The sequence below is a fragment of the Lepidochelys kempii genome, chromosome 3 (genome assembly GCF_965140285.1).
Source record: "Lepidochelys kempii isolate rLepKem1 chromosome 3, rLepKem1.hap1, whole genome shotgun sequence".
NCBI lineage: Eukaryota > Metazoa > Chordata > Testudines > Cheloniidae > Lepidochelys > Lepidochelys kempii.
Genome location: NC_136382.1, coordinates 64,031,354 through 64,103,442, shown reverse-complemented (window position 1 = coordinate 64,103,442; position 72,089 = coordinate 64,031,354). Strand labels below are relative to the sequence as shown.

Below are 72,089 nucleotides of genomic sequence, written 5' to 3'. Positions count from 1 at the left end.
ACAGGGCTCCCCATGCTGCTGGAACCAGCTCATGTAAGTGTAGATTTTTCCCCAGTAGAGAGCAGCTGTAGCAAAATGTTGTTGAGCCAGAGATGCTCCATTCTCCCTCCCAGCTCCAAGAAGTGACAACTTCACCCCCGCTCAGCCACAGGGGGCAGTGATACCCTCCTGAGCATGCAGCATGTAAGGCCTGAAGTCAAGGGAAGCCTTTCCAACATCTCCAGACCCTTAACACCAGCTGGTCCCTCCTCCCACTCCCGGCTCGCCCCCCCCCCGACTCTCCCCATGTCCCTCCACTGGTGGGAGGAAGGATAAGGTGAGGGGCGGCGGGTTGGTCAAGCAGGGGGGGAGGGGGGGAGGGACCAGTGAGCGTTGGTGGGCAAGCAGGGAGGAGAGCAGAAGGAAAGGAGGATCACACGCAGCAAGCAGCCATGTGAGGGTCACGCAGGGGAGGAGGGACCGGTGAGTAGTGGGGGTGTGTGAAAGGAGGGACACCTGCAGTGAGCAAGGAGGGAGCTGAACAGGGGAGGGGGCTGGGGCAGAGTGGGGGTGGGGTGTGGGTGGGGCCATGGGCAGAAGAGGCGGGAGGGGGAGCTGGCCTCCCCAGAGGAAAGCTGGCCTCCCCAAAGGGAAGCTTCACCTGATGACCGTGGTTGGAGGATACATAGTTCTTCTTTTATAGAAAGAAAAGGAGTACTTGTGGCACCTTAGAGACTAACCAATTTATTAGAGCATAAGCACTTTTTGTGCACCTGCAGACTTGCCAGAGCTGGGTGGGCTGACTGCTGTATGGGACAGAAGCATAAAAAAATGCTCAGTACCTATTTGAAGCTGTTTGGCTGCTTTCCATTATGGGCAAGTTGCAGCTCTGAGAATGGAACCAATGGGAACTCAAAAGGAGGGAGAAGAGCCTGTAAATAAAAGGCATGAGAACCAGACTGAAGAACTCTGTGGTTCTCATATAAGGACCATAAGGGTCTACTGTAAAAATTGTGTTCCAGGGACATTTCCAGTTTGCTGGATTTAGACTTCAAACTCATTCACACTAGAGAAGAGGACTAGAATTTCCTGCAAGCTGTGCAATTTGCAGACTGTCCTTGCAGAGCCTCAAGGGGAGTTTGAAGGAGATTGTGAGGCTATTTTTCTCAGACTTTAAGGAGCTTGCATGCCCTACAGAGAATTTGGACGACATTCAACAGAGAGAAAAGGGTAAAGCCTCCCAGAGAAGAGCCCTAGGGAAGTATATGGATATGTGCATACATAATTATATTTTGCATTTGAATGTGTCGCAGTAACAGGTACAATAACTTGGGTGGGGGGGCCCCTGAATGTGTGGTCTTTAAAAAGTTGTTACTCCCAATCTTCACAGTTGTTTCATGAGTTGTAGATAAACTGTTATGCATACACATGCACATACATAGATTCAGTTAATGGTTTTCCTTTACAGATTTTGTGCTACTTTTGTTCTCTTGGAGATTTAGCTCTGTATAAAGATATAAATAAAACTATTTCCCCCAAAAATTAAACTCTGGTCTATAACCCAGCAGAGAAGTAAGCTGAGGTACAGGAAAGGGGAAAGAAATATCGTACCTAACACTGGCACAGTGCTTTCCCCAAGCCTATTACAATTGTACATGTTTGTGCAATAGTCCTAATGGAGCACTCTGTAACCACCTCTGTTCAAGATTTAGTGTTTATAGTGTAAATAAACAAGTCACAGAAATCAGTTAGAAAAATCCCCTGACTCCACACCACTGATTTCTTCTTTAATGAAAAACTGACCAGTTATGCCCCAAAATCTGCTACTGCTCAAAACAGGGTCAAACACAAGATATTTAGATATTTTGAGGAACCTGTTTCTTCAGTTCTCTTTGCCTCCTGCCCACTTCAGGAAGCTCATGCCCCCTCTTCCCTCTCAATGGTCTCCCACTGCTGTTATTCCTTCCATTTTGTTTCTATTTTTAAAAGAAAAACTTACTTTATTGCCACTTCTCCTAAGTACAGCCAAGAAGCACTATGGGCAAGGAAACATCATGTGCAGTCACACCGTTTACACATTGCTGGAACTGCCTTCTGGGGACACTTCTGAAGTTGTGTATGGCAATTTCCCCTTAAGGCAGTGGTTCCCAAACAGGCCAATGGGAGCTGCTGGAAGCGGTGCAGGCAGAGGGACGTACTGGCCACCGCTTCCAGCAGCTCCCATTTGCCTGAAGCAGTGAACTGCGGCCACTGGGAGCCACGATCGGCCGAACCTGCGGATGCAGCAGGTAAACAAACCAGCCCGGCCCGCCAGGGACTTTCCCTGCACAAGTAGCAGAACAAGTTTGGGAACTACTGCCTTAAGGAAAGTCTCATTTTTGAACAGTTTCCCTAACTTCCTCCAAAAGAAACCAGTTCTCCTAAAATTACACATGCCACATCTCATACTTGGGTAAAATTTCTTCTGGAAAGATTATGGAAAGAAAATTAGAAAAGAATTTTAAAGTTTCTGGGCAAGATTATCAGCTGGTATAAATCAGCTAGCTCCATCAATGTCAGCGGGGCTAGGCCAGTTCACACCAGCTGAAGATCTGACCGATTTTATTTAAAATTTTATTTTGTTACTGATTTTTTGAAAATGGTCCTACTCTTTTATGGCTCATCGTATCTCCAAAATGGCCTGGCCTACACACCTTTTGGGAGTGTTGGACTGTGTCTACACTAGAAGCCAGGGGTGTGATTCCCTTGCTTCTGTACACATTCATGTTAGCTCCTATTGAGCTAGTGTGAGCATTTGCACACAATTAGGGGATGACTCCCCAGCTCAGAGTGTAGTCATAGCCTTAACTTGGGAACTACAGTGACGTAGAGCAGGTACGAGACTGCTTCCTTAGGGCATGTCTACACTAGAGCCGCTACAGCACTGTAGATGTGGAGCTGTAGTGTCATTATGCAGATACTTCCTATATTGACGAAAAGGGGGTTTTCCATTGATGTAGGCAATCAATCTCTCTGAAAGTCAACGGAAGAATCCTCCCGTTTTCACCTTGCTGCATCCACATGGGCATTAGGTCAACCTAACCATGGTGATCAGGGTGCAAAACTTTTCATGGCCCTGGGTGACATAGTTAGATTGATCAGATTTTCAAGTGTAGATCAGACCTTAGTGAAAGCTTCCCAGGGCATTGCAGTATGGGGTAAAATTAGTATTAGGGCAGTCAAGCAATTAAAAAATTAATTGTGATTAATCGCACTGTTACACAATAATAGAATACCATTTATTTAAATATTTTTGTAATTGATTTCAGTTACAACACAGAATACAAAGTGTACAGTGCTCACTTTATATTTATTTTTATTACAAGTATTTGCACAGTAAAAAAACAAAAGAAATAGTAGTTTTCAATTCACCTAATACAATTACTGTAGTGTACTCTCTTTATCATGAAAGTTGAACTTACAAATGTAGAATTATGTAAAAAAAAAACTGCATTCAAAAACAAAAATAATGTAAAATTTTAGAGCCTGCAAGTCCACTCAGTCCTACTTCTTGTTTAGCCAATTGCTCAGACAAACAAGTTTGTTTACATTTGCAGAAGATAATGCTGCCCACTTCTTGTTTATAAAGTCACCTGAAAGTGAGAACAGGTGTTCACATGGCACTGTTGTAGCCGGTGTCGCAAGATATTTACATACCAGATGCGCTAAAGATTCATATGTCCCTTCATGCTTCAACCACCATTCCAGGGGACATGCATCCATGCTGATGACGGGTTCTGCTCGATAACAATCCAAAGCAGTGCGGAGCGACGCATGTTCATTTTCATTATCTGAGTCAGATGCCACCAGCAGAAGGTTGATATTCTTTTCTGGTTGTTTGGGTTCTTTAGTTTTTACATTGGAGTGTTGCTCTTTTAAGACTTCTGAAAGCAAGCTCCACACCTTGTCCTTCCGGCACTTCAGATTCTTAAACCTTGGGTCGAGTATTGTAGCTATCTTTAGAAATCTGACATTGGTACCTTCTTTGCATTTTGTCAAATCTGCTGTGAAAGTGTTCTTAAATGAACAACATGTGCTGGGTCATCATCCGAGACTGCTATAACATGAAATATATGGCAGAATGTGGGTAAAATAGAGCAGGGGACATACAATTCTCCCCTGTCACAAATTTAATTAATGCATTATTTTTTTAACAAGAATCATCAGCATGTAAGCATGTCCTCTGGAATGGTGGCTGAAGCATGAAGGGACATATGAATGTTTAGCAAATCTGGCACATAAATATCCTGCAATGCCAGCTACAAAAGTGCCATGCAGATGCCTGTTCTCACTCTCTGGTGACATTGCAGATAAGAAGAGGGCAGCATTAGCTCCTGTAAATGTAAACAAACTTGTTTGTCTTAGCAATTGGCTAAACAAGAAGTAGGACTGAGTGGATTTGTAGGCTCCGCAGTGTTACATTATTTTGTTTGAGTGCAGTTATGTACCAAAAAAAAAACAACTATATTTGTAAGTTGCACTTTCACAACAAAGAGATTGCACTACAGTACTTGTATGAGGTGAATTGAAAAATACTATTTCTTTTGTTTATCATTTTGCACTGCAATTATTTGTAATCAAACTTTGGTTTCAATTACAACATGTAATACTATATATATATGAAAATGTAGAAAAACATCCAAAATATTTAATAAATTTCAACTAGTATTCTATTGTGATTAAAACTGCGCTTAATCACGATTAATTTTTTTGAGTTAATCGCGTGAGTTAACTGCAATTAATCAACAGTCCTAATTAGTATATTACAGATGACATGAAACCAATTCTATATAATACACACGTACAATCTTGTTGCATCCTCCACAACATGAGTTAAGAGATGAGTTAGCATCTAAGCCCCTGGTCTGAATGAGGCACAAATTAGTAGCAAATAAGGTGGTTACCATCTGGCTGCTATTCAGTGGCCCGTACTAAATGAATTGAACGTTGTTGTGAATGTTAAGGATGTAGAGTGACTGCAGTATTTCCAACTGGCCTTTATTCCAGGCTAATTGGAGATAGGTAATCTGAAATAGTTAGTGACTTCACTTTAAGTTTTAGGAAAAAAAACCTCCGGGCCAAAATATACATCTTATATTTGTATCTAATGACTACGCAGGCTCTGAAAACAAGCCTCCCAGCTCAGGTCACAGGCTTGGGCTAGTAGGGCTCGTGTCAATGCTTTAAAAATCGTTGTATAGACAGTGCATGGCTTCCATGAACAAGACCCATTCACCCACAGCGCCGCTGTTTTTGATTTTCAGAATGTTATTTACAACTATACTGACATGAACACTTTTGCCGAATATGTGGTATATAGATATCTTGGTCTTACTGAGCTGGCAAACCCAATGGGTTTTTTTTTTTTATTGCTTTGAGCAGGGGGTTGGACTAGAAGACCTCATGAGGTCTCTTCCAACCCTGATCTTCTATGATTCTATGGCATTGGTTTGTTAAGACAATAAGAGAAATGTTGATTTATTTTTGTATTCATGTAATTTGAATTTTAGCTAAACCATTTTGTAAAGCTCTGGCAAGCTGAGCCAACACACAGATTTTTACTTCAAGTCTCCTTCTCTCTGGACACTACTTTAATGCAAATCTGGAATAGGTGCCATTTAGTCAGTTGCTTTTAAAACATCCTAATTTTATAAGCAGATCATAATATACTCCAGGGAATAAATACTGAGGACTCTGACCCAATTTGTGGATCATCCTGTATTTCCAAATAAACTCCCCAAGTATCAAAACCTAGTTTCAGGTGCAATTTATTCCTTTACAGTGACCATCGGGGTTCTGGAACAATTTGTGTAGTGGAGGTGCTGAGAGCCATTGAACCAGACTACAAAGCCTGTATATGATGGGAACAACTTCAGCACTCCTAGTTCCAGCACCTATGGTGACCATTGGACTGGACAGCTCATCCAGATAATGTACTCTTTATTAAAATAATAAAGTACTCTATAGGAATTAGTCAAAATCCTGCCACATTGCTATGGGCACTTGTACTGTTTTGATCCATTACTGCAGAATAGCAAGTGTGGTGGGTTTGGTTTTTTGCTTTTAAAGGGATAACCTTGGACCAAGAACAAATATGATTTTAAAGAAACGCAGAAAGTTACTTTGATTTAAGCTCTTTTTAGGATTCCCAATCTGGAAAGTTTGTGGAACATATAGAACCTGATTAATAACTGTGGCTTAGATAAAATCTATCAGCAGTTCACAGCACATGATTTTTCCCTGTTGCATTCTGAGAAATCCTGAGCCAGTAATGTCATCATTAACTTCTTGCCATAGATAATAACAAGAAAGAAACCTTGATCATCATTTCCTACTAAAATCAAGCTTTTGATATCCAGCCCTTGACTGGATTACAGGGGTTTAATTAATTATGTGTTTGGATTGGAACAATCTTGTCCAAAATGTCAACTTTTTCCTTTTCCATTTGCAGATTTTTAATGCACTGGTGATACTGCCAAGAAAATTTGACAAAAGTAATTATAAGGTAACTTGAAATGTCCCAGTTCATTAGCCTTTCCCAATGTGAAGTATTCTTTTCCACATGCAAACTTTCATAGACTCAGCATATGGAAATATCTGGAAAGATCAATTAGAAATACACTAAACAGATCTCAACATTTCTAATAAAATACCATATTTGTTCTATTGGCAATGATGATTGCCTCTGTTCCAAATGACTTTAACGGTATTCAATCAACACAGTGTCCCAGAATCTGCTATTAGTCGGAGTGACTTAGTGTTACGTAGATATATGGCTAGTCCCTTTCCTTAAATTCTTTGCAGATACGTGGAGATCAATAGGAAAGAGCAAGAAGTTTGCCAGCACTTGAGAGTCTTTCTGGATGCCTTAGTAAAATGGTCATCTCCTGTTCTGTAGATTAAAAGTCAACGATACAGTAATTCTCGCTTTGGCTTCTTTATGTCTTATAATATCTAGCATTTACTGATGCTGCTGCAGCAAATTAATGTTATTTTTATGAAGCTCTACATTCCAGCAACAGTCAGATTATTCATCGTCAGGGAACATAAGCAAAAACTGTATTTACTGGGGCAGTTCTCTAGGATATCCATGTAAGAAAGCCAAAGGTGATGAAAAATAAGCCCAAGCCTTTTAAAAAAGTAATCAAAGGGGGTTTTGCTAGAAACGTTTTCCTTATGTATTCAAAATTTTCCCCTTCTAATGCAGAAAAAATTGGGAAAACCTTTCAAAGTAAAATCTTCACATGGAGTGTATTTGTCCACAATTGAAGCCTGGCACTGGGAAAGAATTTGGGGGCCAGACGATCAGCTGTTGTAAATCAGTACAGTTGCTTTGATAGAGCGGAACTACACTGCTACACATCAGCTGAAGATTTGGCTCATTGGCTCGTGTAACATATTTAAAGATTAGCGAGTAGGTCAACCTAACACTGCGAGCTATACTATGAGGTAGAAGGTGTGACTGCCCTGTTCACGCACACACGCTCGTGCTAGCTGTCCTTGAGCTAGTGCGCATATAAATAGTAGTGTCGCCACTGTAGCCCTGGTAGTGATACCGAGACACAGCTGAGCCATATGGTTGAGGCACAGCTGAGCTGAGCTGAACCGGTGGATATGTACTCAGCCTGGCTCAGCTGTACCTAGCTCAATGAGAGCTAGTTCAAGTATGTGTATATGAGCAAGGGAATCAAACTCCTATCTCGTAGCATAAACTTAATCTCATAGACACAGTTCCTTATACTGCTGATTGCTTTCCAGGTGGAGTTTAAAGTGCTGGTCATGATCTTTAAAAATGGCCAGAATCAACCTATCTGAGGGATTGTCTCTTCTTCTCGTGCCATACTTCCACAGAGTGTGAGCACGTGAGCTGGATCCCTGTCATCATAAAAGCGAAGGGGCAGCTAGGAGGGCATTCTCCGTGAGTGCTCTAGGCCGCTAGAACTTGTTCTCTCACTTGGTCCAAAAGAACCTGAATTTGGTGACCTTCCAGGCACACTGCAAAAGACATCAGTTTCATCAAGGTTTTGGAGAAGGCTGAAATATGCATCCTATAATAATGAACATCTGAAAGGAATTTTGTAGGTGGCTGAGTTCCTGCTGAATGGATCATTTTAATGTTGCTGAGGTTTAATTGTATTGCTAATGTTGTGTTGGGGCAGCTAGGGCCATAGATAGGGGTCTTTTTAGTAATTATTTCAATTAAAATGCATAAATTTTAAATATGCTGGGTATACAAAGTGAATAATATTTTTATGAGAAAAGTAGCAAAAGTGTAACTTGTGATTTCAGCACATTCTATTGTATAAACAAATATTAACTTTGAGTTGTTTTATTATTAATTAATAATTATTTTACTTTTCTATTATATGATTATTATTATTATTTATGGAAAATCTATTAGATCAACTAGAACCAAACATTTCCTGGAAACTGCCTTCCCTCATTTAGGAATTATATCAATTCATTCTCCTGTTTGACTTTATTGTCATTGGATCCATCTAAAACGAAAGGCCAATTATTCCATCATGCTGTTACATCAAGGAAGTATAAAGGCCAATTTCCATTTCGTTACTTCTTGCTATAATAAGAACAGAAGCCTGGTTTTCGATAGAGCTCTTCTAAAGTTAATAAGTATGGAAGACATGTTAACTGCATTCCTGCCAAGTGGGGTGGAAAGTAATGAAAGAACAAATGACCCAAATTCCTCATTATGTAACCAGATTCTTCAGATTATCATCAAAATAACTGCGTTATAAAGAATACCTATTTAGAATGTTGTTATTTTGATTTTTGTAGAACTGATTTATTATAGGCTCACCAATGATCTGACCAGAAGATACTTAGGTTCTTGTCCCAAAATCAGGCTACAGAACTACAGAATGTAGAGAGTTCATACTTTGTACTTACCCTCAGAGTGTGTGGCAAGGACATTCACACTGAGGACAAAGCCAGGTGTTTGATATTTTCTTAAATAAAGGAAAGAGTTATCACAACTCCAAACCACAGTGCCAAAAATAAGTAGTACAGTTCTATAGGCACTTGTGGTACCATCCCTTTACCCAAAGCTCCTTAAACTAGCATACTCACACCCTTCCTTGGAGACCTGGTAGTGGGAGACAAACGACCAGCCGCACCTCTGGCATGTCCAATGAACTTGACGGTCCAGGTTCCTCAATCCTGAGATGATGGACATTAGGGTCGAGTGCTGAGTAACTAAGCTATATTGCAAAAGCTGGCCTGATCACTAAAGAAAGAGAACTTGAAACTAAAAGTCGCGTGCCTCCACATGGTGGTTTACCCTCTTATAAAGTCCTGCCATTATCCTGGATATGCATATCAGTGCCCAAACTTACATGCCCAAATCTTATTTGCTCACCCACATAAATCTTGAGGTACAGTGTATAGACTAACATATTCTTACATATTAATAACATATCCATATCTATTCGTGCCAATTATCTCATTCTTGAAACTGTTACCTTTGGCCTGAACTGTTACTTCCACATTCTTGCTATATACATTGTGGTTACCGGTATGTCCCAATATTTTGGTAAACACATTCAGTTCCCCCAAAATCAAAAAGGGTAACCAGTAGGCCATTTATCTATGCCAAATGTTACAAGTACTTATGCTAACCTGCTCTAGCTAATCATACAGGATACGGGCCTGTAGATTCTTGCATTATAGCCAAATATAATGAAGTAATGTCTACTGAAATTATTCAATACAAAAACATAAGCCAAAATAATATAATCAATCAAACCAATAAAGAAACACAAATTATATAATATAGAAAGCTAGCAGGCTAGCCCCATGGGTTACAAATGTCTTTGTGCATAGCTACATTATAAATAATAGTGTGTATATACATATGCACACACCTCAAGTGGTTTGGGTTTTCTGGTTTTGCAAAGTGAATTCAAAACCCTGATGGAAACAAGTTGTATTTTCTTTAAAACATCGACCAAAAATAATGAGGAATATTTAAAACTGATAACATATGACTGGACTGGCCATTCATTTTCAGGAATGCAAAGGAAACATTTCAACAGAGGCTATAGACATAGACCTCAAACATCACTGTGCTATACAGAGTATGACTATAGAGAGTTTACACTCATGTAATTCCCATTGACTCAATAATCTGATATCCAGTGGATTACAGAAGGGAAGAATCTGGCCAACAATACATAGTCTGACAGGTAGGAATGAGATTTGATATAAAGACAAAGTAGTTCATTTGGACTCACCCTGATTAAGTCATACTTTGCATCATATTAATTTGTTTTTAGACCTCCGTCCAGTACAATATAAATTTAACTTCTAACATAAACTGTAAGCTTCTTCCCTCCCACAAATGGTCATGTCTGTGTACTCATAACATTTCTAGTTGATCTTACAAAAAATAAGGGGATTGCCAAGGTGAACTAATGAGCCTTTACAATCTAACCTACCCTAGCTCCCAGTGGTCATAGGAAATCCACTCCTGCCTGAAGCCACCAGTTATAGCAAGCATTAAAGCAGAGTTTATCCCTCTAGCTCTGAGAGGTCAGCAACACAGGAGACAGCAATGGAGTGAGCACAGATAAATCCAAAGTTTGTTCCAAGAGGAAATTAGGTGCTGAGTATTAAACCAAGGTACAGTATTGACAAGCAGAGATAGGAATTTATAAGTTTAGCACATTCAGAAAGTTAGCAGTGAATAGGGGCTACAGAAGTGCTCTTGAGACAGCAGTGTCAGGTGACAGGGACAAGGGCAGCCTAGCCTAGCAGTCAGAGCAGGGATTAGCTCTAGTGATCAGAGCAGGGGTCAGGAATGAAAGAGGAGGGTCAGAGGTTGAATCAGTAGTTGAAAGCTTGAGCCATGGGCCAAGCTGGAGGTCAGGAGATAGATACCAGAGCAAGGGTCAAGCCAGTGTCAACAGTCAGAAGCCAGAGCCAAGGATCAAATCGAAGTCATAAGACGGAACTAAGGGCCAAACCAGAGGGCAGTAACTATTAACTAGAGCCAAGAGACAAACCAGAGTCAGAAGTCAGAGCCACAGGTCAAGCCAGAGGGCAGGAACTGGAGCAAGCAGTGTAGCAGGCTGGGGGAGCTTGAGAGGGACAAGACAGAGGCAAGGCTGAGTGCAAGACAGGAGCAGCAGTACCAAGGTAACGAAGGAGCCATCACAGTAGTGGGTATGAGCACTGAGCATCCAGAGAGCTGCTGCTCCCAAGGGCCTGGCTTGTTGGGTTAAGCATGATGAGCTGCATGCAGCAGATCCAGGGCCTGGACATGTTCTGGAGGTTCCCATGAACACTTGACTGGCCCGTACCCATCCAATCAATTAGCTATTGTAGTTTTCCTCATACTCAACAAGAGGCTAGATTCTGCTGAACCACATATTTTTCTTGTCCCTGAGCGGTTATATGTGGGGCGGAGGAGTAGTAAGCAGTGAGAAGAGATTCTTGGCTAACATTTTTAGAGGAGAGATTGAGGGAATCTGGTAACTTGACTGTAATCTGTTTTGTGATCTGGAAAGGTCCCAGGTACTTATGATCCAGCTTCATGGAGAGGCAAAGTTGATGACAGATTCCAGCCAAACAACCACACCTTATCCCCTACCCCAAAGCAGGGTATCAGCTGGTGGGACCCGTCAGCATATCATTTGTAAATTGCCTTGATGACTTGTAACTGGCCCTGGAGTTCTTGGTGTACCTGGTGTATGTGGGTTGTGAGTTTGGTAACAGTGGGCATTGACAATTCAGAGGGGATCTCTGGATGAGCGCAATGTTGGAAACCAGAGTTAGCAAAAAAAAAAGTGCATATTGGAGGCACTTGTGGCATTGTTGCAAGCAAATTCACTGTGAGGGATCAGAGACAGCGAATCATCTTGATGATAGTTTAGGAAGCAACATGTGTACTGTTCAAGGACCTGCTTGACTTGCTTCTCCTGCCCATTGGCGCTTGGTTGCTAGGCTGCATAGAGTATGTGTTACACTAATAAAAATGATACCAACAGGATCTTGTAAGAGGGACAAGGCAAATTGCCACGTTTATTGTAAATACAACAAAATATTCCTATATGCAATTTCTATATAGATCCATTCACACACAGATTCTACATAAAGGTTATTATAGTTACCAGCCTAGATGTTGCTCGTGCCAAGTCTCGTGCCAGGTGGCCTGGACACGAGAGTGGAGCTGAGTCGTTGTCTGATGCACATCTGATGTCCTGGAGTGTGGTTGTAGAACCAGACTCAAAGAACACAGTCCCTGGACCCAATTTTTATAGGTCTCTGATTCAATACAAGTCTATGGAAGTTGCTTCATCATGCTGAATTTACAATTGAGATGACCATCAATCAGCTCAATCAGCAGGTGGTACATCCATGACGGCTCCATAATGGCTAGGTGTTATGTTCTTGTTCTTCCTTGATGCGTTTTGGGTGGATTCCGGGTCGCCCTCCGAGGGTCATCCAGTTATCTCCACTTTGCCTATTCTTCAGCCCATCGATATCAAGGTTGAAATTCTTAGGATTAGGCTGGCACAATTTACTAACCAATTATTTCCCTGCTTCAGACTCTCAATTCCAGGCACTCATCATTCATTCTTTTACTTAACAACACAATCTATGACTCTTGATTCATTTAACAAGTTTTATCTCACTATCTATTTTTCCCTCCTCGGATACCAAGATTTACATAGGCATGACAAGGGGCCCCCGCAGGGGAAGAGCATCAGGGTGTTGTTTTAAAGAACAGCATTGTTTCCTCAAAGTTCTTATCACTTTCCAGCACAGACTCTTTGTCCTCTACCGGCCTGAAATAATTAGCACTTTGGCCTTGCATTTGTTACAAAGTGAAATTCAACAGCATGGAACTGATGTTCATACCTTTTACAATACCTATATACTCTTTTGTCTATCTTTATTTCTACTACTACATAATTATAATTCTATCATACTTATATAACTTTGAGGGCGACCCAACATATGAAAGCTGGTCTTCAACTTATGTCCCTCACTCATGCGCACCAAGTTATAGGCCCCATGCAGATCTAGTTTTGTGAAAATAGGGGCCACACATATCCATTCTAAGGGGATGGGGAATCAGGGAGCAGTTTCGTACAGTCACCTTGTTCAGGGCCTGATAGCCAATATGTGGTTGCAAAGAGCCATCCTCTTTCTTGACAAAAAAGATCCGAGTACCTGCCAGGAACATGGCCAGTTGGATGAAACTCTTCAGAGAACTTGAAGTTTGGGTTTGGAGAAGGCATATATCCAACCAAATGGAATCACGGCTTCAGGCTGCTGATCAATCGGGCAATCATAAGTCCAATGCAGGGGCAAGATGTCTGCCTTCCACTTGTCAAAAACATCAGGAAGTCAGGGAATTTGTGGGGGATCTCAGACACTGCAGGCATCAGGGTCTTCCAGTCTTCCTCTAATCATCAGGGTCTTCCAGTGGGTGACATGAAACCACAGAGTATACCAGTCTGGTTCTCAGATCCTGGGAGGCAAGATAGCTGACAGTGCCAGGAGCTAAAGTGGAGGATCCCCCTCTGCCAATGAATTTGGGGGTCATGAGTAGTAAGCCAGGGCATACCTAGAATGTTGGGATAATAGGGGGACTGGATTAATCCAGATTGCAGGGTTTCCTGATGCCCCAGAGAATGATAACCATTTCTAGCAAGGTATGGTAAGTTAACTATCTAAAGGTTTATTAACTAGGAAAAGGACATAAGGACGTTATTTACAAGGTTAAAGCAGATAAACACAAATGAGTTACAGCCTTAAGTTTCAAAAGACACTTCTATACTAAGAAAGCTCTATATGTCTCTTTTGGCTAACCCAGGCCAAACACTGCAGCTCTCTTGCTTATGCCTAGTAAACCTTTCCCCCAAGAGTCCAAGCACCATAAAGATACAGTTTCTTCTTCTTAGGGCTTTTTATACCATTCCCATTTTCTGAGCAGCCAGTTCATCTGATGGGAGCAATTAACTTGCATGTCTCTTCTTCATGTATGGGGGAGAGCAATCAACACAGTCTTTTGTCCTCTGATGTTCCACAATAGTTCATCTAGTATTGATGGGCCTTCTTTGTTGGATAGGAGATAACATTTGCTGTTGAAAACTAGTATTTCATACTCATTAATCCTTCTCTCCAGCCTGGTGATTTACAGTTAGAGATCAAACATTTAAATAATACCTTATAACATGGGAGACAGATTCTATAAGTGAGATTAATGCATGCAGCAACTTACAAGTATTCAATAAAGTCTAATCACTAAGCACGTTTTTGTAACTCTAATATCTATTTTAACAATACTAATACATAGCTGAGCCAGACTGTTTTGGTCAGTTAGCTATGTTTTGGTCAGTGTTCAGTTGATACCTAGGGGCCTTGGCTTGAACTGGCACCTGGTCTGCCAGCATCACCGGGTCATCAGAGATAATGGACATGACTTGAATGAATTCCTCTAATTGTTACAAAAGGGGGCTGAACTGCTCCACGGGGAGGGAAGCCCAGGCCAAGGCCTCCCCAGTCAACAACCTTATGATAAGCCCCACACCAGCATGGTCTGTGGGGAATGATGGAGGGCGTAGTAAGAACAGGAGCCCACACTGGTTCAGGTACCACTGAAACTTGTCCCAATCCATATCAAATTTGTCAGGCATGGTATCTTCAGATCTAGGGAGAGGCAGAGCCAGCAGAGCAACCTACACCTGCAGGGCCGCATTCTGTGATTGCAGGGTGGTTACTTGCACCTGCAGGTTCTAGGTGTTGTTCATGCTTGCACTGAGGACCCTTTGCCCTAATCTTCTGGCGCTGCTCAATCTGTTGGGTGACCAGGGCAAGGGTAGTCTAACCTAGTGATCAGAGCAGGCATCAGCCCACACAGTTAGCAAAGGCTTCAGGAACCAAGAACTAGGATCAGAGCCAGAGTCGGTAGTCAGAAGCCAAGCCAAGGGTCAAGCCACAGGGCAGGAACTGGATACCAGAGTTGAGGGTCTAGCGGCATTCAGTGGTCAGACACCAGAGCCATGGGTTAAGCTGGAGGTTGGGAACTGGCAAGGCGGGTTTTCAAGGCTGGAGCAGGACAGAGGCAAGGCTGGGTGCAAGACAGGAGTAGCAGGAACAAAGTAACACAGGAGCAGGCACAGTGGTGGGCATGAGCATTGAGCAGCCAGTAAGCTGCTGCTGCTGCTGTCTTAAGAGATAGCCTGCTGGCCCCCTCCAGCCAATCAGGTGGGGTGGCCAATCAGGCAGTCCACTGCAGGCCAGCTATACTGAGGCAACTACTTGGAGATTAGCTCTGCTGAATATCCTGCTTCCTGACAAATAATCTTTAACATGCTGTATTTACGACAACAGGCAGCAACAAGAGACGTCTTAGAATAAGAAGTAACTACCTCTAATGGCTCCCAGAAGGATCCAGGGCAGCCTGTTATGCAGTGTTCTGGTTTATAGATCAAGACAAAGTCAAAACTTCTTACTTTTTCTGGAGGAAAAGATGGAGAGCCTGGAAGGCATTAGAAATCACTGGGAGAGGTAATAGAAGCCAAACTGGACAGTGACATAGAGGAATAATTGTGATAAGAGAAACAGATTTTTAAGACTTAGACAGCTGGACAGTGAAAAAAGATAGAGGCTTAAGACTTAAGAAAATTAGAAGCAGTAAGGAGAGCAAAGGAAAACATGTATGCTTACCATTTAACACTGATATCTTCATTAGGTATCCTGCCCTTGACAAGGTGGGAAAATTAGACTGAGGGGAAATCAACGGAGAGCAGTAACCTAACTACAGTTAAACAGGCATGCACTGAAAAGAAGCAATTAGGAAAAAAAAGCCGGAAGAAATTGTAACTGATGAATCCATACCCATGAACATATCTGCAGAAATCTATGGGCCAAATATAGAAAACAAATGGCCAAATTTACAAAAGTAAATAAGCACTTTCTCACTGAGGCACCAATCTGGATCTTTAGGCCCCTTTACAAATCAGGCCCCAAATGCTATGCTGCTTTGCAGGTAGTTAACCAAAGGGTTGCTGGACATCTTGAGGAATTCCCAGTGAATATAAATCATACAGGATCACATGCCACCTTGGGAGGAAGCTCTGACAATCAAAAATAACTTCAGGGATCTGGAAGGGTCAATATAGATGGTCATAAAAATTTTTCCTCTGCCAAGTGTAAGTGAAGAAAAAAGGGCTGATGCTGAAAAACAAACACTGGATGCAGTCATATTATGAGGGGATTTGGGAATTAATATTCCTATTCCTTTTTTTTTCTGCTAAACTGATATCATTAAGAACAAAGTATTATGTTAATTAAATATTCTGTTTGAAATAGAAACCTACAAAAGTAAAGACATTCAGAGAATGTCACAGAGAAATTCATACACAGCAATTTTAATCTTTCCTTTTTAGATATATGAATTTTGCTAGAGTCTTTCATTACAAAAGTTAGTCAGTCTGAGCTACTGTTTGGCAAATATTTATTTTACAAATTTGGTTTAACTATGTGGAGGTATGGAAACATTCCATGGAGTAATTATATTAAAATTCTCACATTTACATATGAAAGAGAGTTTTCCAGAATTCTGTATATGAAGACATTCTTCTAGTAAATAATTTTTATACCAGGACATCTAACAAAGATTGAATATAATAGGCATTTGTCCCATAAAGAACAATAAACAAAATATGAAAAGCGTTGCTCAATAGTAAATACGTATCTATTATGGGTAAAATTCTACTTGTAGCTCTGTACATGAATTTAATGGGAGCTGTGTCTGGGTAGCAGAATTAATGTTGTCCTATATTTAACTGAGCATATTTATAGAAACACTGATGGTGTAACTACGAAAATTACATTCTTTAAAATGTGGCTCCATTCTGAAACCGGGTTACTAAAATAACAATACAGTTTGGCTTGATTACATCTCACCAATTTCTTCAATAAATTCAATCACTTTCCATGAAAAATTGTGTGTGTTTCTGCCCCGCCCCAAGTGCAAACTCACCCAGGGCTCTGAATGCCAAACAAGTGTCTTTCTTTTAAATGAATTTGAAGCCATCAAATGGCAGGAAGCCCAAGCCACCAAATTTCATGTGGTTTCAGGTTGAAATCATACAAAACTATTATGTTCCATGTAGCTTCCTTCACAAGACCCCTTCCCCTGCCTTCATCAGGGAGTGAGTGGGATATGCCGGTTTTGGGGAATCCCTATTACTGGAAAACACTGTAAAGCATGTCAGAGTCCAGAGTGAGGTAAAGCAGAAATCGGCCCTGGGCAGTTGAATCTGGTAGGTTCCTATGATGCAGCATTGAGAAGCATGCTGCCTTTAGCTCAGAAATTTTGTGAGGGTTTGAAGCTTGGGGAGCAGATCTGCCTTTCCAGCTAACCATCTCAGATACTGATGATGCAGAAAGGACAAGTCTTTACTCACTGAAGAACTCATGATGAGAGAGAGCCCATTTGCACATTCTCCAAAACCCTCAGAATGGGACGAAGTAAAAACTTCCAGCCTCCCAACATAAACTAGTGCAAAGGTAAGAGGAGCATTCCTGGGCCTTTGTGGGGAGAGGAGGCTTGTGGCGGGATCTTGCAGTATTATAGTTAATGGGAATTTTGCCATTAACTTCAAAGCAAGCAGGATCAGGGCCTAGATCAGGAGGTTCCAGATGGGACAATATTCCTCCCAAACTCTCTGAAAAATTCAAGAATCTCCAAGAGCCTGGACCAAGTTTCAATGTTCTCTGCTCATGTGGGTTTTGTTGTGAAAGTGTTGCACCATTCCGTTTACAGTATTACCTCCAGAGATGAGTACTCTACAGTTCAGGATGCCTAATTTGGTTTTCCACACACATAAGACAGGATGTATTTTCCCTTCAGAGTAGCAATTGTAACCTGAGTGGCTGCACACCCTGAGATCTGGATCAGGAGTCAGGAGACAACTCGCACTATGTCCACATGCAGAAAGACATGATCATGCTTTTCAATAGTATTTGCATAAAATCCCTTTTACTTCTTTGACTAGAGCTGGGCAAACAATACCAGATATTTTCTGCCAACATTTTTAAGGCTGTTTAATTAGCTTAGGCCATGTGCATGCTCCTTTTTGTATTTCCTTTCTAAGCACATTCAAATGACTGCATTTAATGTTCATGGGAAATGAATTTCAAAGTCAGATTCATGAGTATTTGTAGAAACCAATTTTTCATGTAATGTGCAGGAAGCATTCATGCTGTAAGTCTCTGTGCATTCATCTAATCAGGGGGCGAAAAATGTACCATGTGTCTTATCTGAACAGTTAAGAAACTAAGCAAAACTGACTACAAATTTCAAAATGAAGCAATATATACGGTAAAAAATTTCAGAGGTATTTGGATGACAAATAAATGAGAGAAAAACTGATCTGCTCACAGATGTTCCATGAGCAGAAAACAAAGCTAAATTCTTGGGTGGTGGTGCGGGAGAGGGAATAATTAATTAAGAGTTATTCATTCATTTCTATTTCTGAGCATGGAAAATGGTTATTAAAATCCAGTCAAACTGCCCTGTATAATATAAAGATCTGGTAACAGCAGGTAAATGTCAATTAAAATTATTCATTACTATGTTTAAGCTGAAACAAAAGCTGACTACAAATACATGTCCAAAAGAGTTTCTTTTTCATAATGAACCAGAATCCAGGATCCTGACAGACATCCTCAAACTTTGGTAGGGTATGTTTGAAATCCATGTGCTTTATGACATGTTATCAAACCAGATCTTGTTTCTACTATTTTTGAAGACACAGACACAACTGTAGCCAACTGGATGGCTCCTGAGGAAAAATTGAGCTAAGATGCAGCAAGATTCTAATACCTTTCCTTCTTCCTATCCCAAAAAGGCCACTAAAAGACATGATCTTGACTTCTGCTGTCTTCCTCTTCACAATGCCATGTTGATAGGTCTCAAAGACAAGAGGGAAGAAAGGAAAGAAAATCTCTAATTACTCAATACTATGCATACTCACCTTTATCTGGAACTATTAATGGGATAGGCAAGCACAACAGAGCATTCCCCTTTGCCATTATAAAGATAGGTAGATGAGGATTTTAGCAAAAACTCACAATACCACAGATGGAGCCAGAGAATGTGCCAAGTAATTTGTCAGAGACTCTCAGATATATGTAATATAAAGATGGCTAACATATCACAGAAATGTTTTTGTCTCCTCACTCTAAACGCTCTTCATTCCATTCTTCACATCGCATCAAAGAACTACCTTTGTTTTTTTAGGCTACATAGTTCTAATGAAAACTATTTACAACTAATCACAGCGTCTTCTAAGTGTCAGGATGCTGAATGTATCAGTGATCTTTGACATACTGTTGCTAGACTCGAAGGCAGTGTATATATGCTTTACTTATATTATTTTCTGATATGAAGAACCAGTTGTATCCATTCATAAATGAGACACCTGACCCTGCAAACACTTATTCAAACCCTGGACTTCAATATAACTATTTAGATGAGCAATGATTACTCACAGGAGTCAGGATTTACAGAATCAGGTTCCCAAAATGCCAGATTCCCTATTGTAACTTTTTTTCCCTATATCACTTAGTGGACACTAACTGCTCCTCCCACTCTTGAATTCTGAGCAAGCAAGCCCAGCAAAGCTTACAAGAATTAGCTCTTGTCATACACATGATCAATAAACTCTTCATGGGAAGTTTGAATTAAAGGTTTATAAAATGGTGGGCTCTTGGAGGTAGGTTCCACAAAACAGCTTACCCCTTCTTGCTTAGATGGGGGAATTTGCAAATAGGGGGTCCCCTTTTGTTCCTGAATATGGGATAAATAATTTTGACCAGAAATAATTGCTAATCTTACCTAGCACCTTAACTATTCACTTCAGTGAAGATTATCATAAAATGCAAAGACACACCAATAATTATATTTTAATATGTCTACAGTTCTAATATGGTAGGAATGTCACCTAAATAAATGTTAGTAACCGCCTATCCAATTCATTTTTAAATTGGAGCCCAAACAGTCCTGCCTGTCAGTTATGAAGCCATTCAGCATAGCTCTAGATAAAAACAGTTCCTCTTTACTTTTTCTGACACTTCAAACTGCTGCTTCCCACAGTATCTCATAAACCATAAAATCAGCTAATGGTACCCTGCCATTCTCTCCTCCACTACCACCTGCCAGATTTTGCTAAATGTTATTAGGACACCTGGATGAAGGTTCTTCATGAAAAAGTTAGCATCTGAATGATAAAGATACATTAATATAGGCTTTAAGGAATTAATATTAATATAAGTCTTGGGAAAAGCTTAGAATTGTTCTGCTATTCAGGTGTTTCTGGTATGTATGCTTTGATACACGCTTCCTGTGAAGTAAGCTTGAAACTGCTCCTGTCTTCCTAATTCTAATGATGTACTTATTACCAGATCTACACTTATTAGAAACTTTTTCTCTCTGCTATATTAATTCTGAGTTTTTATTCTTCCACAACCTATTCACAACTCCAATTAGAAAAGCACGCAATGAAATAGCCATTCGTTGATCTACTTTATCTATTCAATCTGACTGTTATGAAAAGGTGTGTAGAAGGAAAGCTGCAACTGGAGTCTGCACCCACTGCAGGAACTGTAAAGGATTCCAGCCAGGGTAATTTGAGAAGGACCAGCTGAAACTAATTAGGCTATTTGAATAGACTATGGGGAAGGAGCGCTTTGAGAGATTGATCAATAAAGGGCTGAAACCAGATTGATCCTCAGAGTAGAAAAAGAGGAAATTTCTTTTTCAAGTTTTGTTATAGGATCTTTGGAGCTGTGGTCTGACAGAAGAGACCCAAAATAGAGAGTTTTCCTCTTGTTTGGGATTTATGTTATATGAACATTATGTTTTGTGGTCTAGGGATAAAAAACTTGAAAGAGACTTAACCCACTTTAACTGACTGGTTGATTTACCTCTCTGTCCAGGGACATATAGCCAGCCAAATTGCAACATTGATACTAAAATTAAAAATATAACTTAAGTTTAGTGGTCTCAGTCTAGTCTCCAGTGAATGAGGATTCACATCAGAAAAACCACCATTACCACAGCTGAAACCTTTACTAAGATTCTCAGCAGAGAGGTCAAGCACAGTGCTACATTATTGAGAATAAACTCTCACCCCAAGAGATAGTCCCTCTTGGTCAGGGTTGAGGCATGTTGGCAGAGTAGGACAGGGAATCTTGCACTGGGTTGTATTTATTCTTGTCCTTTCTGAGGAAACATCTTTTTCCACCCTCCATGTGAGTGGGTTGGTGGGAGCATGAAGAAATGGGAGAGGACACCAAAACCTCTCTTTGCTCAAACCCCTACTGCACTTCAAGTTGGTCCTAAAAAGGATGCTACATAGTTGTATGTGTTAACATACATACATGGTAAGTGTTGCCAAAACTTAGTGAAACATGTTGTGGTTTGCTTTCAGTAAATCACTGTGAGACATAAAAGTAGAGATCCGCATTCCACTTCTGATCTCATCCAATCAAATTTAGCGAGGGTAGCATTTGGGAAGCACTGGAATCTTCTAGTGGCATGTCATTTGCTGTCATTCCTGTCCTCTTGGTCCTCTTTATAGATGATATTTCACCGTCTCCTGCAGACAACCAAAATACATTGGACCAGATCCTCAAACTGGTGTAAACTGGGTCAGTTGAAATGGAATTATGCAAATGTAGATCAGCATGAGGACCTGGCCCATTATTTGTGCACTGCAATGTGCAATATACTGATGACCTTTATGTTGATATTTCAGCACAAATAAATAGCTATTAAGTGCAGCATCACTAAAATATTTTATGAATACAAAACTAATCACTTCTGGAAAGGACTCAATGTAATATTTGCATTTGTCCTTTATTTTCAAGGATCTGCTTACAAGATTTACATTAAAGTGTCTTCAAGAAGCTATCATTGGAATGGCAATATATTACACCTCTTTTTGATCTATGGTCGTAAGCGATCATCACGCTGACCATTGCAACCATCCAAATGCCATTGTGAGTCAGTCCAATAAGAGGACATGTAAGGTGCCCTTGGACTCCTCTGCATCACAAGTAGCAATGCTGAGAGGCAGAGCAACTTCCCTGGGGCCACAACCTTCCTTTCTCCTGCACAGGTGGGGACCTGGGGTTCTATGCCCCTCAGAATGCCAGTCAGCACAGCTGAGCCTGCTGGGAGAGGGAAATTCGCAGAGTCAGGGATGGTGCTGGGGCTGCTTACTTCGCCTCAGGAGCAAAGTCAACATGTAGATACAAGGTGCTGATCAACACCTAAGAGAGTTTGTAATCAGAAGAGGGCCATTGTAGAATTTCTGTTTACTGTAACTGACAGACATTGCAGGCATACTGAGTCAGATCCTTAGACGGTGTACATCACAGGAAGTGACACTGATGTAAATGAAGCTATACTGATTTATGCCAGCTATTTGACCCAATTGTATTTCATACTGTATATATGTTTTGGGGTTTTTTTGTGATCCAAAGTAGAGTATAATCAGTGAAGGATTCTTAAAGGAAAGATGAAGTGAAGCAGTATTATGATCAAAGGAACTAAAATATTTATAATCACAGTCACCAAAATTAACACTTTATTACTGCAATTTTGGGGTTATTTTTTTTTCTTGGTCGTGTTTCTCTTACAATTTTGTGACAATACAATAGCAAGACTTGCTATGAGAGGGAGGCTGGAGAAACCACAGGCATTTTCCACATTTACTAGGTCAGCATACTATGAATTTTATGAGGGACTCCAGCTGCAAGATTTACTGTGTGAGTTTGCAATCAGTACTCTGAATTCTCTTCTTTCTCATCCTTTCCCCAATATCCAAAGCACAATAAATTAAATTCACAAACTCTTAAAGGGATTTAAAATACCTAACTTCCTTCTAAGTCTTTTGCTTAAAATCTAGATCTGTGTGCCATTAATCTATTTGGTTGGCTGAATATTTTCTTCAGCTTCACTTTCTCCGGGGCACTTACCACCTGATTTTCAGGTTGAAGCAACATTCAGTTGTAAAGGATGTTTCACAGGGTATGTCTACACTACAATTAAACACCCGTGGCTGGTCTGTGTCAGTTGACTTGGGCTCATGGGGCCTGAGCTATGGGGCTGTTTAACTGTGGTGTAAAGATTGAGTTGGACCCCAGACCCTGGTTCCCAGGATGGGGGAAGTGTTTAATTGCAGTGTCAACCTACCCACAGTGAAACTCTGCAAAATACAAATGCACAATTTCAATGCAAAACTATAAATTGACAGAGCTGATTGAATAATGAGAAAAATGATTTACCAACTGAGAGGCAAAAACTAAATAGTTTACCCAATTTGCATATAATACATTGTTTAGCTACTAACCCAAAAATGTATTCAATACACCATTCAGAATGTTTTGAATCTGACAGCCTGTAAGATCATCTTCCATTCTGATCTCACAGAGTTGTTCTCTTATCTTTTTTTGTTCTTCTAATAAAGTTCTGTTTTTTAAGAATCTGATTGGGTTTTTTGGGTCTTAAAAATCCAAGGCTGGTTTGTGCTCATCTTGTTTATTCTCAAGCCTCCCCAGGAAAGGGGGTGTAACAGCTTGGGGGAATAATTTTGGGGAAATAGGAACTCCAAGTGGTTCTTTCCCTGTTCTTTGTCTAGATCACTTGGTGGTGGCTAAATTCCATCTAACCTTATGCTCAAATAAATCGGTTAGTCTCTAAGATGCCACAAGTTCTCCTTTTCTTTTTACCATTCAGAATGTTGTTCAACTAGGAAACGGACCAGGTGCACAGGATAAGCCTGGGATTCTTTAGCAAACCCTTCAATAAACTTGGGGTAAAATACTGCTGCTGCACTGACAGGGGCACAAAACCTCACGTGCACAAGGCTTTGCAGAATTTAAAACTGAAGGCCTAGTTTCAATGGGGCTATTCATAGTAGTAAGCACTACGCCTGGAAGTTAGTGTTTGCAGAATCAGGCCAAGAGACTGCAAATAGCAATTTGGGAGGATGGCTTTCTTTGACAGGAAGGTGGAAAAGCAATAGTTTAATATGTCTGAATCAATCTGAAGAACGGTAATTGGTTGTGACAACACGGAGCAGCCTGCAAGCTTGCATTTAGGAAAAACTCAAAACAAAAAGCTTAATTCTGATTGCAACTTGAATTTTTTTAAAAGTCCTTTCTTCATCACGGAATCATTTATGCAACAGTACAGTTTGTTACAATGCTTTTCTGATACTGTGTCTGTGAATGTAATTTTCACCCTCAATGCATTTCTAATGTATTTTTTCTAATGAATATTATTGTGTATTGGATTAATCCCACTTTATCATCCATCATGAAAACCATGTCAGGATCGCTGCATCATTAAAATATTGAGATGGAAAATGCCCATTGTTCCTCCTCTGAAGAAAATTAAACATCCATTGCACCATATAATTATTTTGATCAAATAATTGTATTGTATTTTACATTATGTTATATTCCCACTGTATCACATATTCTTGCACTCTGTTAGTTCAGCTTTCTATATTTAATTTAATTTATTCCTTAACATGTAACTGTTAAACTTCAAAGCATTCGCAAACATTAGCTAAAATTACTCCTAGTATGTATTAAATATTTAGATTACTTATTGACATATATGTTTTAACAAAGAAATAAAATATCTGGGCAAAATTTTCAATGTAGTAGCTATAGTAAGGCATCTCAATAAACTATGGATTTAGACGTCTCGTTTCCAGCACCTGAAATAGAAAATACTGGTCTCAATCAATAAAAAAATCTGAATTAAATTTAGTTGAGTTATGATTATTGAAAAACAGAAAAAAAATAATCATTACCAATGAGAACAAAGTGTTTCAACTGAAGCAAACACAGATTTTATGCTGGCCTGCAACAGGACCATGCTCACTTATTTCATTTTTGGAAAACAGATAAATCACTTAGGTTGAGATTTTGTCTTGGGCACAATCCTGAGTAAGTGGTGACACACAAATTGTACAAACCCTAAAGTAGCTCTTGGAGTGGGAGATGTATCTCTGAGGCCCTGATTCAGCTAGTTACTAAAGGATATCCCAAACTTAAAGTATGTGAGTAATCACATTGACACAATGGCCCAGTTCATTGAAGGGACTTAGGCATTGTAACATGGAGCATCAGGGCATCTGACTTTTAGGTGCCTAGAAAATTAAAGGTACAACACTGCAAATCACAAAGCCTGAGTCCAACACCTTGGCTCCACATACAATGAATGGAGAAAGATAGGCACCTAAGGCTGAGAATCACAAAACCAGCACACTAGGCAGGGAGCCACCTAAGCTAGCCAATAGGAGACGCTGACCAGAGAGTCATATGCTAAGCCTACCCCTCTTGGGAGATAGTGATTCACAGACTGGGGGAAAGTAGCCATTCATCTGACTAAGCTGCGTACAGAGACAGAAACAAAATGGGAGCAAGATGGTGGAGGCGGCCCTCCTTTATTACATTTATCTTAATAGTTAGGGTATTTACCCAGGAGGGGGAGAAGAGATTTGACCATAGCTCACCCATCTCTCTTGCATGTGCCCTACCCACTAGGCTATAGAGTCACTCTAAAGCTTTCACTGGCCCAATTCATATTTAATTATTCAATTGTTTAATTAAGGTGGAACAACTTCAATAGGAGAAATTGAGAAAGACCTAGGTCAGAATAGCTTAATTCCATAGCACTCACCTGCAAAGGGGCAGCTCCCTGTTTAAATCACTTCTTCCCCTCAGGAGGAGTGGGGACTTGGACCAGTGGTGTCCCACTTCCTAGGTAAGTACCCTAACCACTGGTCTAAAGATAATAAGGGAGTTGTTTCCTCTTCCTCCTCCTTGCTGTTTTGTGTGAATTCACCTGCGGGGCCCAGTCTAGTAGGCATGCTCAGAGGCCCCCTACTGGATTGGGTCTTGCACGCGACTTAGGCAGCTGAGTGTCTATCTTTTACAGCTCATGGAGCACTTTGGGGTTTAGGCCGGAGATGGGCACCCACATGCCTATCCTGAGGCAGTAGCACATGGGCTCAGGCAGGAGAGAGGTGCCCAAGCACTGAGAGTGAGGCAGAAATACACATGCCCAGAGGAAAAAAATTGGTGCCATATGAGTTTAGGTGCCTACAGGTTTCAGTAGCAGCCAACCAAGAGTTCTCTGCACTGCAGTGGTGCCTAAAAACAGGACTTAGGCACCTAAAAATGGGAGTTAGGCACCTGAGTACCTTCATGGCTCTCACTCCATGAGACTACTCATGTGCTTCACTACTTTTCTGAATAGGAATGGATTTAAACGTGTTTAAGTGCTTTGCTGGGTCAAAGCCTAAATTGCTAAATGCCCCCATACTCCTTGCTGGCTCATCTAGTCTGGCCAGGCAGCAAAGGGAGGGAGTTAGCAGGTATCTGCCCAGACCTAAGGCCTAGGTAGCCTTTATAAAGATGTAAGGAAGATTTCTATTTCCTCATATATCTGTGTGCAGGCATATAATCTGAGCCTCAGTATAGTAGCAAAAACATTAATGGAACTGAATACTATGACTAGAAAAAAATGTCCTGCTTTCTAAACGAATTTATCTTCTATTAAAGCCTCAGCATTATTCTTACAGTAGAACACTATAATCCAGTTGCAAAGTTCATTTTCATTGACGTCTCTTAATTAAAATACTAATGATAGCAGTTCAAAGGCAAGCAGCAGGATGTATTCATTAGCACATAATGCATACATAGTGGTGTTGTGTTGGAGGACATCTTAAACGTTTACTGTACTTAGCCTATATTGGTTTTTCCCCTATAATTTTCAGTGTCAAAAACAAGGATATCCAATATGCTGTTCTTTTCTTAGTACTTTCACTCCAGGAAAATAACAGTTTTTAAATAACTTTTCCAAGTCAAGTAGACGAAGAAGAAGAAGAAATAAACAGGATCAATGAGGTTTTAAATCTAAATTTAATCCATTTTTAATGGCCTATGGATTTGGTTCACCAAAGTCTCCTGCCAGAAAATTCCGCTATTTCCTAGGAAAAAAGTAATTAACAAAACAAGTTGAAGCTTGTGCAGTCCTCTCCTAAAAGTGGTATTTGTACATTTTTCAATAAGGATCAGTAGCTGATTATAAAAGTACCTATCTAAGTGCTTAGAGCTGCTGGAACAGAACCTTCTGTTCTATGTGGGTTTATTAATGCTGTATTAGGGGTTTTTTCCATCTTTATAGTGAGAATGTTATCCCTCTGCTGCAAAGACATCACTGGATGTCGACTCATCACTGTCTCATCAGTGAGCTTTGACACATCTTGGTAGGAAATATAGACACAATCACTCAGCCAGATTTCATACCCTATTTGGATCCCTGTATTCAGAAAATAAAAATCTATGAAATATTTCAAATTTATGCAAACTCACCAACAATTTGCTTATAATGCCCAGCAGAGTGCCAGACTGTGAATCCTATGTTTGCACTGGTAAGCAGTTACTCACCCAAGTAGCTCCATTAAGCTTCACAGGTCCATAAGTACTTACCAGTGTCAGTAAAAAGTTCCCAATCTGGTCTAGAGAGAGAACAGAGGGCTATTTGTACGTGGGTTCTCCCCTTTATACTTTTATTTAAATAAAATTACAAGTATATGATTGTAATAAAGGAAAATGGATGCATTATGAGATTTTGATGATTACAAATAGCTCAGAATTAAAGGAAAAGGGCTTGATCCTGGAATGAGCTAAAGTGGCCACAATCCAGCAAAGCACTTAAGCACATGCTTTATTTTAACCAGCTGCATAGTCCCAGTGGCTTCAGTGGAATTAGTCCCACATTTAAAGGTTAAGCGCATGCTTAAAGTGCTTTGCTGAATCAGGGCCAGCGTACTCAGCTCGTTATTAAAGCCCATGTAGAGATTTAGTACCCTCATTTTCCCTCTGTGCTTCATTAATCATGTGTCCAAGATTGTCCATGTTTTTCCCTCAACAGTTAAATGTCTTTGCTCCAAATGAAACATTTTTTTGCTGAGACCAGATCCAACTTTGATTTGAATTAATCAAATTGAGATTGTGGCATTTGAACAGCAACTAGAATAGTTTAAAGTGAAACTTCTTAATTTGCTCCTGATGGAGTTTGTTGAGGGGAAGTCTCTCAGCAGCTAATTGGACTATTTCAAAATCTATAATGGCAAGAAGATACTGTGAAAGGGACTAGGAAGGAGGACATTATGTGTTGTTCCTTGCATCTCTATTCTCCTTGCGTGTTACACATTTTACTGTGGTGCTTCTCTCCTTGACCTCTGCCTTCTTTCCAGGGATATAATCAAGGAAGAGGAGAGAACAAGGTTCTTTAAAGCCCAAAATCATGAATGACAAATTAGAAATGTAAGTACTTACAGGAAAAACAAAAATGTCTTGGATAGGAAAACTCTGTCGTTGGCTGTGCTGGGAAATTCAGCCTGAAACAATATTGCTATTACGAATACATAATTGGGACTGATCCTTGAGTCATTAAGACTCTAGATCCAGAGATCCATGCTAGCAGGTCTCATGAAAGATAAGGGCCTGTGTGACTTAAAATTTAAAAAGAAAGAAACAAATGCAGAGACAGAAAACAATTTTGCTTTAATTAGCCCACCACTTCCTTGAAATCACTTAATTCTCAAAGGATGAATCCAGTGTTAACAGAGAAGTAACATCAATATATTAAAATACGAGAAGAGACAAACCAACTATAGCACGCAGACTCACACCTAAGAGTGGGCTTTCCTCCTTTCCTAGTGTTGATGTTTCTTTGAGGTGGAGCTGGGTGGTGAGAGCCTCATTCCAGCAACAGCAGCCTTGCCTAAGTTGTATGCAAAATTCTCCTGTCTGATCCACATTGCTTCCTTCTCATAAAAATTCAGCCTGTGATTTGAAGATCCTTTAGTTGCAGCTGAAATGGGGAGTACAGTACTGCACCCAAGACGGTTCGGTTCATACAGTTTCAGGTCATCATTAAAATTTGTAGTGTGAGTTTTTGGGTCACAAAAATGCCAAAAACTCAGCACAAATATTCAGTGTCTGTCCTGGTTGCCCTAACATCCCACTGAAACACAGTGCTGTAGATCTCCAGCTCGTAGCTTGTTACTTTTATTGTAAGAAGCAGCATAAAATTGATCAGGAGAGATTCAAAACTGATTTAGGACTCCATTTTCGCAGCTGCTTGCATTCTGAATTACCATCAACTTCAATGGGAATTCTGAAAGGGGAGCAGCTACAAATTCAGGCCCAAAGAAAGCAGGGGTACATCAATAACTCACCCATCCAGCCAGTTCCAGGCAATCTCTACCTTCTGCTCAATGACCTGCCCTAACTCATAAAATTGAAACAGAGATAACTCACCAAGGGTTGGACACTGACTTACTGAAGATGAAGTCTATCATCATATTCCTTGTGCTTCCAGTGTCAACTTAATATATAAGGAAAAGGGATGGGTGCGAGCCAGTGATCTGAAATAAGAATAGACCAGAACCTTCATTCAAGCCATGACTTTTTTAAGATTTAAAATTTAATTAACATTTTTCCTTTAATCACTTTTCCTTCTCCTGTGCCTCTGCAATTTGAGGCTAGATGTGGGACTTCTTCTGGCCCAAATGAAAGCACAAAGTACTAGCCATCTTGGAAGTACAGATGAACACATACCCCAAAATAAAAATTGGCAACAATGCAAGAAATCAAAGGTGTAAGACGCAATTAACTATAGATGAGCCTGAATTTTTACCTCTAAATTTTCAGAGTTGTGCTGAATTTCAGCTTTAAAACACACATGGATTTGCCTATCAAATGTACTGGATTCTCGCTGTATTAGGATTCCATTTTGACTATCACAATTAACACTTATGACTATTTCACTCATTGTACTCAATTCCTTTGGAAACTTATTTTGTCCTTTTCAAAACTGGAAGCAAGCCTGCACCACAAAGTTCAGATCTGGATTTTGAATATGCCAATATTAGGCGTGTTGAGATCTGAGGTTTTGAGACTGGCCCATTTTATGGGTGGGCTTGCTGTATAATTTGGATCCAGATCTGAATTTGGCTGTTGAGCCCAAACAACCTCCTCAGAATTCAGGGATATTCAGCTCCTGGCTTTTGATTCAGGCCTTAATAATCTCTTTTCTAACAGCAGTGTCTTAGAGACAAGCAATCCCACGCATTCTGAGCCACATCAAGGCACACCAGAATTTCTTGACCTTCCTGTTTACTCTTCTTTTCCTACAGTCCTTCAATAGAATCAAGAAAATTAAATAGCAATATTCTAAAACAGAAAAGCTAGTATAAAATCCAGCCAAATGAGCAATATAGTCCATTAGACACAGAAGGCTGCTTAAGGAACAAGTTATACTCTTCCAACACTCCTGGTCAACTTCACCCCAAATATCGCTGTTAAGATAATGCATTAGCACCACACTGGGGGTGCTCAGTTTGTATCCAATTAGGCTAGCATGTAGAATTAGAACTGCGTAATTGTGTTTCATAAATCTTATCGTTCTAACCTAGGAGAAATTCTTCTTCAGCTCTAGCAAACGGATCTTGTGCTTTAGGAGCAAGAGGACATGTTTTCTGTCCCTGATCATGCTGTGAAATTCCAAGTAGTTGTGATATATAGGACAGTGAGAGTCAGAGTTGTTGGGTGAACAACAATGAAGGACAATTTGGTGAATATAGCTGTTTTCACTTTGCAAATTGTCTGATTTTGCTGCTTTGTTTGCTATTAGCAGCTTTTTAACAAATATTTTTGTGACCAAATTTCAACATAGGGATTGATCATGAACACTGAGACTATACATCCATTATTTGACCTTTGAACTGTGTGACTGGTCACCTATGATCCACAGAGCTACATTGGTTTAACATCAACTGGCATTCTGGCCCATAGTTTTGTTTCTGTTTCCTGCCTGGATGGAAAATCTTTTTAAAAACTACTTTTGCCCCAAACTAATTTGATCTGGTCATGAAACAAATTTGACTTTGTGAATAATCAACCATTGAGCATAGGCCCAAATTCACTTCTCATACAAACAGAAATATGTATCTTGAAAAGCAAATTTTAAAAGGAGAGGGTGGATCAGTGGGGAAAGGAATAGTGCATGTATAAAACTGACAGACTCTGGTTCATAGAATATAAGGATTGGAAGAGACCTCAGGAGGTCACCTAGTCCAATCCCCTGCTCAAAGCAGGACCAATCCCCAATTTTTGCCCCGGATCCCTAAATGGCCCCCTCAAGGATTGAACTCACAACCCTGAGTTTAGCAGGCCAATGCTCAAATGACTGAGCTATCCCTCCCCCGTTCTTGGCAGGTGGGATTGAACCTGGGGCCTCTGAAGCTTAGTGCATGAGCCTCTATCATATAAGCGAAAAGCCAACTGGCTCTTAGCTAAAAGCCAACTGGCTCTTAGATAAGGCTATAGAGCAGACACATTTTATCTCTCTCTCTCTAAGTGGTCTCGGTGCCACTGGATGGGACAGAACACCATACCCAGGAGGTGTGTGGGTTACATACTTCCCCTAGGTGAGGAAACGCGTCCCAAGCTTCGGAGACTTACCAGCTGAAATCCCGGATGAGCCCCCACTTTTAACGCCAACAGACCCCAGTCGTTGGCAGGCGCAATCGAACCTGGGGCCTCTGGAGCTTAGGGTATGAGCCTCTACCGCATGAGCTAAAAGCCAAATGGCTCTTAGCTAAGGCTGTAGACAAGACTCATTTTACCTCTCTCTAAGTGGTCTCAGTGTCACTAGATGGGACAGAATACCACACCCAGAAGGTGTGTGGGTTACACATGATCAAAGTGAAATTCTATTTACAAGTTTTTAAATATCCATGAACATAGTCTCCCATTATTTGCCTATTCCAACTCCCACTGCAGTCAGCTGGAATCTTTCCATGGACTTCAGTGAGAATTGGATTGGGCTCTATTTCTCCAGCTCCAGCGATAACTGTAAAGGCCTAAAAAGAACGAGGAGTATTTGTGGCACCTTAGAGACTTACAAATTTATTTGAGCATAAGCTTTCATGGGCTACAGCTCACTTCATTGGATGCATAGAATAGAACATATAGTAAGAAGATATATATACATACAGAGAACATGAAAAGGTGGAAGTTGCCACACTAACTCTAAGAGGCTAATTAATTAAGATGAGCTATTATCAGCAGGAGAAAAAAACTTTTGTAATGATAATCAAGATGGCCCATTTAGACAGTTGACAAGAAGGTCTGAGGATACTTAACATGGGGAAATTGATTCAAATTGATTCATGGGGAAATTGACCCAGCCACTCCCAGTCTCTATTCAAATTCAAGTTAATGGTATCTAGTTTGCAAATTAATTCCAGTTCAGCAGTTTCTCATTGGAGTCTGTTTTTGAAGCTCTTCTGTTGCAAAACTGCCACCGTTAAGTCTGTTACTGAGTGACCAGAGAGGTTGAAGTGTTCTCCTACTGATTTTTGAATGTTATGATTCCTGATGTCAGATTTGTGTCCATTTATTCTTTTGCATAGAGACTGTCTGGTTTGACCAATGTACATGGCAGAGGGGCATTGCTGGCACATGATGGAATATATTACATTGGTAGATGTGCAGGTGAATGAGCCCCTGATGGCGTGACTGATGTGATTAGGTCCTATGATGGTGTCACTTGAATAAATATATGGACAGAGTTGGCATCGGGCTTTGTTGCAAGGATAGGTTCCTGGGTTAGTGTTTTTGTTGTGTGGTGTGTGATTGCTGGTGAGTATTTGCTTCAGGTTGGGGCGCTGTCTGTAAGCAAGGACTGGTCCGTCTCGCAAGATCTGTGAGAGTGAGGGATCATCTCTCAGGATAGGTTGTAGATCTTTGATGATGCACTGGAGAGGTTTTAGTTGGGGGCTGAAGGTGACAGCTAGTGGCGTTCTGTTATTTTCTTTGTTGGGCCTGTACAACATACTAACCCACAGAATCCTTCCTATCTGCACTACAAAAAGTAGGATTCTGTGTGGACTCCTCCTGAAGGTCGAAACAACAGACTGGACTTCTACATAGATTGCTTCTGTCGACGTCCACGGGCTGAAATTGTGGAAAGCAGCATCACTTGCTCCATAACCTCAGCCGTGCTGAACATAACACCTGGCACTTTTCTCCATGCTCCTGACTGCTGGCCCACTGTGAAATTATACTGCGCACTGCTAAATAAACTGCCTTAATGGTTTTTTATTTCCTGACTGTGTGATGACTGGACATTGCCAACAGACAAAATATTTGTATAAAACAGAGGGCAATCTGGGGCTTTGGATTCTTTAAATAATTACTGGGGGCATTTGTATGTTCCCAGGTACAAAATTGCACATCCCTACAAACGTTTCACATAAACAGAAGCACAAATATAAATGCAAAATGAAAGACATTGTGTCATCTCTTTTGTTGATAACTGCTCTTGGGAATTGCTTCTTTTTCCTTGATGAGCATTTTAGAAACATAATCCAGATCCTAATCAGGAGAACTGTTTCATTTTCTTAGCAGTGACATCGTACCTGAAATTGCCATCTGTGCATCTTGTGGACGTGGTGTGAGTTTCATCCCATCCAAGTGATGTAAATCAGTATGGTTTCCTTCATCCATCAGCTTCTTGTTGAATATTAAGAGACTGTCTTAAACTCTTCTGTAATAAAAGAAACACAATGTATTTGCTTTTTTCCACTTTGCTATTAACAAGGTGTAAAAATACAAAAACAAACAAAACGCACAAGGTACTAAGCTGTCATAACTTAGCACATCTGTTTAGCTGCAGTATGTATGGAAGATCACATTGTTTCCTCATCACTACCTAATTATTTACACTTATTTAGACAGGCTAACTGTAACCAATTACACCTGTTCTAAAGAAAGATAGTCTCTGTTTCTTTAGATAGGCTCAATTTAATTCAACACTATATTTTAATTTAAAACTATTTTAATGTAATATAAAAAAAGCTGAACCACCAAATAAAGAGCTAACATGCAGAGATGATTCATTTGAGCACAGTCAGTTAATCTCTTTTAATGGAGCTCCTTTAAACACAGCAATTTTTTTTATCAGTTGCATTTCTGCTCTTTATACCCTTGTTGTTAAGGAACAAGCATTCTCCCAATGACGCACCAATGCTAGCAGGAAGCACATGCTAAGTGTATTTTGTGACTCATTTCAATTTGCTATCTAGTGCACTTGCAGTTTGCTCATTAGCATCAGCGCTGGTGGCTAATGGATACTCAGTAGGAAGTATTTTTTCTTCGTGACTGTTTCATGGAGAAATGGAAATGAAAACTAGGAAGAACTTCATCAGTGACAAAGCAATTCAAGGCTGACAAAGGCTCTGTGTGTGTGTTTGCGCGTGAGAGAGAGAGAATGGCATTGGTTATTTAGAATAACAGACACCTCTGCATAACACTCTTTGTCGTTCATCATGAATTGAGGTTTGTCAGTAAGACTGATTATTGTGAACCTGAACAGAGAGTACGTTTTGTTGAGTTATGGTTGAGGGTGTATCATTAAAAGACATAGGAGGGATAGAAATGGAGGCACCTGTATTTTACAGAATACTCCTTAGCTGCATTCATTCAAAACTGAAACTGCCAAACATTTTCTACAGAAGCTGTAGGGCTTGTTTCCCATCCTTTATTCTACTGGCAGAAACTGGCACCGCGTTAAGGACCTCGGAAGCCCCTGCAAACCATGTAAAAGAATAATCCTTGAACTAGATTATTCACAAACAGCTCATTGTGAAGATTCCCTATCTGAAATGTAAGCTACATGGTTTAGTTCAGCTGGTCAGAGTTCAGCTGGTACTGTTTGTGTTCCCTAATTGGATGGCCTTTTAAGAGGCCCAGATTTAGGAAAGCATCCCTGCTTAAGAAGGGCCTTTAAGGGTGTGTTTAACTTCCACTGAAGTCATAGAGACTTAAGCTCCTGTGGCCAGATCCTGTAAACATGTACTTGGATAATTTTGCACATGCAAGTCATCCCACTCACTTCATCTCCAAACAACAAATATTTGCATGGATAAAGTTAAACAGATGCATGTCTGAAGCTACCAGGCTCCCACAGAGCAATTGGAGGTGGTGAGGACATAGGTGAAAGAGGAAGATAAAGGAATTGTAGTAAATAGCTAAAAAAGGAGCGGGGGTAGGGGGAGGAGGTGGGGAAGGGTTTCACAGTGGAGAAAACTTGCTATCTAAGGTTAGGTGAGGAAGCTGCGGAAGTGCCAAGTTGATGGGATCAAGAACCACACAGGAAAAGGAGCACAACAGTTGGATCATCTAGTTCCAAACATTCATCTTGTGAAAAGGTCTGAGATTGATTTTTTTTAAATTATATTTATATTTTCATGCCAGGAACAGTGAATGAACCAATAGGCTCATTTAAAAATAAAGCCAACAATGCTTTTTTACACTCTTCTTAAGATTTTCGTAGCCTAAAGACACTTCCTCATGGGCACAACAATGATGTCACCACATGCAGCAACAGGGAATGACAGATATCACATAGCAGTGAGAAAATGCTATAGAACTGCAAAAATGTAGGATAATTCAGGTTCACAAAGGAAACAGATGCTTAGAAAGCATGGCCTGAACAATCAACGTCTGAATGAGTTCATTTAATATCAGATCGAAACCAGTCACACAGCCACTACAAACAATATAATACAATAAAAAAGCAGAATCTAAAACAGTGGGAGGAAAAGCCAAAGTGTATTAGAAGCCAAAATCCTTAATTTGCAACATTTTTTTAAATTCAGGATACTTCCATTGTTTGTTTTCTCCCATGTTCCTTGCCAGACCATTCTGCCCGAAGCCACAATTTACCCTGAGGTCAAACAGTTTCTAGGAATCAAGTAGGACATTCAAATCTTGTTTTCTTAGTTCAATCCTGACATATTAAAAATTCAGTTGCAGAATGAACATTGCTTTTAGCATTCACTCAGTTAAAGCTGTGCTGTTATTATGAGTGTTTGCAAGGCTTGGGCACTCTTGGTTTGTTTGTTTTTTTCCTTCTTATTTCAATAGCCCAGGTTCTATTACAGCATGCTTTCCAGAGCTCTTGTTTCCCCCTCTGTTTATTTTGCAATGCACATGCCTTGCTCACACGTGTATGATGCAGAAGCAGGGGACAGCGCTGTGAGAGCTTTGGGCAAAAAATCTGCCAGGTGAATAAGCTTGTCTCTTAGAGAACAAAAGGAAAAGAAAGATGTTCCCCAAGCCTGTGAGTTTAGGCATTATAGAGGCTAATTAAAGTTGCAGGTGCTGTAGAGAAACAAAAAAGGCTTCAAAGGTCTTTTCAGAGGGAGTCTGATTTCATGCTTTTCTCCCCCTCTGCCCTACGTACTCTCAGAACACCTGTAACAATTAAGCCAGGGCTCACGCAAACCAATCAGGAGAAAAATAACTCATCTGCAGAACAAGATCACAAAACAAGGAAAATTGTTCAGGGGGTGACATTATGGCTTCAGCTGCTTTCCTGGCTCCTAGGCCACTTTGGAGTACTGCAAAACTTTCTAACAGCTCTTTGCCCAGGTTTCAGATTCTCTCTTCATCATCGCAAACCTGGTGGGCACTTGGCAATGAGCTCATAAGCTTGGACAGAGCCTTACGGTTTAGGGTTCATATCTCTATATTTTTAAAGGTCTGTGGGGAAACAAATTGTTTATTTAGATATGGTTGTGTACCAAAACCCCAGGTCCAAATGTACTGAACTTTAGTGATGGTCACATCCCAGCCTGGATCTTCACTTTATGGGTTGGCCGCATCTCTATTTTTAGTTAAGTGAGACATCAGAATTTTATTTTACAGCATAACTGGGATTTTTTTCCCCTAAAGATCTTTTTTTATTTGTTTCATTTTCTTCTCATATTCTGCTTCAAATAGGCATATCCTTTCAATCTGAGGAATTTCATAAACCACAAATCAGAACGGCAGTGTGAGTTGAGTAAGTGCAAACAACTTTCCAGGATTCGTAATAGGAGGAAATGGAAAGGGAAATCCTAGCAATAACTTCTCAATGAGAACTGAGAGTAAAACTCCTTCTCTCCACTAGTCCTGCCTACAAGAACAGAAAGTTGAAAGTTGAACAGCATGAGAAAGAGAAGAAGCTGTTTGTTAAAAATGTATCAATATATTTACAGTGCTGAGTGACCCTCAGTTGAAAGATGTGGAAAGCTCAAGAGGGAAAGCTGTGGAAAGCTGTAGATCCTTCACGTCTAGTTGGTCACAGGACAGATTCTCTTGAATCATCACCAGAAAAAAAAAGACTTTGAAGGCATCTTTGGAAGGATGGAGAGAGGCAATATTTAAAATATAAAAGCAGTCAATAGCAATGGCAAATAAATATTTCTTTAGTTTCATCTGGAAGTGATATAGACTAGACACCAAGAGTAAAACAGAAAACGTGTTCTCTCATCATGGGGCATGTGCTAGTATATCCATTCCTCACACTGGATTTAGCCAGATTCTGACATCAGTGGGTAGCCTAGGACATACTGTGACAACAGTTCCATCAGGACAAAGTGCCTGCAGGCTTTCTTCTCGGCTTCCGTGAGCAGAGAAACCCAGAACAAGCAGATACAGACTGAGGGTTGCAAAAAGGAAAAGAGTACTGGCTCAGCAGCACTGTCTCCATTTTCCTCTGACTCAATGACTGGCGCCTTAGGAGGAGGGCAAGGAATGGGGCTGAAAATAGAGTTGCTTGCTGAAGTTAAAATGGAACTATACTGATTTACACCAGCTGAGGAGCTGGCCCTATATTTCCAGCACTAAGATGATCTTTTGTGAGTATTAAAGACAAATAAAGAATGAATGAGCAGCCTTTGTTGCACATTAGAAAAGGCAACACCTGGATGAAATATGATCACAGGTACTGTGTTGTAATGCAATATGTCAGTCTCACACGAAATAAAAAGGTGAAAACATTTTTACGGGCTATGTTTTAAAGCTTGTGCTACTTTATTTGAGGGGCATATTTAAATCATCAAACTATTAGGATTTTAGTTAGTTGTTTTACTCTATGTCATTCGCAGCCAAACTACGGCGGCAACAAGGAAGCTCCCAACTACTAGAGAGTTAGTATTTTGATCTATTCCTCATTTAACTCCTCCTGGCACAAATCACTCTGTAGTACCGAGCTGTGCAGCCCAACATGGTTCAAGATCAATGTCAGGAAGGACCTGCTCATATCCTAAGCTGCGCGCATGTTAAACATCTTCCCAACCCCTCCCCCCGCCCAAAGGGCAGCAGACTCCACGACTCAGACCATGTCTAGCTTCTGGGAGGTAATGTCAAGGAGACATTGTGCATATGCAATGCTACCCCACAGCTATATGGGTGGTAGATTTCCTCCAGCTGTCAACCCCTTGACTGTATATCCAATTTAAAGGTCCAAACCAGATTTTTGCTGGGAGAGCATACCAAGATCAGGAGTGGGGCAGTCAAAAGACTGTCTAGGACCCGCCCCGCCAAGCTGTGCTTGGGGTTGAGGGACAGGGAAAGATGACCAATTCAGTAACTCAGTCCTGTCCCACCAAAGCAGTTTTGCAAGAATTATTAGAACACTGAAGTAGCCTTTGCTGCCCTCGCAGATCCTAAGTGGCTCCATAATTTGTATTATAGAACAGTCACCTTTGCAGTCTCCATCTGCACCAGACCACCCATTGTCAGGATTGGTAGAAGTAGCTAACATCCCATTTACTCCTACTTAGCCAAAGGTCATGGCAGGTCTTTTCTTGTCCCAGCAGGTATGTTACTCACTTAAGAACAAGATTGTAGGAATTTTATGTCATATTAGCAAAGAACAGAACATGATACTGAGAGAGTTTAGCAATATGTGCTGCTAATTTTTATGATCTTGAACCTTTGGATTTTCTCAAAAGGCTAATTTCAAACTTCCCTCATAATGATCATTTTAAAAGATAAAGTTAAAAATAGACATGAAAGAATCTGACATTTGTTCACCAATTATTTTTCTCACTAGCAATGACAACATAATCAAATACTCATTATCCAGAACTTTAACATGCAAACATCTCCCACTTAACCTGCCTCAATGAAATGTCATATCTGGAAATACTGCCTCCCTGGCATTTGGAATAAAATTGCCCACTGCAGGTGCAGAGGAGAAAACCAAAGTTATTCTTGGGGCTGGCACATCTCTGTCACCCCTTACTTTATTATTATTTTTTTTAATTTATCAGACAATATAATGTCCATGAAAATGAGAGACTAATATAGCACTGACTTGAATCAGTTATTGCATAGGCTCCTCATCCCACACACAGCTCTGCCATTAAGCCGCAATCCTTATCTGCAGCATTCCTGCTATTACAGCTCTGGGCACCTCTGGAGTAGAAACTGTCAAACATGTTGAATCATAGGCCACCATTTGGTGATTTAAAAAACATCAGGGATTAAACTGAGCTAGGCAAAGTGGGCCAGTTGTTAGGGCCTTAATCTGAGACTAAAGAAACATGGGTTCAATTCCTTGTTCTGCCATAGTCTTGCCTAAAGTCACTTAGGGTATTTCTATAACGGATAAAAGGGCCATGGCTGGGAGTAGTCATCTGACTGCGACTGAAGCTGCAGGACTAAAATCAACTGTATAGGTGCTTGGACTGGAGCCTGATCTTTGGATCCCTCCACCCTCGCAAGGCCCAGAAGCTCCAAGATCAGCCTGGCAATCTACACAGCAATTTTTCAGCCCCAGTGCCTGAGCCCAAGGACCCCGAGTCAGTTTATCTGGGCCAGTCGCAGTTTTTTTATCCCTGTGTAGACATAGCCTGAGGGTGCCTGGGGTGCCAGAGGAGGAAGTTAATATGGAAGGCTGCATGGGGCAAAGTTGTCCTGCCCAGCCACTCATGGAGTCCGATTGCATGGGCCACCCAGCCATGGAGTCTTCCAAGCTGCTTCTGGACTGCAGCACAAGGTAGCATGCAGGGGACTCAAATGATGAATGGGTGATGCAGCAGGAGCCACTAACCTTACGGTCATTACTGATACGAGCCAAACAGCTCTTTCTGCTGAGCTCTGTCCTCCTCTCTTAGCTGCCATTCCTGTTCCAGGAACTGTGAAGCAAGTGCCTGCTCCCATGTTGAAACCCTGTCCTCAAGCTGTGCAGCCAGCCTGAGCCTTTCTTCTTGGCTCTCACCATGCCTTTCCTCTGGCCGCAAGTCCCTCTGTCTTTGGAACTGGACCTGCTTGTGGGGCCTCTCCAGAACTTCAATCATAAGCTCATTATGGAAATGCTTCCTCTTGGAATGGTCCGTGATGGTACATTGGGACAGATTTCTGCTGAAGCGTGGGTCAGCTGTGGAGGTACTGCAAGTTGAGGGACCTGGAACAGGACAAGACACAGAGGGTGATTGTCTCAAATAGCCCACTGCAGCAGCACAGAAAACAATCCTCATGAATTTCAAGAATATAAAATGATACTTTTCCAAACTGAACTTCAGTATATCGTGAGAGGGATGCTTCAGTTCAGAGAAGCTCCTTAGACACAGCCTGCTTAGTCACAGCGAAAGAACTGTGGAGACAATGGCAAGTTAAAAATTCAAAGTTGTTTTTTTGTTTTCTAAAATTTGCAGAGCTACGTGGGTTTGGAGGGAGTGCCATCGATGGCAGTGCTACGAAAACTTTTTCTATTTTGGAGGACATAACAGTTCTTGTCATGCCCGAATGGCAAAAGGAGATGTTATTCCAAGCTACTAGTGGGAACCTGCAGTGTATGCAATAGGAGAAACTAAGAGACACAGCCTGACTCTGTAGCCTAGTGATTAGGGCACTCCACTGGGATGTAAGAGAACCACATTCTGCCTGACTTGCACCACAGTCTTATTGGTTTCCCACATCCCAGCTGAGTGCACTGACCTCTGGGGTGGCTATTTCTTTGCCTCTCACTTTCACCAGAAATTCCTCCCTGGACCTGAGACTAATTCCTGACAAATCTTTTGGTCAAAACCAGTAAGTTTCCACTAAAAAGTTTTGGTTTAGAAAAATCGGCATTTTCCAGCAAAAACCATTGATTTGAAAATTTTCTGACCAGCTCTAGTCAGTTTTTTTTATCTGAGGAAAAGTATGGATTGTGCCTGCTATATGTGAATGAGTGTTTTACTTTAATCTGTCTTCTGCTCTCATTAAATCAATTATTATTTTTAACAGACAGAGAACTTTGGTGGGGTTTTTTTTTCACTTTTAGATGCTTCTATCACATTGAGACTAGTTCTGGCACTCCAGAATATGTACAGCAGGGCCAATGATTCTTCTGCTCTGGATCTTTTAAAGCCATAGACAGAATATCAGTAGCTAAAGCCCCTTTTGCTGGGGAGCCTGAGAAGACTTGTTGCATTTAGAATGTAAGCTTTAGAAAGTGTACAGAATGTACTATGTTAATTAACTATTGTATTGAAGGTCATAATGTAAGCCTAATGCAGTAGCCTAGAATGTCATATAGAAATGGACTGAATTAGCTGCTAAATATTCAGTGACTCTGATCTTATCTACCTTATCTATCCTTCAGCACCTGAAATGCACTACAATCAATCAGTACTTTAAACAGCAGCATCACTTTAAAAGCTAAGATAGCAGATATGAAATCACGGCCAGTCTACTGTGCAAACATGTCAAAATGTAGACTTTTACTTTTGATATTTATTATGTTGACTAAAGAGGCAGAATAGCATACAGAAATGACAAATAAAAAATAAGGTCTTCTGTGGAATTTTTTCCAGCTTAGTCAAATGGCACTTCCTGGTTCTTGCTGGCATCCTACAGAAAATAACAAGTTGGAGTAAACCAGGAGTCTACTTTAGCACTTCATCCTTATGGATCATTTAAAAAGTATGCATGCTTTGCACTTTTTCAGTAATACCCATCATATGAGGAAAAAGGGTAATACTCAAGCCCAGGAAACAATATTTCAGCTCACGTTATTGAAAAAATAAGGAATTTTGCAACTGAGAAAGTGCTCCAACTTAGGAAGTTCCTTAAACTTTTCTGCAGACAACTTCAAGATTGTACAACCTGCAACATGAGCTGAGGCAATCATGAAAAAGAAACAGAGTTCCCAGCTGTGTGAGCTCCAGCTTACCAATAATAAGAATAAAACCTACACATGCTCACACACTTTTGAACAGGAGGGATCTTTATAGGATCCCTTAAAATTTTGTTTCACTGCCCCACTTTTCAGTTTGCAATCCCTTTGACAAGACTGCAAGACTCAGAGATTCAAAGAATGGCATTTAAGCACACACAGGACAATGCAGTGCAGTGGCACCATTTTAAAAGATAAGATAGCAGATATGAAATTATGTTGATTAAAGAGGTAGAATAGCATACAGAAATGATACATAAAAAGTGAGGTCTTCTGTGGAATTTTGTCCAGCTTAGTCAAATGGTGCTCCCTGGGACAATGTGGTGCAGAACTGGGCACAAAGAAATGGAAGCATTTTCATAAGGGAAAGACAAGTGTCTAGAAAAATAGACATAAAAGATTTCTGCTGCCCAACTGTACATCTTATTTAGGACTCTCAGTTCTGGTCATTCCAGTAGTGCTTAATTTGTAATGAAAGAGGTGCCGGGGCTCAAGCAATTTTTTTACTTTCATAACTGACACGGCAAGCCTGGAGGTGCCAGGGCTATGAACTGCCAACCTTAGAGGTGCTGGGGCTGAGCCAATTGAGCCAAAGGGTCTCTACACAAGGCCTTAAATGCTTCTGCATGCATTACACCATTAAAGTGCTGAAGGCAGTTATCAATGGGTTCTCTGTCATTCTGCAATGCCATTTTCATCTGGATTCCCTTTGATCCAAAGAAAATGTTTATTATTGTTTAAAATGTTTATTACTAGTCTTATTGACAGAAGATAAAATAAGACTGAATTGTTTTGATCATGCTTTACACGCATAACTCATCATCGATGACTACTGCTCCAGAAACTGAACACCTGGTGTGATCCAATTCCCATTGGGTTCCTTTTCATTCACTTCCACAGGAGCTAAATCAGGCACTATAATTTGATTATAATAATGATATAGAGTTACAGATTGTTTCACTTGTGAATGAGAAAATTGCATACCAATTCTGTGACATTTCAAAAGCCTTACGTGACAATGCTAGTATTAAAAGTTCATAAAAATTAAGATGTAACAATATCTGGTGATTGCATTTGCTTGTAAACATGAGTAGTATACAAACCTGAGTCAAAAATTTCTCACAATCGGGTTCCTACAATCATTTGATAGGCCTCATTTCTAAAGGCACCTGCCCTTCCTTTTGATATCTGTAAGATTTCTGGAGGTCAGTACAGTTCTGGAATTTAGGTTTGTTAGTTAACATCCAGTATGTTTCCTCCGCTGGCTGGCTGGCTCTGCACAGAAAAATAAGAGAGGCATTCATAACAAGTGTCTATTAATTCCTCCGTGACTAAGCTGAACATTTTTTTAAAGAGGTACTTTGAATCCCACTAGACAACCACAACTATGTAGTAGATCAGACATTGTTAAAATGGTTCTTTTACAAAACTGAAGTCTATGTGACACAAGTGATTTTACATTCTCAAAATTAATGTGCTTGCCTTTCTTCGATATACTAGACTTGAAATAAACTCAATTAAACAGGGAAACTCTTAATTTTACAGACCGTCTTTACAAAAAGTTCATCATTTTCCTGTCTGAGGTATTTGTGGGGGGGGGGGGGGTTGTTTTGGTTTTTTTCCTGAGAACTGTGGTGGAAAATATAACTAGTCTATGGGTGTATACAGAATGTTTAACTACAGTTAATAAAACTAAACTGAATGAAATATCCTAATACAGGATGCCAAGCCATATTCTAAACATGGAACAAATGGGGTTTAAAGGACTTTTTGTTATGTTACAGCATTATGTGCCAACAATACCTACAGGGTTATAGGTAAATCTCTAATTTATTATGCAGTTTTCCCTTGGCTATTTTTAAGTCTACCACACTTCATAGTGAGAAGCTAATTTACTATGTTTGTGAGAACAACGTTAATGCATTATCAGTGTGGTTCCAATCCTGTAACTCCAGAGATCTCAGTGATAAATTTTTAAAAAAGAACATGTACTTAGGGGGTCAGATGGCTCAGGGTATTGGTAATGGAATACAGAAAATGTCATCTCTAGGTAACCAGTCTGAATCTAGCACATGTCAGTGCCATTATTCCCTGAGGTCTATCTGGTAATCTCTTTTAATTTAATTTGTGTGCCCAGTCCACTGTATGGGAAGACTTTCAGATACCCTGGTGACAGGGCCATATAACAAACAAGATATGCTAGCAAGAAGTGGGGGAAAGGTACGTATCTCTCAAAAGCCACAGTGATAACTTCAACTTTGTTGTATTCTCCTCAGGTAAAAATAAGAACTGGATAGAAAATCAACTATGCGTTTATCCTCACATGTGGATCCTGACTAATAGAATTGGGACACATTGACCAGACAGTGAGGGAAAGTTTGGTCTTGTACCCATTTCTCTGTTTTCAATTTGGCTTTTTTAAGTGATGCGAAATTCATTTATTTGAATAGTTGCTACAGTGTCCTGAAATTATGGGTATTTGGGAAGTTTTTCATTATCATTTTCTATTTATATGTATATTTTCAGATCACATGCAGATTTATAGTTCATGAAAGCAAAGAACTTCATTTTTGTATACACCCACTGCTACTGTTCTTGATCCTGCAGAGTAGGAAATTAGTGAATAATTAAATAAGCTAAATAATGATTGGCCTCAAGGTACCAATCAGTTTTTAGGAAAAGAGGAGGCTTCATATTCTACTGAATCACCTAACCTATTTTCTTTGAGTGAGCTTTATTTACAACACCCAGACACACCAGATTAGAAAGCATACCATCCATTGTTTTCCTGGCATGCCACAAGGCATGCCACTTTGGATGGCATGCTGCACCTGCATCCATAGCAAGCATAAAGAAGACATTGGAAAATCCAACCACAAACTAGAATTTGGAGGACCACTCAGGTGATAAAGTATTTCCACATTTATTACAGTTAAGGCCTGACAGGCCGCATAACACTTTCAGGGGCTTTAAATGTTATTGTGTTTACAAAACTAAGATTCAAGGAAGTCAGTGGAGAAATTCACTAGCCAAGGGAGGTAAATAAGCTTCCAGTTATAAGTCAGTTCAAGTCCCTTTCCTCAGGATTCATTTTGTTAACCCAAAAGAAGAGGAAAAATAACTCAAAAACACTTGGCAACAACCTTCAGAGGCCTTTCCAGCTTTCTGCAACTGCAGGATTTGGATAAGGTGGAAAACAAATACACCCTTCCCCTTAGGCAGCCGTTCCTGGATCTGTCCTAGGCCTCCAGCAGGCCCCTCCTGGAGGGATCTTCTCTCAAGTCTTACCTCTTCTACCACAGAGTGAGTCAGGAGAATTCATTTATATAGTCTCCAGTAGGCAGTCATGTGATCTTAGTCATTTGAACCCTGCCAGTCATGTGACCTGTACAGAGACTACAACTTCCAGCAACCCCTGGATTTAAAGGGACTATGTCCAATAATGGACAACCTAGATGCTGCTGTGCTCTCACTCAGCTCGTGTTACAAATATTATGTCTGCATATATGGGATTGCAAATATACTTTTAATCGAATTACAGTGTTTGCATTAACAAGTCAAGTTTTATCCACAATTAGCTAATTGAGGGATCAATATCGACAGCCAGGAGATAACTGCTGTCAATTAGATACCACTGTGGGGGGTAAATCTTGACTTCCTTTTTTTAATTGTATCCACTATTAATGGCTACTGAACAAGGGCCAAGGCAATAGCCTCTTCCTTCCTTGTGTGCCCTGTCCAAGAGCTAGTCAAAATCATACTTGGAGGAGAGCACGATTGCTCCTCCTTGGGCTCCCAGAAGCACACGTAACCCTAAAGCAGGCCAATCAGAGTGGGGTAGGTGCACAAGGGAAGGTAGGCTACACTATCCTAAAGGTTTTGATTGTCCTTTCACAATGGTTATCATCATTGACTCTACTGAATTTATCCCTGATTTACAGTGGAAGTCAGAACTGCACGTCAGATTTCAGGTCTTACAAAATTCCAGTGCAACGATTTCCTGTAAACTGCTAAAGTTTAAAGACACATCAGCTAAACCTGGTTTGGGTGATCTCTGCCTTATGAAACTTTATCTTAGGAAAATGTCATTATCTAGAAAAAAGAGCACAGAAAGGAAGATTCTGTTTCTGTTTTGTGCTGGGGCAATTTTTACTCAGAAACAGAAACAAATTTCCAAACTGCCCCTCAAATTGAAATACTTTAAGTATACCATGAGACAGTGAGGTTTTGAATGCTGGCTCTAGCTTCAAAAGTGATCCAATTTTTCATACATGCCTTTCATCCTGAGCTTTGGACCCTGTGTGTATGGCATATTATCTGATGTGCTGTGACAGCCAGTGCAAAGGACTCTGGGGTACATCAAATCCCTGAAGGCATGGGCTTCTAAAGCTCAGCAGATAACCATAATTCCCACTGCAACTAGTTTGGAGAGGGGAGCAAAACAAATGAGAAAAAGTGTTCAAGAGGAGGAATTGCTAGACTACAGAGATTGCTAATCCTTCCCTTCCTCTCTCAGCTTTATGGGAGTACTAAAATATTTACTGTGTTGACCAAGATTAAGATCACCAACTCCTTTCACTTAGACCAAAAAATATTTAACATGGGTGGTCTGCTTCAAAAGGTTAAATGAGAGAAGGGGTGATTGCCTCAGGAGACCAGTAATGGAACATACAACTTCTCATATTTAGTACATTTGTGCGCATCTGACTCAGACGGCCAGGGACTGAAAGGCACTATTATTTGGTAGCTATTTGATGACCTATGTAGAATGATTTGGTGATCTCAGTCTGGCTCCCAGGGGACAGTCATCCACACCACAAAAACCATAAATACAATTAGCATTTCCTGACATCTTTTTTGACAATCCAGAAGCCAGCCAAAGGCCTGAATGAGCATTCCAACTGGTAGTCCCTCTGGGTCCTTTTCATGTGTTTGAGCAGGGTGGATCAAACCATCAGTGCTCATTCAAGACAGTAAAAAGAAAAGGAGTACTTGTGGCACCTTAGAGACTAACAAATTTATCTCTAAGGTGCCACAAGTCCTCCTTTTCTTTTTGTGAATACAGACTAACACGGCTGCTACTCTGAAAGCTGTCATTATTCAAGACAGTGTTACTGTAGGACAGGAGAGGGGTACTTCGGTGGGATGGTGAAAAGTGTATTGCTAGTACCTATATTGTGTAGGCAGATTGAGCAGTTCTATCTCCAGCAAGATCCAGCTGGTATCTTTCACAGACAGTAAAAAAATAACTTGGAAAAAGGACAAAAACTTTTTTTCTAGGCATTTCCATTTTGAAATCAGTTGGACACTTGGTCAGGAGTTTCTAACCATTTGATTATTGAGTTTAATCGTTACACATCTGTCTGAGGGATTCTTGTATTTTGGGCTTGATTCTCTTCTCAATTCCACTGTGTGATGGGGCAGAGTGGCCCCGCACTGGTACCACAGGGGTTAACCCTTCCTTCCTGGCAGAGGAAGCCCCGCCCCGGAAGCCCTGCTGGGCATGCTGCAACTGGAGACTAGGTACAAAAGCCTGTAAAGGTGCTCAGTCTGGGCTGACCATTGGAGGAGGAGGCACACTGTCAGCTCCTGAGGCGGGACAGCCAACACTCCAGGATCCAGGGGCCAGCCAAGCCGGGATGCACCCAGCCTCCCAGACGGAGGTCTCAACAGGAGGGGATGGATCGGAGGACCCCCCCACCTCCGGAGTGGAGAACATGACATTGAGGGTAGGAAGTCAGCCATGGGATCTTTCGAGACAAGCAGCGTTAAAGCTGCACTGACGCTCAGCGTGTTGCAGGTGGATCCCCGCCGAGCTAAGCACAAGGGGGAACCCTGCCAGTAGGCGAGCCCTGGGTTGGGACCCGATGGAGAGGGCGGGCTCAGGTCCCCCTACCACTCTGACCATTGGGATACACTTCCCTGCCTGAGAGGAGGAAGGCTATGGACTCTGGCCATTGGGCCACACTGCCCTGATATGTGGGGCGAGTTATACAGACTCTGGCCATTGGGCCACACTGCCCTGATACTCGGGGCGAGCTATATGGTCTTTGGCTGTTGGGCCATGCTGCCCTGATACTTGGGGTGCGACACATGGACTCAGACTGTTAGGTCCCACTACCCTGACCAAGGGGCGGAGCACGGGGAAACCGGCCATTCGGCCACATTGGAATGCCCTTAAAGGGATGGGCGTGGGAACTTAAGAGTGGCAAAGCCCCGACACCCCATCCACCCCTGCCACAAAGGGGGGCTGCGGTGCCAGCCCGTCACACACTGGTTTACACCAGAGTAACTCTAAGGGCTTCGGTAACATGCGCTGGTCCTTAAGTCAGGCAAATGTTCCATTAACTTTAATGGGAGATTTGACTGCGTAAAGATGTCAGGATCTGTCCCTCAGAGTGCAGAGCAGGAGGCTATTTTAATTAAATCATGTATTCTAAGCTAAGATGCAAAAAGTTGTGGATGCATGTACAAAAAAATTAAGGTGTAAAACCTACAAATTAGGACCAGTGTCTAAAATATTAAATCCTCCCAAGACCACCAAATGAAAGCACTTCCAGCCAACCCCTAAACCCTACTTTCCTCTGTCAGGCCCCTTTACATGCTCATGTGGTCTGAATCTGACCCTACATCTGAATCTATCAAAAAACCTATTGATTATGTACACTATCAAATCAATATTTAAGACATGTCAATGGACTGACACATAGCTATGCATCTTAGAAATTATAGCAAGCAATAAAAAAAGCCAGTGGCACTTACAAATCTCTTTGGGAATTTAAAAGACAAGAAGTTACATGAAAGGCACAGCAGGCTAATTCCATAGCCATGCACTACTGGACCCTTGACCACAACCAACAAAAGAATTAAATACATTATATTAGTCTCAGTACAGTGCTTAATGAAGCTCTGTTTATCACACAAACACCCCCCCCCCCCAAAAAAAAAAAGATCAGCATTATTACCAGCCCCTGCTCACAGAGGTCCAATATTGGGACCTCTCCCAATATTGGGATAGCAAGTTACAGGTCAGGAATCAGCTGGACTGCCAGATCAGCATAAGGAAAGTGCCTATCATCTATCTGACAGATATCTGGCTCGTATCTGTGGTGGAAATCTATGATAGTGTCCCTGTCAGAGTGAAATCGAATCTAGAGCTCTGAGGTGATAAGAATAACTCCCTCTGAAGTAAATAGGAATTCAGAGCTTTCAACACTTCAATGGAAGAACTCAGCACTTGGCGAAATCAAGCCACTAGTTATTTACAGGAGAAACTAACACTAACCTGAGTAGCATAAATGGGAAAAGATATGTAGATATATAGAGATGTATAGTTGAATATTTAGCCCCTTCTAGCCTTATTTTTTCCCACAGGTTGGCTTTCCTTCTTTCCTAAAGCCCCTTTAACTCTGGTATAGTCCTTTTATTTTGTACATCTCTTCACAGACTCCTGCTTTCATAAACACTGAAATGTAACATAGTCAAGCAGATTTAAAGAGACTGAAGTTCATCCTCTTTCTGTTTTACCATATCACCCCTGCCCTTTTCAAATAAAGCCATCTAAAAAGTGAACATGAATGCAAGTCTCCTAGAGAAAGCGGTCAACTGCTGACTAGCTTTCATAATCATGCTATGCTATTTTTTCCCTCACTGTTATTATTTTTCCTCCAAATGTTAATTAAAAGTGGATATTCGTGTGTAATCCAATATGAACTACTCACTACTTCCTTGAACCTTACATGAAACAGGACAGCAGACAGTTTAGGGAAAAGGATACTCAGATTAATTAGTACAGCAATTGCTTTTACCTTCACATCGGAGGTTTTTGTTTTATTATAAATGGCCTGCCTGTCAGTTAGTCAGGAAATACTTTTATTTCCTTCCATCCTAACAGATTTGGTACAAATTGTTCACAAGTGGCTTGTTGGGAATTAAATTTATCATGTTTTAACATGTTTATACAAACCCGTGGAAGAAAAGAATAAAACTTTACTAGCCTACCATGTGAAAGAAATATAACTTATTCACCCCATTATCAAAATAAAGCAAGTTACTTTCCTTTAAGTAGACTATGAAGCTGAATAGAAAGCCAGTTTTCAAAAAGTACAATAGTAATTTAGTCTCTCTGAAAGTGGCTGTACTCTGCACCAGAGGCTAAATAAGACGAGCCCATTTCAGCCCAGAGTAAGGAGGTGCAAATCCAATGAGAAGCCTCTGGGTCAAATTCGGTTGTGGTATAAATGGTTGAGTTGCACATCGGGTATAATTTATATATTATTATTTGTATTGTGGTTCTTCTGCCTAAAGTCCCCATGTAGGGAGTAAGGCCCTATTGTACTTGGTATGATACAAATAACACAAAGATAGTCCCTGCCCCAGAGATCTCAAAATATGTGATCTAGACCCTTTCCAATTGGTGTATAAACATACAGCCATCATGGGAAGTCATGGGAAGGGCAGGTGCATTCACATTAGTTAGTGATCTCAGTAATGACAGGTGGTCATCAGCCTTCCTAATACCAGAGTGTAGTGATTTGTAGGCATCATGGCAACGGTTAGTTTTAAGGAGGGATTTAAAAGAGAAGACGATGATGGCTATGCAAACGTTGATGGAGAGTTCTTCCCAGGTGTAAATGCCAAAATAGTGCAGATTGGAATGTAGTGGATAGGTTTTTCTGTGGTGCACATTGACACACCTTCACTGACTTCAGCAAATTTGAACAAGTTGGGGTGCAAAATGAGCATAACTTACATGCCAATGGGGAAGAATGAGAGGTATGAAACAGGAAAAGTAGTTAACTTGAAGGTGGAAGTTAAAGCAGGCTCCCCTGCTATTTTATCTTACTCCGCACCATCCCTAATAATCCTGGGGAAAGACAGAGGGAGGCATCTGGAAACCCACTGCTAAAAGCATGTCCAAAATCTTTAAGGAGCTCATTCCTGAAGTGTCTCAGTCTTGCTCCTATTCAATGTGCCCAACATTACATTGCCCAAAATTTGAAACTTGACAGTGACCAGAATGAGTTTAAGAGGAAATAACCAGTACAAATGTAAAGGAAAACGTTGGCACCACATTTATTAGACCCTCTAGATCTTTAAATACCTTGTACAACTCTATGCTTAAAATTTTACATTTTCAACGTTTACATTCCTATACAAAGGTCACTACTTATCCATACTTATGTGTGTACTCACCCATACAGTTATAATCTATATAATCCATATACATATAGAATAGAGAGTGCGCACAAATTAATTAGCTATTGATTGAATGCTGCAACAATTTCCTAGATCCCAAGTTATGTCTCTATGATTTTCTAGGGTGTCTAATTTCAAAAATGGAATTAAAACTAAAAACTTATGAGTATTACACACATTATACAACTTTAAAAGATGAATAGCTGTTGACATCCATTATGGATTTCCCAAGTTAGTTTCTAATGTGTTGATTAGAAGATTATGGTGTGAGTATTAAATATGTCTAATTTTGTTATCTAATATTCAGGCCTGACCCCTGTGCTTATGCTTGATGGATCAGAGAAAGGTATGAAACAAGACCACCAGTTATGGCTTCCTGATTCTCTGTCCAGACCCTGGCTCCAACACAAATTAATACATGCTACAGGATACTTTAACCTGCACCAGTTTGCAATGGCCCTTGAAGGACTGCTCTCCATCTGTGAACTGCAAGCCCACCTTGTGCTCCTGACACAACCTTCTCAGCCCACGAATGCCCCCACTGAGACCCAGTATGATCTCTGTGCCAGGGACTACAGGGACTGTGGAATTGGAGATAGCTACATAGGAGCCCTAGGTAGTTGGGGGAATCCCCCCAGCTAGAGTCATGAAGTTAATCTCAGTTCCATTTGCACGCCTGAGCATTGCAAATGGAGCAGAGTATCTCCCTCATGCCATTTCAGCTTCTCAAGAAATGATACTGTACTACTGTTGGTTTTCCTTCCATGTCTGATCGTAATAGAGTTCTTGGTACTATAGAGGCAATGAAGAATAGTTGTGTGTGCGGGTGTCTGTATATGAGCTGATATGATCTAAGAAGTGATTTGTATCTTTCATATCAAATGAGCTGAGTTTACACTTCTGGGTGCGCAAACACTAACAGTTGCTGAAACGCACGTATAATATTCAATCTTGAAAAACTCTACGTTATTATGCAAGGTCTCAGAGCCACTTCTCTTGATTTGGAAGGTATGAGAAAAATATTTGAAGCACAAAGTCAAGACTGAGCAAAATAAAAGTAAAATAAAGCTGGTGAACAAACTGTATTTCAGTTTTGTATTTCTGTATTTCATTTGTTTTGAGGAAGATAATGCCCAGAAATCATGTTTTCCTGCTCTTTCACTTTTTGACCTTTCAATTTGCCAAAAATGTAGGAATATGTTCATTTGGGGACAACCTGAAACCTTTTTTTAAAAAAAATCTTTTCAGATCTGCCAGCAAAACGGAAAAATCAGCTGTTGGCACAGCTTTAGTCATGATCCCTGATATTCATTTATACCCCTCTGGGTCAGAATCCATGCTCTCTAGTAAACAGTACTCATGATCTATTAAACTAATATTCACCCCCTGTGATCATTAAAATAGGTTTAGAGTTCTGTTTTATTTTTTTCCCCATGTCTTAGTTTCAAATGTAACCAATTCAAAAACTATCTTCTTCATGGACACATATAAGCTGTGCACTGGTGGATCTCTGTGCCTGTCTTGAGCCCACATACTTCTGCAAACTAAAGACTTTCAAAGCATATATAGGGTATTTCTTTTATTATGCTCTTGGCTAGCCAATGATTTAATATAGCTTTATGATGTAGTGTGTGCTTATTCTTCATATGTCCTATCTAACTATTCTTAGAATAGCACAATTTTGGAAATAATATTTGAAAAGATACATTGACCCATAACACATAGTATAACTTTGTATCATATTTAGACCAAGAGGTTAGAAATGGGTCCCTGAATTTAGGCTCCTTCATCCATATTTTAGGCAGCTGATTTTTAAGAGTGGAGAACCCCAAAATTTCCCATCAAAATCCATGAGAGCTGCTGGGTGTTACCTATTTATGTGCTTCGATATGGATTTAGAGCCTGAGGGGTTGTTGTCTCTATCAAGAGTTAGTATGCAGTAAGCTGGGCTGCAAACTTACAGCACTCTAGCCTGCCACATTCTAACTGTCCATATGAACCCACCCCCACTACACACTAGAAGTTCTGTATTGCACTTTGATGAACTACGCTTACTTGAAAGCACACTACAGAACTTTTATTGAATGATAGCAGGGTCTACGTGACCCGTTAGCATGCAGCCGACTGGAGAGCTATATAGTTGCACCATAGCTTGCCACACACTAACTTTCCCTATACACAAGCTCTGACTTTAGGCACACAAATTAGATAACCTTTGTCTTAAGGTATGTAACCCTCCACCAAGTATCGTGAAGACGCTTCTCCCGCCAACACAGCACTGTCCACACCGGCGCTTATGTCGGTGAAACATTTGTCACTTGGGGGCACCCCTGAGTGACATAAACTATGCCAACATAAGCTGTAGTGTACACAAACCCTTAATCTGGCATTTTCTAGGCAACTAAAGTAGTCAGAATAGCAATGCTGATCTTCTACTGCTTCATCCTGGAAAAATAAAAGTGACCCACCCAGCTCTCTCTTTTTAACAGCCAGGAGGCACTGAGTGAGTTTTAGAGTTTTGGTGAAAACAGACTAAATTGCACAACCTATGGTCTCTCCCATGGTTTATTATGTTTGAACTGCTCCCAGAGAGAAAGAAAAAGAGAAAAAGAAGAGTTAGTATTGAACCAAAGTTATTTTTTCTTTCAGGATAAAAATAAAAATTTCTTTCCACTGCTACCAGGCTTATACAAAATATTTTGCAAAAGAAAGTTTAGCCAAAATAACACACAAGAAAGGTTTTAGATGGATGGTATCTAATTAACTCCTAACCCTAAAAGCAACAGAAAACTCTCCCACAGTCCACTTTGTTTCAACAGAAATCCATTATAGTCCAGAAGTGTACACCCAGCTATTTCACTTGCTGAAAAGTTAGGAAGTATTTGGTTTCATGACTTTCAGTCACTGATAGAGTAAAGGTCATAAACATGTATTTCACTTGAAAACAACTCTGTTTAACCATGCTTCATGCTCTCCACCCAGGGTGGATCTCCACAGATGCATTTGAGAAAGCACTATATAATACAGGATAATGCTATATTATTACAGTACTTGCTATATAAAGCCAGACAATCAAATTACAAATGTACATGCACACCACATTTCCTAGTAAATCTTGCAGCCAACTCCATCAATACTTATGATATGGACAGGGAGGGAAGACTTGGGGAAAAGGTTACTCCTGTTTAATTAATATTTGGGGAGCCATGTTTCCAAAGAAGCTTGAATCCAACCTCTAATTCAGTGCCTAATTTTTTCCCCTTCAGCAATCAGTTGCAGAGGTGAATTTGTGGGTGCCAGAGTTAGACTGTAGATACATAACTGATTTCTGGTCACAACTACCATTTGTGCCTGAAAATCAGGTAGTAAAAGACCTAAATTCTGTCATTTGGGCACACAATCAATTGCACCTGAAAACTGGAATTGGTAGTGAGTGCAAAAATTGAAGGCATAAAATTATTAGTGTGATTGAGTTCTAGGCCTGTTTATACTAAATCGGGGACATACCTAAAGTAAGAAAAATCAATATAGACAAGACAGACAAAAGAGTGGGAAAAAGCTAGTGTTAGGATTCTCATTTAATAGGTGGGAAACGGAGGCAAATACATGACTTGCTCAAGGTCTGATAGGAAGCCTGTGGCATCACCAGGAACTGAATCCAGCTTTCTGGAGCCCCAATCCATTGCCTTCACCAAAAAATACCTTTCCTCATTAGTGAAGTAACCCTGGAGGCTGTTTTTGAGAATGTTACCAATTATTTATAATTGAGGACATCAGAAGTGCATGTGATACTTCAGAAACAATTCAATAATACATCTGTGCTGCAAGGGGCTTACCATCTAGACATAACACCAAAAGGCAGAATGTCAATAACAAAGTGGAGTGGAAGAGGGTATAAAAAGATGACTGCTAAAAGTGAGAGATCAGAAGATTTGCTTTATGTCATATAGTCATGTAAATCAGCTCCTCTTTGCGTGTGGGGGGGAGCGGGGTTCTGATAAATTAATTTAATATTAGGGTTTGTAGACAATGTCCAGGATGGAGGCCAGAAAATCAAAGGCGACTGAAAGAAATGAACTTGCAGGAGAAATTTGAAGACACTGGGTTTGTATAGACCTACTGGTATTTAATGTTAATAATACATACATATAAAGACACAAAAAGAATATTTCAAGTATGATTTCCATTTCTGGTAGAAAAATTCTCTCCCTTCTAGTCTCCTTCTCCTGACACTAAGCAACCAGGTTTCAAACAGATAACACATATACCCGACTCCTTTTGATCACGACAATCAGAACGTTGCAGCCTTAACCCATCTCTAGTCAGGGCATTCAATTAGTGTCAGCCAATAAAGTGAAAATCCTGCTTTCAGTCTCAGAATGTATTTATTCGTTTATTTATTGGTAGTCAGACACATAAGGAATAACTCTCCCATGTTTTCAATGAAATATAGTAATAAACAGACCATTTACTTTAGTCTTCTCTTCGGAATACTTTTTAAAATAAATGTTGTGTGTGATTCTATGAATAAACTATATTAATCCAGCATCTTATACACTCACACTAGTCATTTCTATAAATTGGTTTTAAACCTTGAAATGGTTCAATTTCTGGCTACTTTCTGTTTCTCAGTCTTTGGCGGTTTTCCAAACCAGTACATCAGCTTCTCATGTTCCACAGCTCTGTTCATCATATGTTAACTCCAGATAGGAAACATGGCAGAGCCCTTGCTGAATCTCTTAGGTATATGTCATGTTCTTATTCCCCCTTTTCTGTCTTGTCAGTAAGGTCTTTACGATTCTATGATTAACTGGTCAGAATCTTTTAGAAATGTAAGGCTGGAAGGGACCTCAAAAACTCATGATGTCCAGCTCCTGGCAGTGTGGCAAGACCAAGTAAACCTAGACCATCCCTCAAAGGTGTTTGTCCAACCTGTTTTAAAAAACCTCCCATGAGTGGGATTACACACAATCTCCCTTGAAAGCCTCTTCCAGAGCTTAACTATCCTTAAAAAAGTTTACCTAATATCTAATCTAAACTCCCCTTTCTGCAGATTAAGTCCATTATTTCTTGCCCTACCTTCAAGGGACATGGAGAACAATTTATTACAGTCCTCTTTATAGCAGCCCTTAGCATATTTGAGGACTGCTATCAGGTCTCCCCTCAGTCTTCTTTTCGCAAAATTAAACATGCCCATTTTTTTAACCTTTCCTCATAGGTCAGTTTTTCTAAATTTTTTGTCGTTTTTGTTGCTCTCCTCTGGAGTCTCTCTAGTGTGTCCACATCTTTCCTGATGAAGTATAGTCTTGTCTTCCTGAAAACTAAATTGGCACTCTCTCATCAAACTCTGCTTCTCCAAATATTTTGCCACTTGGCCCCTCAACATTTCTTATAGGTGATGTCAGCTAGTCTGTAGTGCCTTTTCCTATGGTATTTTTCCCTTTTTCCTGTTACTCAGTCCTGTTGGCCAATCCTCAGGGGTGCCTCCTGACTTGTGAAAATATCTGTGAAAATTTCTGTTATTTTTGTTTCCACTTCTTTTAGTTCTCAGTTATATTTTCTCTGGACCGAGTGACATGTCAAGTTTACAAACTGATAACATTAATAAGTATTTCTGCTGTTATCCATATAATTCCTAATCCCTCATCTTTCATCCTGTCACACCATGCCTCAGAAAATGGCAGAGGAGAGCTCTAGCGGCCAAGAGCAGCTATGTGGGAAACAACCAATCAGACCCAGCAGGCTAGTATATGAAGAGCTGCAGAGCCAGTGTGAAATCAGTTCCTTTCTGGAGGAGTATGGACAGCTGAGGGAGCTGCAGGACCTCGGACAGGGCAGTGCTGCCAGAAGCCAGGGAGAGCAAGAAGGAGCTCTGGGCTGGCTGTGGGGACTCCACCAGGACAATGCCCTGAGGTGAGGGTAAAGAATGTGCTGGAGCCATGGGGAAGTGGCGTGGGGAATTAGAGCAGCAGTGTGGCTTAGATAAAGGGACATAGAATGGCTGCTATCTATAAGGTCCCTGGGCTGAGACCTCGAGTAGAGGGTAGGCCTGGGTCCCCCCTACCAGTCACTGGGAAAGTGCCCTGGACTTTGAAACACCCAGAAGGGAAACTGAACTCTAGTGGCCCAGCTGGAGAGACCCTGAGAGGGCAAAGACTCTATACTGGAGCAGGGACAACTTGAGAGAGATGTTACAGATGGCACTGAGAGAGGCCCCTGTTGGACTTGTACCCCAGAAGGGGTTTGCTTTAGTTTTATCTCAGAGTGTGTATGACTTGGCCAGAAGGCTGAGTCACTGAAGTCACACCACAGTCAGAGAGAGAGTGGGCAGGTACACGCACTGAGAAAAGGAGTGCTTGTGAGAGGTGAGTGCACCCCGTTACACATCCCCAAAAAACCTGATTTAGGCAAAAAAATCTCCATTATTATATGTAAAGTCACATGCCAAATATTTCTGCTATAATCTTCAAGTTTCTTCTTTTCACTTTGTATAATTTTTAAAAGTACCCATTCTTATTTACCCACTGCATGTCTGGTTTAAAATCCCTTTAAGGCCAGCTGAAATGTTCTCTATTATTTAGGATTTGCTTGTCATTTTTGACTCTGTTTATTTTGTTATATTTTAGTCTTTTCTATAATCTTTCCATTCTCATTTGAAAAATACTTTGTGCAGGTTCCTGATTTTTCCATTGATTCATTGATTAGTACATTTTAAGGCCAGAAGGGACCATTGTGATCATCCTGCATAACCTGACCTCCTGCATAACACAGACCAAAGCACCTATTCCAGCTATTCCTTCAGGATTGATTTCAAGACTATAAGTGATGGAGAATCTACCAGGTCCCTAGATAAGTTGTTCCAACAGTTAATTATTCTCACTTCAAAATGTTTTACCCTATTTTTAGTCTGAAGTTGTTGAGCTTCAGCTTCCAATCATTGAATCTTATTATACCTTTTGAGTGTTAGATTAAAAAACCCTCTATTATTAGAAATCGATTCCCCAAGTAGGTACTATTTCACATGATCAAGTCACTCAGGCCCCTTTATCTTTTCTTGGGTAAACTCAACAGGTTAAATTCTTCTTTAGACATTCATTAGTAGGCATGTTCCCCAGACCCCAAATTTATTCTTGTAACTCTTTTCTGAACCCTTTCAAATTTTTGACCATCCTTTTTGAAGTGTGGACACCAGACCTGAACAGAGTATTGCAGTAATGGTTTAACTAATACTTTACACCTCCTGACTACTCATTTCCCTGCTTTTGCCTCCAAGGATTGGGCAATCCCTCATGCCTCTCATGTTCAATTAATTATCCACCATACCTCCTAAATCCTTTTAGTATTGCTTCATTCCAGGAAACAGTTCCCCATCCTATAAGTGTGAAGTATGTTCTCCATTCCTAAATGTAGGACTCTGGCTATATTAAAACACATTCTCTTCAAGTGAGCTCACTTTACCAAACAATATTGACTGGTTTGTAGAACTGACCTGTTGCTTTCATTATTTACCAATCAACTAATTTTTTAGGCCATCTACGAATTATACCTGCAGTGATTTTATATTTTCTTCTAGATCATTGATAAAGATATTAAATATTGCACCAAGAACAGATCAATCTGGGACCCCACTAGAAACACCCAATAGGATGATTTCCCATTTGCAATTACTTTTTGAGATCTATCAGTTAACCAGTTTTTAATACATTTAATATGTCCAATATGATTTTGTATAGTGCTATATTTTTAGTAAGAATGTCATGTCAGACTAAGTCAAATGCTTCAAAGAAGTCTAAGTATATTGTATCAAGACAGTTACCTTTATCAACCAAACTTGTGATATATATATATATCAACATCAACTATAACAAGACTTATTTTCCATAAAACTATGTTGATAGGAACCATCCTTTAATTCTTTACTGATTGCGTCCCTTACCAATTTTTTCATGATTTTGTCCAACACTGATGTCAGACGAATGAGCCTACAGTTATCTGGATCATCCTATTTACCCTTCTAAAATATTGGCACATTAGCTTTTTTCCAATACTCTGGACCTTCTCCAATACTCCAAGATTTGTTAAATATCAACATCAATGATTCAGAGAGCCCTTTGGCCGGTTCTTTCAATAGTCTTTTAAATATTCAGAACAAGATAACTTGCAAATGTTTAACCTGTTTACTTAGAATCATAGAATATCAGGGTTGGAAGGGCCCTCAGGAGGTCATCTAGTCCAACCCCCTGCTCAAAGCAGGACCAGTCCCCAACTAAATCATCCCAGCCAGGGCTTTGTCAAGCCTGACCTTAAAAACTTCTAAGGCAGGAGATTCCACCACCTCCCTAGGTAACGCATTCCAGTGTTTCACCACCCTCCTAGTGAAAAAGTTTTTCCTAATATCCAACCTAAACCTCCCCCACTGCAACTTGAGACCATTACTCCTTGTTCTGTCATCAGCTACTACTGAGAACAGTCTAGATCCATCCTCTTTGGAACCCCCTTTCAGGTAGTCGAAAGCAGCTACCAAATCCCCCCTCATTCTTCTCTTCCGCAGATTAAACAATCCCAGTTCCCTCAGCCTCTCCCCATAAGTCATGTGTTCCAGTCCCCTAATCATTTTTGTTGCCCTCTGCTGGACTCTTTCCAATTTTTCCACATCCTTCTTGTAGTGTGGGGCCCAAAACTGGACACAGTACTCCAGATGAGGCCTCACCAATGTCGAATAGAGGGGAACGATCACGTCCCTCGATCTGCTGGCAATGCCCCTACATATACATCCCAAAATGCCATTGGCCTTCTTGGCTACAAGGGCACACTGTTGACTCATATCCAACTTCTCGTCCACTGTAACTCCTAAGTCCTTTTCTGCAGAACTGCTGCCGAGCCATTCGGTCCCTAGTCTGTTGCGGTGCATGGGATTCTTCCATCCTAAGTGCAGGACTCTGCACATGTCCTTGTTGAACCTCATCAGATTTCTTTTGGCTCAATCCTCTGATTTGTCTAGGGCCCTCTGTATCCTATCCCTACCCTCCAGCGTATCTACCTCTCCTCCCAGTTTAGTGTCATCTGCAAACTTGCTGAAGGTGCAATCCACACCATCCTCCAGATCATTTATGAAGATATTGAACAAAACTGGCCCGAGGACCGACCCTTGGGGCACTCCACTTGATACCAGCTGCCAACTAGACATGGAACCATTGATCATTACCCGTTGAGCCCGACAAACTAGCCAACTTTCTATTCACCTTATAGTCCATTCATCCAGCCCATACTTCTTTAACTTGCTGGCAAGAATACTGTGGGAGACCGTGTCAAAAGCTTTGCTAAAGTCAAGGAAAAACACGTCCACTGCTTTCCCCTCATCCACAGGGCCAGTTATCTCGCCATAGAAGGCAATTAGATTAGTCAGGCATGACTTGCCCTTGGTGAATCCATGCTGACTGTTCCTGATCACTTTCCTCTCCTCTAAGTGCTTCAGAATTGATTCCTTGAGGACCTGCTCCATGATTTTTCCAGGGACTGAGGTGAGGCTGACTGGCCTGTAGTTCCCAGGATCCTCCTTCTTCCCTTTTTTAAAAATGGGCACTACATTAGCCTTTTTCCAGTCGTCCAGGACCTCCTCCCGATCGCCATGGGTTTTCAAAGATAATGGCCAATGGCTCTGCAATCACATCCGCGAACTCCTTTAGCACTCTCGGATGCAGGGCATCCAGCCCCATGGACTTGTGCTCGTCCAGCTTTTCTAAATAGTCCCAAACCACTTCTTTCTCCACAGAGGGCTGGTCGCCTCCTCCCCTTGCTATGCTGCCCAGTGCAGCAGTCTGAGAGCTGACCTTGTTCGTGAAGACAGAGGCAAAAAAAGCATTGAGTACATTAGCTTTTTCCACATCCTCTGTCACTAGGTTGCCTCCCTCATTCAGTAAGGGGCCACACTTTCCTTGACTTTCTTCTTGTTGCTAACATACCTGAAGAAGCCTTTCTTGTTACTCTTAACATCTCTTGCTAGCTGCAACTCCAGGTGTGATTTGGCCTTCCTGATTTCACTCCTGCATGCCTGAGCAATATTTTTATACTTTTCCCTGGTCATTTGTCCAATCTTCCACTTCTTGTAAGCTTCTTTTTTGTGTTTAAGATCAGCAAGGATTTCACTGTTAAGCCAAGCTGGTCGCCCGCCTATTCTTTCTACACATCGGGATGGTTTGTCCCTGTAACCTCAATAAGGATTTTTTAAAATACAGCCAGCTCTCCTGGACTATTTTCCCCCTCATGTTATTCTCCCAGGGGATCCTGCCCATCAGTTCCCTGAGGCAGTCAAAGTCTGCTTTTCTGAAGTCCAGGGTCCGTATACTTGTTCACGTGCAACTCCCACTGAAGTGTCTACAAATTATGTAGAGTCCATATGTCTTCCAGGGGCATTTTATCATGTAAGGATCAATACATAGGGTTTGAAGTGCAGATATAGTGAATGACCTTTCAAAAATGACCTTTAGCTCAATTTGTCTACTTCCTGAGCCTGATTCCACTTTTGTTTACACTGTAGTCAAACCTGTGTAATTTCTTTGACTTTGTTGTATTTACTCCTGAGCTACCCAGCTGAACAAGAGGAAATGTAGCCCCCGTCTGTCTCTGAATCATGTTTGCTTTCATCCAACCCTTTCTAATATCATTGATAAAAACATATTCTTATTACTGTTAACACTACAAAACCAATACGCCTACAAAAGGGTGTTATTCAGTTTTGTGTATCATCAAGAGAAGTGTCAGCTAAGTCAGCTAGCTATGGAATGTCTACCATACAGACAGCAAAACCAGGCCCAACCTGGCTCAGCTGTGAGACACCTCCCTCCCCCTTCCAGCTGCTGCAGCTAATGAAGGCAAACACAAGTATAAAGAGGGAGAACTAGAACATGAGGGAATAGAAGAGCTTGGGATTTCAAGGGAGCAATCATTCTTTGCCAGACTAGTTAGCCCCAGGCTGCCTCAAAGATACTCAGAACTTCCTAGGGTATGATGGAGGGAGCTATAGATAGAAGCCCTGACAGTCAAACACTTTTTGACTCATTTACGTTATGTTTCTAGATTCTGCCTTTTATTGATTTGATTTAAAGGGCTGCTGCCCAGGTCCAGGACTGACCCAGTCTGCTTGAACTATGACTTTGCATGAGGCATTGCTGAAAAATCTGTGGTAAATGAATGCAAGATGGTTGGGGAAAATGCCACCATTAGGGGTGGTATTAGAAACTCTGGGGCGGAAAAGATACAGGCTGTAAAAGAGGAAATAAAAAGATACAAGACAACAATGCCAGCTCTTCTATAAACAGGGAAGAATATGCAAATGATGCTTCCTGTTTTTCCATCCTAAAGTTGCCCGATTCCTGAGAATGCAGCAGCAAGTCCATGACTTTGATACCAAGAATATTACCTGACACAAATCTAAGTAAGTCAGAGTGGTTTTCATTTCTTTGGCTGTTCCCTAAGTTTCTGTCAACCTTTATGATGATAGGAGCTATTTAAAATCCCCAACTAGGATAGGATAAGGCTGTTTCCACGATATAATTATTTACTGTATTAATCACATGGTCAACTCTAACAATTCAGGATACTCAGTATACTAAAGAAAAAGGATACAGGGAAAAGAGAAAAACATGGGGAAAGGATTGTTCACCTGCAAATTATTTGTCCCACCCAAACACATGTGGATTAAAATGATAAAGAGCATCCAGGTGTAAATGTAACACAGTATCACTCTGGCCTCCTACAGTAAGGGAGCCTGTTTAAAGTTTTCCAAGTTTTGAAGAACGCTTTAAAAAGATTCAGTTTGGGTGTGCCATAAGTTTTCACTGAAGGTTCAGGCTAGCCCTCATCTGACCTGCCCTGATTCACTCAACCTTTTACAGGAGCTTACAACAAACCTACCAGGGAATTTCTGAAGCTACTATAACACAGAACCAAGCATACTGGGTGAAATTTTTTAGACAACACTTTGTTTACAGTACAAATGTTTAGATTCAGGTTGATTGAAACATTTTGTGAATTCAAGTTGCAGTGGGGGAGGTTTAGATTGGATATTAGGAAAAACTTTTTCACTAGGATGGTGGTGAAACACTGGAATGCGTTACCTAGGGAGGTGGTAGAATCTCCTTCCTTAGAGGTTTTTAAGGTCAGGCTTGACAAAGCCCTGGCTGGGATGATTTAACTGGGAATTGGTCCTGTTTCGAGCAGGGGGTTGGACTAGATGACCTTCTGGGGTCCCTTCCAACCCTGATATTCTATGATTCTATGAATTGTTAGGTGAAAAGAAAAACTGAAAAAAAAATCAAGATATTTTGTTCTGACATTTTCTCAATGAAACTTCAATTCTTTTTCAGTTCAAAACAACTTTTCATTTTGAAGTTTACTTCAATTTCGTTAAATTGCAAAAGGGTTTTTTAAAAAAACTTGAAAACGAAATGTTTGACCCTAAATGAATTTTCACTTTTGCTGTTCAGCTAGAAAACTCAAACATCAGTTATTCACACAGAGCTACACTGGACCTTATTCTCACCTCACTCCCACTGACTCTATTGACTTCAGCAGCGGTATAACCAATTTACACTGATATAAGTGAGGAGGAGGATTAGGCACCCTGTTTTTTCTGCCTTTCATTAAAACTCTGTGGCTTGATGGCCAATCTGGTATTTCCAAGTTTCAGTGCAAAATATTCAGTGTTCACAATGTTCTTACTATGAAAGCCTGTTTATTTTTTTTGTATGATTTTTATTTTTTTTACTGCTGTGCGCCACGTAAGGAAGCTGGGTCAGCCATGCATTAGTTAGTGATCTTACCAGTGAAAGGCAGGATGGCAAATGGTGGGCAGCCACACTGTATAGCATAACAGTGTTGCAGCTGCGTTGAAAACTGAGAATATGAATTTAAATGTAGCAGACAGCAGCATACACATGGCCAAATGCGGTCTTGCTAGAGCCTCTATTTGTATTACGATAGCACCTAGGACTCCTGTACCCCAAAATTGTTTACAACTGGAACTATAAAACAGGAGACAACAGATGGATATAGACAGATGGGAGGGTACAAGGAAATAAGACATTATTGGTCGGCATGATAAGCAGTGTCTGAGCACACTAGTGGCCTAACCATTGTCAAGATTTTTTAGGCATCATGGCAAAGGAGAGTCTTGAGGAGGGTTTTGAAGAAGGCGGCTGCATTAGTTTTGTGGATGTTTACAGGGAACTTCTCTCTAGTCTGAGGAGCAGCATGGGAAAAAGCACAAAGATGCTTGTTTGAAAATTTTACAGGTGGGAGATGGAGGCTGGCAAGCAGAGAAGGGAATCAACAACTTGGTAGTGAATGAGAGATGAGAGGAAGCATGGGGATAGGCTGTGAAGAGCCTTGAAAGTGAAGCCAAGTAACTTATGTCTGATGTAATAGAGAAAGGAGAGCCAGTGGAGGGATGCACAGAGATGTGACATGGTCTTTAGCTGCTAGACTATACCCCCATAGGGCTGTGGTATGTCAACTGACATACATAGCTGCCTTCCTTGGAATTTTTTGAGCACTGAGTTGGAATCTTGTCCTGCTACTGCATGGAAGGTAAAAGAAAGGGCAGAGAAAAGACTTTCTAAGCCTGCTTTCCCTACTAATACAACCCTGCCACCCAGGCCAGGGATTTGGAATACTAGAGCAAGCAGTTGACGACGGAATATTCCCATTAGCGTATATGCTGAAATTATGCTGTTTGTGGCAGGCCACATCTAATTTGGTATCTCCAGCAGAATGTTATTGCTATTTCATTTTATTTTTGCAGCATAGTCAAGTAACAGACATGAGCTTTGTTTTCACATTTTTGCACTACTTGTAATCTGCTTTAGGGTGTTGCCTTTACAAACACTACTTTTGCCATTTCCAGTAATGAAAAACACAGTCCTTACTTTCACAGGAACCTTGTCTCATTTTCTTTTCACCTATGATTGTTCTACCATATGGTAGATGATAAATGTAGATCCTAACAACACACTTCCTTTATTGTCGACAGTTCATTCCATGCAAATTCTTAATGTCTTCAAAAGTCGCATAGGTAGTCATTCTTTTACTTTGACAACAGAATTATGACTCTTGAAGCGTCGTTATATAGCACATCTCATGCGGTTTATTTTAACTGGCTACTGTGCTAATGTTCACACTCTTTGCAACTTGCCTTTGTTTTTCTTTCATTATAGATGAATGAGAAAGTCACTTTCCCCTTGTGGGGTGGACAACTTCAAAAGCCTAAATTCTCAAGCCAGGAATATGTGGGGCTTCGGTTGGAAGTAGTTTGCAATTGGCATGTAACAGGTTACTTAGTATGAGGTTTCAAAGGGATTCCTGTAGACGAGTATTCAATCAAGAGTGTTAAAAACCTTTGTCACAGCTAACCTGGTGGCTGAACTTTGTGACTTTGTACTTACCCATAACTATTTCACATTTGGGGACAATGTATACCTTCAGATCAGCGGCACTGCTATGGGTACCCGCATGGCCCCACAGTATGCCAACATTTTTATGGCTGATTTAGAACAACGCTTCCTCAGCTCTCGTCCCCTAAAGCCCCTACTCTACTTGCGCTATATTGATGACATCTTCATCATCTGGACCCATGGAAAAGAAGCCCTTGAGGAATTCCACCATGATTTCAACAATTTCCATCCCACCATCAACCTCAGCCTGGTCCAGTCCACACAAGAGATCCACTTCCTGGACACTACAGTGCTAATAAACAATGGTCACATAAACACCACCCTATACCGGAAACCTACTGACCGCTATTCCTACCTGCATGCCTCCAGCTTTCACCCTGACCACACCACACGATCCATCATCTACAGCCAAGCTCTGCGATACAACCGCATTTGCTCCAACCCCTCAGACAAAGACAAACACCTACAAGATCTCTGTCAAGCTTTCTTACAACTACAATACCCACCTGCAGATGTAAAGAAACAGATTGATAGAGCCAGAAGAGTTCCCAGAAGTTACCTACTACAGGACAGGCCTAACAAAGAAAATAACAGAACGCCACTAGCCGTCACCTTCAGCCCCCAACTAAAACCCCTCCAACGCATTATTAAGAATCTACAACCTATCCTAAAGGATGACCCAACACTCTCACAAATCTTGGGAGACAGGCCAGTCCTTGCCTACAGACAGCCCCACAATCTGAAGCAAATACTCACCAACAACCACATACCACACAACAGAACCACTAACCCAGGAACTTATCCTTGCAACAAAGCCCGTTGCCAATTGTGCCCACATATCTATTCAGGGGACACCATCACAGGGCCTAATAACATCAGCCACACTATCAGAGGCTCGTTCACCTGCACATCCACCAATGTGATATATGCCATCATGTGCCAGCAATGCCCCTCTGCCATGTACATTGGTCAAACTGGACAGTCTCTACGTAAAAGAATAAATGGACACAAATCAGATGTCAAGAATTATAACATTCATAAACCAGTCGGAGAACACTTCAATCTCTCTGGTCACGCAATCACAGACATGAAGGTCGCTATCTTAAAACAAAAAAACTTCAAATCCAGACTCCAGCGAGAAACTGCTGAATTGGAATTCATTTGCAAATTGGATACTATTAATTTAGGCTTAAATAGAGACTGGGAGTGGCTAAGTCATTATGCAAGGTAGCCTGTTTCCTCTTGTTTTTTCCTACCCCCCCCCCCAGATGTTCTGGTTTAACTTGGATTTAAACTTGGAGAGTGGTCAGTTTGGATGAGCTATTACCAGCAGGAGAGTGAGTTTGTGTGTGTATGGGGGTGGGGGGGATGTGAGAAAACCTGGATTTGTGCAGGAAATAGCCAGACTTGATTATCATGCACATTGTGTAAAGAGTTGTCACTTTGGATGGGCTATCACCAGCAGGAGAGTGAATTTGTGTGGGGGGGTGGAGGGTGAGAAAACCTGGATTTGTGCTGGAAATGGCCCACCTGATGATCACTTTAGATAAGCTATTACCAGCAGGACAGTGGGGTGGGAGGAGGTATTGTTTCATATTCTCTGTGTATATAAAGTCTGCTGCAGTTTCCACGGCATGCGTCCGATGAAGTGAGCTGTAGCTCACGAAAGCTCATGCTCAAATAAATTGGTTAGTCTCTAAGGTGCCACAAGTACCCCTTTTCTTTTTGCGAATACAGACTAACACGGCTGTTACTCTGAAACCTTTGCTTTATATACTTATTCAACATAATTTTGCCTAATTAAAGGAAATTTGTGTGCTGCTATGGGCCAAATCCTCAGATGGCATATATCAGTGTAGCGCCATTGAAGTCAATAGCCCCCAACTGAAGTCAGTGGAGCTATGATATATATACAATAGCTGAAGATCTAGCTCTACATCTTCTGCAAAAATTAAACAGCCACGTAACAAATACTTATCTGGTACATCTCCTCTATCCTGGCTTGAGGAAGCCTTTGCATTTACTTAACACCTTTAGCTATTATCAGCTTAGTGGAACTGCGGAAGACTGCTTCTATTACAACTCAGCTAACACAAATACTGTGTGTGTCTTCCCCCATAAGGATTTCCCAGTGGTAAATTTGCATCAGCTTGAAAATACTGGAATCCTTTTCCGAGTACAAGAACGCCATGGAATATAAGCAAAGTCTAGTGACATACCTTTCATTGTGATGTTATTGGAGGAAAAGACAGAAGAAAAATATGTCTTGTGCTGTATTTGGCATGTCATAGGCCAGCTCATGTTTTAATTTGGGATTGCAGATTTTTTTTCTGCTTAAAAAGTAAGAGCAGAGAAAACAGAAGATCTAAAACAGAACTCCTGCAGCCATTAAAAGACATTCTTATTTTAAAACTCACTAGAGTATTTTAATAGAAGTACCATTTATGCTAAGAAAAAATGGGAAATGATGTACTTGCTGTTATGTGCCGATCCCATTTGCTTTTCATCAGACACCACAAAGGAGCAAATTAATCCATTTTGCAGGAACATTCTAACACTGCTGCAGACTTTATTGAGGAAGGTACAGCAAACAGATCTGACAGTACAACTATTCCTAAGCAAGAAAGCTGGCTTAGATGATCACTCCTGATTCTGGGGCTATAAGGAATAGGCAGATAACTTACAAGAGTCTAAAGGATGTAATCATTCAGAAAGAACATCTTGAAGTGAATAGAACATTGAAAGATAACTCCAGTTGAGGCATAGTTAGCTAACTACGTTGGTATTTTTACTAAAATCCTGATTTAGGTCTTATTCATTCTTTGTCTTTAGAGTATTTTAACTTTACTTAAAAACTAGTAAGGAATTCATGCCCTGCACTTGGTACCAGTTATCATAAATAGCTTTATAGTATGTTGGTATTGCTAAAATAGATTGATTCTAGAGAAACAGAAAAATGAGAAATACTGAATGCAAAGAACTTACATCTTTGTCTTTTCTTTGGGTTTAGCATGTGGGTGCTGGGTGTTGTTGGTGGCCTGTGCTATACAGGACATTAGACTAGATCGGGGTGGCCAACCTGAGCCTGAGAAGGAGCCAGAATTTACTAACGTACATTGCCAAAGAGCCACAGTAATACATCAGCAGCCCCGCATCAGCTCCCCCCCCCCACTTCCAGTGCCTCGCACCACCAGTAGCCCCACCAATCAGCGTCTCCCCCTCCCACCCCGCACCTCCCTATCAGCTGTTTCATGGTGTGCAGGAGGCTCTGGGGGGAGGGGGAGAAGTGAGGGCATGGCAGGCTCAGAGGAGGGGGTGGGAAGGGGTGGAGTGGAGGCAGGGCCTGTAGCAGAGCCAGGGGTTAAGCAGTGAGCATCCCCCAGCACACTGGAAAGCTGACACCTGTAGCTCCAGCCCGGGAGTCCATGCCTGTACAAAGAGTCACATCTTAACTTCGGAGGAGCTGCATGTGGCTCCAGAGCCAGGTTGGCCACCCCTGGACTAGATGATCTGGTGGGCCATTCTAGCCTTAAACTCTATAACTCTGACTCTAATACCATACTGGCAAATTTAAGATCCCAATCCTGCAAACCTTAGTCACATGAGTAGTTCTTACACCAGTCTGCCCATTGACTTTAATAGCTCTATTCTCATGGGTAAAGGCTTCAAAGTTCGGGCTCTTGCATTCTTAAACTCATAGGGAACTAAGAATAGAAATGAGTAGGGTTACCTGATGCAATGGAGAAATCAAGAGAAGGAGAACCAAGAAGAGGAGCTTTGGAATATGATCTGGGAAAAAAAAGTTCCCACTTACAAGAAAATACTGCAGAAAGGAATTGTTCAGGAGGACTTGATCTGTCTACATTTCTACCCTGTCCCCCAACTCAGTGGACTTGCTTACCAGTGCAGTCATTGTTTCTTTGCCATTGAAAGTTATTGTTGTCTTCTATTTGCACCACAATGGCTTTAAACTATCAGGTTGGTTTTGTTTTCCCTGAATTATAAATTGTGATTCGTCTATAATTCCGATAAAGAATGAAGGTCATATGCAAAGTGGCAGCATGCTGAATAGGAATTCACACTAGCTGTGAATGATGTATTGAAGATTCTCTCTACTGGGAGCAAAATATAAAGCTGTTGCAAGACCTCTATTTAATTTTAAGTAAACTAATATTTTTTTTTCTGAAGGCTGCTACATCTTTTCTTTCATTATTAACAGTAAAGACTTTTCCCCCTCCCATAAAAGGTATTACGTGTCACCGTAGATAACATGCTCATTTTTAACCTCCAGAGAGCTGGAAAATAATCTGACTGAGACCAGAGTAAAACCTGCTCATTATTTTTTTTTTTAGCAGAAATTGGACAATAACAGTCACCTCTGGGTCATCAGCAAGGTAATTTTAAATAACAAATTATTCTACTTGTCAGTTAACACAACTCACATGCAGAAAAAATGATGCTAGATCCAGGTTTCTGAATGAAATTCCTGGATCATCACGTGTGTGTCTGAAAGAATCTGAAATGTCCCTGGCACTAAACACAGGTTTCTAATAGAGACGGGGAGTGAAACATATAGTAAAACAATAATCAGTCTACGCGCACACTAAACTTATCAATTGCCACCCACCTTCTATGTGGTGACTCTGGAAGGTTTCAAAATCCTTCAAACCCTTCCAGCAGAGTTTTCCCCTCTTGGTTTAAGTCTTATCAGTCTGTGGCTCAAACGTTTCCTTGGTCATTTAAGGCTAACTCTTTATACCATCCTTCCTTCTTTGTTTGCTGGGCCTCTTGAACCCAGACAAAACCAGGTTCCTTCAGGGGATGATACATCCCCACAGCTGTTTATCTGTGCAGAGACCTGCAGTAATTACACCCCCACACACACACACACTAGGATGACCAGATAGCAAGTGTAAAAAATCAGGACCCTTTTTTCTCAGGAGGAGAAGAGGTGTAGTTGCATATATAAGACAAAGTCCCTAATATCAGGACATCTGCTCGCCCTCCCCTCTCCCCACACACAGGGATTTTCATTCCTTCAGCGAGCTCTATAACCCTCTATCATAGAGCTAGACTACAATCCCTAGCTCACAAAGCGACACATAACATTGACACAATAGTCGCAAAGCTACTGCACGTCCTTAATATCTGTCATATCTCAGTATAATAACCTTTGAAGTTTTCATGCGTCTAAGGTGTCACATCTCCCCCTCTGGAAGAGAAAGAAATTAACCCCTTCACTTCTGGCAGGTAACAATACTATGTGAGGTGGCAAACTGAGTCATGCATAATCTTTCATTAAAATAAATCCGAAGTTTACCAGTTCTCCTGATATCATTTGGAAGCAATAACACTGATCCTGGATTGTTTCTGTTTCATATTATTCTTCTAAGCAACTGACAGTCTTAAATGCTCATCTTTGTCACATACTATTTAAGGGCCCAATTCTGCCACCTTTATTCACACTTGCTTTTTGTCATGAGTAGGAACGATGCTATAGTGCAGTGGTTCTCAACCAGGGGTAGATGTACCTCAGGGATATACATCAAATCATCCAGATATTTGCTTCGTTTTCCAAGAGACTACATAAAAATCACTAACATAGTTAGTACAAACTAAAATTTCATAAAATGACTTGTTTATACAGTTCTATATACTGTATCAGCGGTTCTCAAACTGTGGGCGAGTTTGTTTTAATGGGGTCTCCAGGGCCCATGTTAGACTCCCTGAGGCCCAGAACAGAAAGCCAATGCCTGCATGGGGCTGAAGCCAAAGCCCAAGCTTTTAAGTGAGGTAAAACTTGGGTTACACGAGACAAATCAGACTCCTGAAAGGGGGACAGTAATCTGGAAAGGTTGAGAACCACTGCTATAGCAGACAGGGCACTGCACTGGGACTGAGGGATACAAGCACATTGGTAGAAATTCCTATTGAAGAAAGCACGGCTCCTCCCAAAGTAAGGTACTCATCAGGCCCTAAGGATTTTGTAATTCCTTTACCATCTGTGCTATAGTAGCAGATCCAGAGGAACACAGCTTTTTGACATCTGCTAATGTACTCCTGCTGTAACACTGAACGTCATGAACTCGTCTATGACATGCAATCTCTGAAGAGGTTCTTTTATCAAAAGAGAGACAAATAGATGAGGTAATAGCTTTTATTGGACCAACTTCTGTTACTGGAAATGACAAGCGTTCAAGCTTCAGAGAGCTCTTCTTCAGATCTGGAAAAGGTAATGAGGGTGCCAGAGATGGGCCATTTTTAAGCACAAGGGGATAACACTTTGC

At 40.8% G+C, this 72,089-nt stretch overlaps 1 long non-coding RNA gene across 1 annotated transcript; it reads right to left on the bottom strand.

Moving 5' to 3' along the window:
• Positions 1-21,531: 21,531 nt before the first annotated feature.
• On the bottom strand, positions 21,532-40,312 carry LOC140908171 (uncharacterized). Its single transcript, XR_012157792.1, has 4 exons — positions 40,046-40,312; positions 33,579-33,706; positions 29,413-29,519; positions 21,532-21,656 (listed from the first exon to the last, which is right to left on the bottom strand). It is a non-coding gene; the product is annotated as an uncharacterized LOC140908171 (long non-coding RNA).
• Between the last annotated feature and the right edge of the window lie 31,777 nt (positions 40,313-72,089).